Source organism: Lichenostomus cassidix, chromosome 4 (genome assembly GCF_008360975.1).
Source record: "Lichenostomus cassidix isolate B80296 chromosome 4, HeHo_3.0, whole genome shotgun sequence".
Taxonomy (NCBI): Eukaryota; Metazoa; Chordata; class Aves; order Passeriformes; family Meliphagidae; genus Lichenostomus; species Lichenostomus cassidix.
This window is the reverse complement of record NC_139484.1, coordinates 18,927,879-18,999,642: the sequence shown is the minus strand read 5'-3', so window position 1 is coordinate 18,999,642 and position 71,764 is coordinate 18,927,879. Positions and strand designations below refer to the sequence as shown.

Sequence of the window (71,764 nt, the reverse complement as noted above, 5' to 3'; positions counted from 1 at the left end):
AATGAAAGCTGAAAAATACTTCAGTTCCCACAGCAGGGAGATATCACTTTTTTTTGTCTTCTCAGCTAAATAGACAGCACTCCAGAAGCATTAACTAACATTTCCCCTCATGAAACTCTGCTTCCACAGTAGCATATTCTGCTGATGCCCATGTTAGCAAAACCCAAACTAGAATATCTACAGACACAGAGATGTTTTGGAAACCCTGCTGGAAGTTTTTTGAGGAAAATCCTCCTGATTTAATTCTTTAGAGTCCTATGTCAGCCTCAAAGGTATCAGCTGAGGGATAAAGGCTGCTGCCTTATTCCTCTGGGACTAACAAATGAAAGGGTTCTGAGACACATCAAAGGCCATTCTCTATTAAGCCTGGGACTCCATTACTTCTTAGACTTTTCACAAGTCTCTGTTTTGCCCATCAGATATTGCACCATCTAGGAGAAGATGGAGGGTCAAATCTCATTTACAAAAAAATCGACTTTACATCTCTGCTACAGTGTCAAGAGGCTTCAGGACACAATTTAATTACATTATAATTGGAACAGTGCAACATGGATTCATTGTGAATGGAAAATTAGGCTCCCTGAACCTCTGAAACGCTGCTCCAGGCTTTAATCACAATATTGTAAACTTAATAGCATGTGCAAAAACATTCTACACCATTTTTACTGAACACCACCCCCCTCAAGGTAGCTTTTGAGATACGAGTATTTGTACATGTTACTTTATAAGTTAGGTTTATTGTACCTTACCTTTCCTTTTGCTATTATAAAGAAGGTATTTCCTTCTTCTCCTTCCCGAATAACGTAATCTCCCTTGTCATAGTACTCCTGTTGGGGGGCAAGTGAGAGGAAATATTGTTCAATAAATCATTGAAAGGTTACTATGCAGAGCTCATAACACACATGGATATTCCATTGATGTTTAACTTCCTTTTTTTGCAAAAAGAATAAATATGTACCACTGCCCTTGGAAAAAAAATCCCAGCAATGATTATATATCAAGCCTTTACCTTCAAAGGCTGCTGGCAAATGCAGCCCTAGACACACAGCTATTTGGCTAGATTCACATGCTGAGGTCCTAATGCCTTCTTCCCTCACATTTTGCAGTGCATGTGGTCCAAGAAATATGAAAGTATTACATATCCACATCACAAACAGGTAAATTTGATTACCAAAAGAGTCACAGACCTTTTGAGGAGAGCATCTTTGTACTTAATCTTAATAAAGGATAGATTATAAATCCTCTTATCTACCTGTTTTACTCCTTTGATGCCAAGAATATAACTTACTTCCATGCTACTAAATGTTGTTATTTTCTGCCAACCTCAAATTCAACTCTGATCACTCCAAACCCCTCTCCTAAAAAAAAGCTTGGTTGTTTTTTATTTTTACTGATTTATTCTTTGTTATTGTGAAAGTTTACTGAATACTATTTAGAAAAACTTAATGTCTTACCACTTCCAAGCAGTCTATGATCTTGGTTAATTTATCTTCAGGTAAGTTTTTCAGCAGGGACACACTTCCAGGAAACAGAAATGCAAAACAAACAAACAAAAGCCCCACAACCCAAAGTAGTTAAAATTAACACCTTGTTTATGATCTCTTTTCATCTATACAATTTTTACTGTCACATATTATAATTAAACTGGTGGTGAACACAGTATACAACTAAATCTTAATTTGGAATGTTCAAGCATTCTCATCTTGCTCTTCAGATAAGTAAAACTTGTACAACGTAGAAATATGGCAAACATTGGTCAGTTTATAAATCAACTTTGTATTTCAGGAGGGGAAGGACTTCAGTAGGCATGTGGATTGATTTCAAAGGAATCCAGCAACTGCAAACCCAAGACATTACAGCAATTCAAGAATATATTTTCAAGTGCACTGCAGAGACTGCAAAATTGGACAAAGGTAACAATTTCAGTACTCTCTGGACAACTATTGAAAGAGAATCCAATTGCAGTAAAAACTCCGTGAACTTCCTAATAAGAATGAAAAAAGCCTCCCACCCTGGTCACTTGGACTGGTAAAAGTCAGGAAATTATATAATTTTCTATCTATTTAGGCTCCACAAAAAGTTGTGTGCAGAAATCAAAGGTGGAGAGGGATGTGAAAATACACAAGATTTTCTATACATGACCAGGCTTGACATCTTGATTTGAAAACATTGAAGAATGTTCATTCTTTATTAAAAAGATAAAATATAACATCAGCTAATTATGGTTTGGAACCTCTAACTTCACTGTCTTCCTAAGGAGAAGCATGGCACCACTCTCAGTGTTCCTTGCAGGAGAGAATTATTCTGCTCTGCAGATTTCCTAGTAATTTACAATGAAATTAGTTCATAAATTGAGAGACATGCAGGTCTCGTATTCAAGTCTACAAAGGATAAGGAATATTCCTTAATCTAGTTCAGCAGCAAACTATTAGTTGGAGGATTTACTGAACTCTAATTATACATTATACTGTTTCAACTTCTGGACCAGTAACTTTCCTATACATTTATTCTATTACTTAAAGACATTCAAGTACTTATTGAAGTTTTCTAGAGTGATGCAGGAGAAAACCAATTAAAATGGAGAAACTCCCTTATGAATCTTAAAACAAACAAACAAAAAAGACAAATATTCAGGCTTTTGAGGCCACATTTGCATGAAGAGCACCTTTTTCTCTCTGTTTACAAGACAGGGACAATACTGCTGTGCACCTTAGTAAGTAGCAAAAGTATATTAGAAATACAAAGTAATAATATTTACCTTCTAAGGAAGTTTCTGTATTGCTCTTGTCTGGCTTGTGCTGTCACTCTCATGATATTTTGAAACACTTCTCTGTCCAATGCCCATGTTTTAACATTAGTGGTTGCTTTGAGGAAACAAAAAACAAGAACAAAGTCAGCAAAGTTTCCAAATTATTTGATGGATGATATTACAGCATCAGGTCATGGTACAAGGCAGGTTAGCTCTTTCACAAGGGCTAAGGTCAGGTTTTAAAATATCCAGCACCTATTGTAATCAGACTTCTAAAATGATTCAACTCCCACTTAAACGATGCTCACTAAAGTAAGGAATATATTTCCAAATGGGTCCTCCATGGAGCACTTTCCATGCAGTTCCACAGGCTGAGCAACCTTGAAAATGACAGGGCTGAACACCTGGGAATATCTACTCTAATCACAGGCAGTCATTGTACTCAAAAGCTGCAATCTCCAAAGGAGTTGATTTGAAAGAAATGAAAACTTGGCTGATTTTCCAAAACCTATGATATTGAATCCTGTGGCTTGGATTTAACTCTAATTCAGATTACACGCAAAGGTTTGTGAGATATGCATTAAGATAGAAATAACAGAGCTCAAGAAATACATTTAATTTCATCTAATCCTGTATTTCACAGGCCTTTCCTCCGACATGTCTATTTTATAAGGCCATAAAGGGTAATCAAAACATTAATTATTCCCTTTCAAAAGATAATCAAAATAGCAATGCAGTAAGCAGGCACAAGATTCAGCATGAAAAATGCAAACCACTAAGCAGCCTCTATGTGCAATCATTGACACAACAGAACACATTGCATTTCTTATTTTTTTAAGCAAAAGGTGATTCTGTTAATATCTTCTTTTAAAAGATGCTACACCATATTCAGCAGTTTTCCTGCTGCCCTAAGAAATAAAATACTGTTTTCTGCAAGCTAAAATTTACAGAAAATTTTAGTGCAATTGATTTCCTCCATTTATCATCATCATAGAATCATTTTTACGGGGAAGAAAAATGTCTGGTTTAAAATGATGCACAGTCATTTGTATTTGTACACAATATACACATATGCTCTGCCATCTATCAAAATAAATTAAAAAAATTTTTGGATGTGTGTTTACTACTCATGCTCTGTTATGGCATTGTACTGCTCTTCTGCCACAACAAGGATCACAGGAAAGCTGTTGGTGAGGGGTGGATTTCTGCAGTGATTTCAAGTATTCAAATACCTTTTCTTGTCCATAATTGGACAATTCTTTTCCTACTTCAAAACCAATTAAAGTTAACAAAGGTCTAAAGCAGCTTGACATCTGATTATGCAGCAACACTACTTTATAATGCTAATACTATACAGCAGGCAAAAAACAAAAATAGGGAACATATTCAATTAGAACAGCATGTTAGTAAGAAAAATAATCACATTACTGATGCTGTTCTGTTTATCAGGCAGCAACAAAAACAGATTACATGTAATAACTTCCATCTGCACAGCCAGCAATGATTAAGTGCATAAACTGGGTGCAGGAAGAAAGACCAAAAGCTTTTACAGCAAACAACTTCTTGTTTTATTCCATTTGCTCCTTTTTAAGTCAACATGAACTCTCCATACTTACTGGTGGCACAAAGTTCCTGCAGATTTAGACAAGAACAGAAATTACTCTTCAAACACAAGTAATATTTATGGAATGGTGGAGAGTAGAAAAATCATGAACTTAATAATATTTAGTCACTTGTTTGTCACAGAGCAGTTGTGGCATATTGGAAAGGTAATCAGGGATATTTAATGGATGAAATACAGTCTTATGCAGGAAGAGGGATATTTGTATCACAGCAACACTTAACAACTCCATCCTGGTCAGTCCCAAAACTGCCAGATGCAAATGGATCTAGGCAAGACTCAGCAACATGAGTTATGATGATCCAGAACTAAAAGTACAAAAGCAACTAATTCCTGCAGATTTCATCTCCTCTTGAATTAGACTTTACCTGCTATACTAAAAACATTATGGTTCTAATATGCTTTCAAATTGTTTGTAATTTTGTCTTCAAGGTTGCATTTGACACGAAAACAAAAGAGCCAAAGACCATCACCTCTACTAAAACATCCAAAATTAAAACACAGTCCTCCCCTAGCAGTTAGAAAGCTACAGATCAGGCTAACCTAACTTTGGAGGTGCCTAATTCTTTATCAAGGGTTATGCCAGAGATGGAATTATATTCATGGCATAGTATTATTTGAGTTCCCAAGCAGAAAGAACTCAGGGAAGGAATATGTGAGCTTACTGCAGATAACTAAGACATGCAAACAGCTATTAAATGAGAAATACAAAGGAAACCTGGGATAACAGGGATACAACAGGGATCTCACAAAAAATCCAGAGTTTTCATTTTGAGCAATGTAGTTGTACTTAGCCTCAGGTACCTTTCACAGAAGCTGTCCGTGTGCAGTTGTATAAAATGGCCAGTTCACCAAATGCTGTCCACACAGGTATTGAGGAAAGTAGTTTATTCTGCTGAAAGACTTCCAGACTGCCCTCTGTCAAAAATCATCAGGATAACAGGTATTAAACCTGTGCTCAGCTGCACAGAGTGAATGGAAAACAAATCAATACATCCCTGACTTTGCTGCTCCCTGGGACACGGGAATGAGAACAATGATACAAACACTGCTTTGAAACACACATACAAACCAGTAAAGATTTATTTTTTAAAATGTGCTGCAAATCTATAGATCTGCTCCGGAAGGGAGGGCCATTCTAAATCCTGATGGAATAAACTGTTTCTACAATGAGCCACTCACTAGTGGTTCAGACACTCTAGCATGGTGCAAACAAAAAAATTCTGAGAGTAATGATCACAGGAGAAATTACTTGTGGTTTGTCTGTTCATACACATATGAGTATGTATGTGCAGAAGGCAAAGGAGAGGGCAGAAAAGTCAAAACCACATTAAATCTTCCTTTGGTAAGTTGTTCTTGTGCCTTGCTAGCAAAAGTCAAAGAAAGTCTGAATTTCTTCACAGGTTATGGCCCCTTAAAACCTTCCCTTGAAGAAGTTATGAAAGTTCTGCCCTCTTCTCTCCAAGGCACACATCATCCCCTCAAGAAAGGTCTAATGTACCAGAAAAAGCTCCGGGTGTACATTGCCTTTCTCATATTTCATCTGTTTTCAAAGTGTTATCATTTTGTCTTGCAAGAATATGACTACCCCATCACAAATCCAGCTTCCTCTTTTTTCCTGTAACATTTATGCTTTCCTAACACAGTTACCATCATTTTTTCCCAACTAATCCATCCATGTGAAACCAGAAAATAAGCTTTCCAACATATACCAGTTTGGTTCTGCTTAAACATTCCTGCCTCAACAGAACATACTCCTTACAGTATGAGCTCTAATGTATGAGAGTCTCTGGGCCTCTTAGTGATCCAAAATTGATGAAATATGCAAATTACTCACAAATACAGATTTTTTTTTTTTTTTTTTAAATGAAGAGATGATGAAAGAGCTTATTGCTGATAGGAGCAGATGCTGGGTGTTAAACTTGGGATCCATTACAGGTGATCTGCAATTTATGACTACAGACTTGTTGCAAAGGTTTATCCCACCAGGCATTATTTTAGGCAAGTATTTTATCCTAAAGCTTTTTGTTTGCTTTGCTACTAGGTTTTTCTTTTTTTTTTTTTTTTTCCTTCTCCAGAAAAAAAACAAGCAGGTATTTTTTTAAAAAAACAACCTCTCAGCTTTGAGAACAATAAATCCAGACCTCATCTTTCAATTTCCCATACACAGAAAACTGGTGTCTTATGAATGTTCAAAAGTAAGTTTATTTCAGGAGTGGCTTAATCCTTAAGAAGTTCTCAGTATTTTAAATGATAACTGCTCTTTATCTGGAGAAGAAACGGTTGGCTACACTTACAGCAAAAAGTAATTGCTGGCCTCTGGGGTTTCAGAAATAAAAAAAGATAATGAAAAAACATTAAATCAAGACTCACGTTTTCAAGGTGGTTTTTACTACTCTCTGTTTCATAAAATCACAGGGAAAACTTGCATTGCCCTCCGCAGAGACAAATTATTTAGGAGCACAAACATCATCACTGTCATTTCCTGCAAAACCTTCTAAACACCTTTCCTGTTTCTTGCACCTGGATGCTTTACAAGTAAGCAATATTCACCTTTGAGCACAAAAATGTGGTTGCCTGGCTCTCCCTGTCTGATGACGTAGCTCCCTTGCTGGAATGTCCTCTCATACATGCATTCCACCATGTCTCGTGTCTGGTGAGGCTCCAGTCTCTTCAAGAACTGGTTTTTATTCAGGGCATCTGTGATCAGCTTCTTCTCACTGGTTTCAAACAAATAAACCACAAGGTTTAAAATCCCCAGCATGGATTTCACCAAGCATTCATTCGTCTCAAGATGCTTCCTGCTGTTTCTAACACACTGCTCTGCCTTGCCTGCCCTGTCCAGACCCTGTGGGATGGTAGCCTGGTTAGTGAGGGAATTGTCTGTGCTGTAGTCACCTGGCAGAACAATCTGGTTGAACAATCTTGTTCTCACTGCTCCCTGAGACAGTCTCTGCACCATTTCCTGTTGTAGTAAATGCAGATAAATGGGTGACTTGTAAAGACAAGAACAGTATTTGAGCTGTTGGTGGAAGAGCCCGGTGGTTGGATTTTAAAAAGGAGAAAACGTGGGAAAATAAACAATGGTTGAATCCATGGATAATGGCTAACCAGCTGAGACAAAGGAGGTCATACACCCCTATGGGCAATCTATGGGTTCTGATGGACTTGAGAATGTTCTGGCTCAAGGGCATCCTATAAAGCAGTGCCTCAGCTCCATGGCAGAAATAAATGCAATTAAAGAGCTTCTGCACTGATGGGGCTTTTATGGACCTGCTGGTTAGTTTTCTTTTACTGCTGAAGTGAAAGATAAATTCTGCCTTGAAATCCCCATGGTCCTAATGTTGACAAAGTCAAAACCCTGACAGATTTCTGAGGCAGTTAAGGCCTCCCCCTGTTTGTATTCATAAAACAATGCAAGGCTGTCAGCAAAACTGGGTTATGTGGGAAAAATCTCCTGAGGACAATCCAGGAATGAACAAACCTAGGGCACGTAAATACACTTACATTGTTACTAGCTGTGTAATGACTGAAAATAAGTAAAGGCAATGAGATGAGGCAGGAAAATTAAACCAAGTAGCTATGGTGAGGACTGTGTTTAGAAATAGAGATCATAACTTAGCTTCTGCTGAAAGCAACAGGGTTATTGGAATATAAGCTCTAACTCAGTTTTCAGCTAAAACCAACCTTGCTAATTTGATTTACCCTGGCCTGCATCATGCATACAATACTGCAATAAAATAGTGATTGCATGTAACTCTATACATAAAATGAGCACAAAAGCTTCCAGAACTATAGAATAGGAGACTATGCTTCTAAAATTTCATTAAAATAATTCATGCTGAGATACTCCAAACAAATTTATGGCAATCAAAGTCCTGCTATATGAATAGCATAAAATTGTGCCATTTGTTTTACAAATGTTTCTAAAAGGAGCTGATGACAGTCTGGACTGAATGCAAATACAAGAACATAGCATGGAGTTTCCTCTCCTTCTGAGATAGCTCCTTTCACAGCTGTGTAGCAACACTGTGAAGTTACCTCACACAGAACTGGGGCTGCATGAAGTCCTTTCTCCATAAAGTTACTGATATCAGCAACTCCAAACACTCCTATAAACGCTGTCAGGCTAAAGGATCAGTATTTGCTAATTGCAGTGGACAGAATTCTGTAGACAGCGAAGGTTGCACTTTGTTCTCACACATCTGAACTGCCTGAATTTGACCCACTACAGTATTTACAGTCCAGGTAAGGAAATCAAATGTTTTCACCTTCCAGCATTTGGCTGTCCCAACAGCAAGGTGATGGTGTCTTACACAAGTGCATGTGTATCACAGGCTTATCTAACTTAGACACATAGCAAAGCACAGTAGTACAGCTTTGTGATGCTTTTTTGGCATATATAATACTTCCAAAGTATTTGGAAGATCAAATAATACTACAACCACTACGACATCAAAAAATTGCGTACATTATGTTTAGATTGCTTAAGCTGCAATACTTCTTTTGGTTCCGGCTGCTGCACTTTGCTAATCCACTGGCTCTTCTCCTGGCTTTACTCCTCACTGCTTTCACAATCCTGTCTCTGGAAGCACCCTAGAAAACAGTGTGGTGGACTGCAGTGCAAGGATCGTGCCAAGAAGAAGACAGGTTACAAACAGAACACTCCTAAAACAATGATTTAAGCTACCCAGGTACCGGTGATAAAATATTAATGCAGCTCCCTTTCTCTGGAAAAACACTGCTAGCAGAAGTTCTCAGCTCTTTATGGTGACTCAGTCAGCCCTTCTGATTCATGAGGCAGCCTCGAAGGTGCAGTGCTGGACATGATGGATGAGAAAACAAGTCGCATAACTCTCAGGTCTACTATGGTACAGACTCAGATATGCCATGAATAATAAAGCTCCCCCCAAATCTGAGGCACTTATGTCACTGGCTGAAGTCCAGGTACAGTCTGGCTATCACCATGTTAAACGACTCTTAGGTTATGTCTACTCTGCAAGGTAAAAGAGAGTCTAAGTCATGCTTAAAGATTCCAGTCTGATGCTTGTGTCTGCAAGGTCAGGCATGACCACAGATATTTCTGGGTCTTTCAGAGTCTGGAAAGTCTAACTGGATTCAAAGAGGAACAAGTAAAATTCAGTTCCTACTCATGACAGTCAGGAGCTGGAGGGCAAGAGGAAGCTGGCAGCAAAGATAAATCCTAAAATGGTAGTATTCTCTAAAACACAGAGGCTTCCCACCACTCTTCATCTGAAGTCTGTGGGACACAGATGATTCTTGGTTAAAGTTACACACAAACTCAACCAGCATCTATCACAGTTGCAAAGCTTAAATGAAAAAGATGAATATTTGAATCCTGATTTATCATGAGGAGAGGATTTAATTGTGATAAGAGCAATAATCTTGTAACACAAACACAGAAGCCCTCTGAAATGAGCTCACCTGGAATCCTTTCGGACTGTTGCTTTTTCAAGGGAAAACATAGTTTTCCTGCTCAAATCACACAGTTGTGTTGTTGGCTCTGCAGATACACCTTCCTTGGCTCCTCTCCTCCTATCAGCAGAAACTTGAAATGGAGAAGGCTGAAGAGAGTACTCTCCTTGAGTGCTAACAACATCCTGCAGCTTGTTCAACTGTATACACTTGCTCTGAAGCTCCTTGGTGAGTTCTGCTATGACCTTAGTCTGCATAGCCAGCTGTTCCTGAAGCTCAGCAACATGGCTTTGACTCTCTTGCAACTGCTGGTCTTTTATCTTCAGCTCTTTTTCCAGTTCAAGTACCTTGCTGCAGAGCACATCAGCTTGCCCATTGATCACATTGATGCCTAGGCATGGGTCCATCAAAAACTTGTGGCTGGCAGCACAGCCAATAGCGAGGTTTGCTACATGTCTGTTTGGCTGCCTCAGATGCTTGGGTTTCACTAATCCATTCCCCATTTTGTCCAGAGACCTACGTGAGAAAATACATTTGCAGTTTTATTTCATTTCCCAAGAAGAAGAGAAAATAAAATCGCTGAATGGTGAGCAGTGAATATAGTAATTAACTGGCAGCTGAATTTGCCATATGCAACTGTAGTAAACACAGCTGATTGCTTTCATCCTCTTCAGTCCTGCAAGTCAGCAGAGTAAAGGGCAAAGAGAAGAGGTAGGGAGGGGTGGTAGAAACAAAGCAAAAGATCTCATGGCTACTCCTTAATTTGTGTGAGTAGAAGAGATGTGTAAGCTCCTATCAGCCTAACAAAGATGAAACAAAGAACAAGGAAGGAGAAAATCTTGCACTTGACAGCTGAAACAATAAAATCATTAGAAGTAAAATTAAAAATTGGACCATTTCTCCACTGAGGAATAATTTTTGTGTACACAGACTAATTTAATCAGTGGGTCCATACCTGCCTGGCATAAAGAACATCTGATTAATAAGTACATGTGTTAACACACAGACAGCTGGGATCATTTCTGCAGCTCACTTACTCATTTAAAACTGGCTCATATTTGTTAGTGTAACAGCTGCTACTGCTGTCAAGGAGCAATTATCTTTTTAAGGGGAATTACCCCCCTCCATTGGCTACTCAAAAGTGACCAGGAAAAAAAGGTCCTGGGCTCCTGTCAGAATACCTATGCTTCAAACAAGCACTTATAAGACAACCAGCAGCCTTCAGGAGATCTGCAGTGACCCACCTTCTTCCTTGGGCACTATCTTTGGCATATTTCATTGGATCATTTTTAGAGAAGCAAGGAATTATGCTGCTATTGTGGTCAGGCAGGCCCAAAGTAGCTGTTGGTCTGTCCCACAGATGAAGGGCACCTTTTTCAGGCTGAACCCCAAGTGATGTGAATTAGGATAATCTCTTCTGCTGTTTTATTGGAACTGGGTAAGAGCACGGTCCTAACAAGGTACATTGATCACATGACAAGAAATAAACTGGGAAGCTCCAACAATTTGCTTTTACTTGTTAGTATAACCATACTTTTAACAGATGCACAGTTCTGTTCTGGTTTACAGCCTTCAGTGGGTCAGACTTGAAATAGCTGACAAGATACCTCACATTCCAAATCTAGTTTTCTTCAAAATAGTCTTTCTTCTCAGCTCTGTCTCGCTTATTGCAACTTTGAATAATATTTTTCATTCATGCCTGTTCCACAGATGCATTTTGACAGCTGATGCTTCAGCCTATTAACAGGGTAGTACATCAGAAATGAAGGCAAATCTGTACTGCACAGAACAATTTAAACAACTTAAACAAATTACACATCAGGGTACTGAACCAAGTAACTCTGAAGAGGGACCTGTGTGTCACGGCATATGACTTAACCAAAGATCTTAACTCAGCATACAACCATATTTAAAAACAACCCAAACAACAATCAGCATCAGCTAAAAGTTACAATATAGAGAGGAAGTTATGGGAAACACAGAATCACACACAACACTGTAGCAGTCTCTGCTACTAAATGCAGTGGTAGTCACTGCATTTCAAATAAAGGATATCCCACACACTTCAAAATTATATATGGCAGAGTGACTGCCCCAGGGCACAGAAAAACCTACGGTTTGGATTGTATCCAGAAACAGAGCACGTTTACAGTGTGATGATTGAAATTCATAATCTGTCAACTGCACTAGAGTGACAATGTTAAGAGTTTCTATCTTTCTATTGTATATACACAATTAATTGCCAGAGGATAATGGAACAAGCAGTGGGATCTGACCAATCCCTGTTTCCACATGGTGCCCTTTACTGGCCACTTGTGTAGGAAACTCATGTATGTGTCAGGAATCAATAACACACTGACAGGTCATTTTGGTAATTCGACATTACAACAGTCAATTCTAGCAGAAAACTTAAAGCCTTGCTTCTCCGAGGTCTGACCAGCTTTACCCACAGCTCAGGAGACAAAAGGCAAAACAGCATTCACTGCACTGTGTTGTTTACTACAGGGCACCTCACACGCTCGTCCGAGCTCGCTGGGCAGACGCGGCCAGCGACCGGGCAGACCCAAAACCCACCGGGCAGACCCAAAACCCACCGGGGAGAGAGCAAGGTGTCCGCGCCGGCCGCGGGATGCTCAGGGGATAGAGAGGGGATGCTCAGGGGATGCTCGCGGGATCCAGCGCCAGCCAAACGGGGTCCGCCGCAGGCCCGCAGGGTGTCGGCTCCCCAGCCCAGCCCAGCGCAGCCCCGGGAGGCCGCAGCTCCTGCAGGCTCCCCGGCCGCCCCAGCCCCCGCCCGGAGCCGCTGCCCGGTGCCGCGGGCTGCCTCACCTGCGTGCCCGGCTGGCCCCGGAGGCAGGGCGAGCTGGCGGCACGGACGGACGGACGGACGGACGGACGGACGGAGCGCTGCTCCCCGCGGCGTGGGCTGGGCACGAAGCGCTGCTGCCCGGCACGGGGATGCGGCGGGGCGGAGAGGGGCGGCGGTGCTCGCCCGTCCCTCCCCCTGTCCCTCCCTCGGCCGTGCGGGGGCTGCGGGGCGCCGGGCTGTCCCCAGCCCGGGGAGGGGCGTGGGGAGCCCACGGTGCGGGGCTGGGCTCGGCAGCCGGGCGGGTCCCCGGTCCCGTTGGGGCTCCTCAATGCGCCCCACCTGGCAGAGAGGTAAATGCAGGGCCCAGCTTGGGCTGTGCCGACAAGTGTTGGTCCTGTTTGCTTCCCGCTGCCCTAGGGAGGGTCTTGGCGTGGCTATCCAGCACACAGCTGCGGAGATCCTGCAGCCCTCGTTCTCTCAAACTGACCCTCAAACAGCACTGCACAGTCCTGCAAGGAGCTTGCTCGTGTCCCAGGATGTATCCGCACTCAGGCTGGTCCCAGAATGGAGCATTGCCTGTGTTCAACACTGACTCTTGGTAGAGCACAGGTTTCACAAGGGCTGTTCTCTCCTAGCACATTCCTCTGTGTCAATTCAAAACATTGCTCTTCAGGGCTTGATAGACCCAAACAGCCTGACAAGCCATGGATGAAAGATTTTTACAACAGGCAAAGAGCTGCATGTACACCTCTCCTATGGATGCTGCCAAGCAGACTTGGTCTAATGCCAACCTGTAGCCTTTAGGATGCTGACTCTCAAATTTTCTCCTCTTCACTTACCTTCTCCTTTTGGGACTGCCTACTTATAAATCCTCCTTTTATTTCAGCTGATCTCAGTGTTCAGCATGGCTTCCACAATCACTGTCTGTGTCTGGGATGAAGCAGCTCACATAAATTCTAACCTGCCCGCAAAGGAAAAAACTATAAATAAATGTTGGTCACATACATTTCACTGACCATTCAATACCTCAAACCAGAAATGCTATAGTGATTACTGAATCATGTGAGGTCAGCTGTAGGGCACAGCTCATACCTGTGTGGGCAGATCCAGCTGTCACACCTCTTCTAAAAATTCCTTAGATATATTACAGGGCCTTCTTTTCCCTTCAGAACTTGTTTCAGGGTGGCAATATGTTTGCGTTACATTAGGGATGATTTGCTCAGCCGAGATTAGAACATTATTTGATACAAGTTATCTTGAAAATCTGGAAAACTTGCAATTTATTTTGGTGTTATTGTGAAAGAAAAAGCTCTGCAATCATATTACACAAGCCCTATATTCTATAATACCCCCTGTCCTATCTGCAAACTGCAGAGGCAGCAGTAAACCTATGAAGCACAACAGGGGTGGCCTGTTGTTAATCCTTTCCATTTGTACTGCAGTCTTAGTGAGAAACAGATGAAACATTTATTGCAGTGAAACATTGAGGAGCAGGAACTTGAAAAGATGGGGATTTAGATTGTACCTTTATGCTGCTTTCATGTTTTGTAGCAAGATAAAATTGATGGTGTTAAGTGTTGCTTTGTTGGTGTTTGGGTTTTTGTTAGCTTTTCATGCCTTGGGAAATATTTCTTTATTTTAAGAATTTTGCTAATAATTTTGTGACTAGCCTGTTGAATGAGTAATCGAGAAGACAGACTTCAACCTGAAACACAACACAGTCTCACTTGCCAACTGTACTTCCAGAAAGAGTGTTTTGCTTGGGATTGATCCCTTCTTCCTTCCACCTCAAATAAAAGTGGTTTTCTTTTGTGGGTGTGGGGTTGTTTCTGTGGTTTTGGCTCATTTAGTACCATAATTAAAAATCAAACAATCAGAAAAACAGCAGACGACTGATATCCTGCTTTTCTTTCTGTAACCATTTGCCAAAAAAAAAAAAATCCTCCTCCTCAGCTTTGTGGGAAAAATATCTTCTTATCCAGCCAAAATGATCACGGGGCAAAGTTCACCACATTGTACTGTTTCTCTTTAAAACTGATTGACAGGTTGAATGTTGCTAGGATGTCTTGAGCAGTCTCTTTATACAGAAATGATAACAAAGATTATGGCACACAAAAAAAGGGACTGTATGAGGGAAATGGCATTGCTTCTTAATCCCCAAACAGGAAGCAGTCTTTTGATTACAGGAAATAATGGAAATTTATTTGCCATCTTCTCCCCAAATAATAAATAAGCTATTGAACACTGCCTATTCAGTGTCAGTTCACTCACCAGCCTTCCACTTGGCCATAACTTCCTGCTGCCAAGAATACTCTAACACCTGGAAAGGAAAGCATAATAAAAGCACAGCTGCCACTTCAGTTGCCCCAAACCCTCAGTTCCACCACTCTCACTCTGTTTGACAAAGGATGAATCCACTGGAGCTGTGCAAGATGCTGGAAGGAAGAGAACTGCCTCAGAGCTTTAGCTGGCACAGATAATCCTGCCACCTTTGCTGTCTCTTCTGCTTTTTTCATTGCACTGAGAGCAACTACCAAACTCCTAAACTACTCCTTGCCCATCTTCACAAGACAGTGAGCATCATCCCAAAGTCAGCTCAGGTCTGGGCTGTGAATGTGTACAGGATGTGTAGAGCCCTTTATGCTGGCCTCCTATGTACTGAGTCTAGATCAGCTCCCACTTGCTGTCCTCCCACACCACAGATGAAGCACATCTCAAAAGCAAAAAGGAATACAACTTGTGGATACTTCTTAGAGCAAAAATCATGCAAACTCATAAGGCTTTAAATGGAAAGAAATACAGTAGTTTTTCTACTCTGGTATTAGGATTCAATTGAGACCTAGCACACTTGTAAAGACACTCATTTTTTTCTAGTTCAGTTATCACAATTCAAAGCACGCTGCTTTTGTGGCTACATTTTGCATGCAAGCCTTCTCTGGTTTTTAACCCAGGTCTCATCTTGACATCAAAAAATTCTCCTGTGGGACTCTCTGTCAAGTCATAAGTTTGAGCAGCCAGGTTAAATAGCCACAGCAGTGCTCCTGAGCACTCCCTTTTCCTGCCCACTCTCTAAAGAGATCCATCTCAGTCCAGTATCACTGGTGGTGGGAATATAGTCCTGGGCTGTGAAATGAAAGCTCACCAGGAGGGTCTGAGGATCATCCCTGCCTCAGGGATGTCCAGGCCTGGAAACACACCCTTACAACTCTCTTTGCACTTTCTCTCCCTGTCACTTTGGTCTCTTTTAGTTTCTTTCCCCAGCTGCTCGTCTCAGTGCTACATTTCAGTTTTCTGTTGGGTGCAGACATCTGGTGGTTGAGCTGGTGATGTCAGCTGAACAAGGGAAGCCAAACAAGAGAGGGCTGCAGGGTCTTTTTTACTTACACTTTGGCCTAGTGAGAGGAGAATCAAATTCTTCTATGCAGCAGGGATTTATTTTCAGTTTTGCTCCCCTTCTACCTTGCCCCTATTTTTCTCCTCTCATCAACACCCTCATGGGTGTTTAGAAGAAAGGGCAGACTGTGCCCAACAGATTGCAAGTTCCTTCCAGTGTCTTAAACTACATGGGCAACACCCTGGCTTGTAAGTGTGACAACAGGTGAATCTCTCAGTAGACAAAGTTCCTTTGCCTGAAGAGCCCAAGACAAATATAACTTGACACAAAAGACTGATCTCAAGAATGAGCAGATACTCCCTACCTCTGGCTCTGGTCTATGTCTCTGCTCAGTGTTGCTTCAAAACTTAACGTGTTTCCAAGAAAAGTAATTTCCTCAACTTCAGACAATTATTTTAATGCCATTTTGCTTTCAAATGTTTGTAGCTGGAAAAGCAGGAGCCAGCCTGTTGCCATGAGCTTGTTTACACTATATAATTTGTTCTACAATCAAGTAAATTCCAAATTGTAAATTAGATGACTTGTCTGCTTACAGGAGGTTGTGGAAGCAATGTGAAACCAAACTGACACATGAACAGACTGACAAAAGCAGTAAGAATGTGATTGAAATCAACATGGTGAGAGGCAGAACTTAGAACTAATGTTTTTGCATTTGATCAATGACAAGGCAGGGAGAAAGGGGAGTCAGGGAGAATAAATTTATCCAAAGCCATTTTTATATGCTTATTGGGTTCATTCCCCAAATATCTGAGTATTTGTTTCCAAAAATTAAATATGTGGGTGATGGCAGGCTTGTTGCTTTTTTCTTTACAAAAACTTAACGTTCTTTTTGGGATTTTCACCTCTCATTCTGCAGTTAGAGGAAAAAAAAGGAATTACAAGAGAAATACAAGTATATGTTGAATCATATACCACATATGGCAAATCCCAAGAGAAATATTTCAATGAGTGCAATTTTGACTCAGTAAAACTACTGGGAGAAAACTCTGATCATGGGCTTGATGCTGTTGTTGTTTTTTCATTTTGCATTATACTTTGTCCCCATCTCAAAATATCTCAGCACTTTTCAGTAGGGCATTAAGCAAGAGAACATCTGTCCTGCACTGAATCTAATTTCCTTTACTCCAAAGAAGCCAACTTTCCTCCTAGGTAGTGCAAAACAGGATGGAGTGTCCTACCTGAACTGCTGCTTGCTTTTAGCTTCATTCCAATTACAAGGTACCTACTCCAAGGAAAAAGCTCAGAGAAATGAGGCTGTGTAGGAAACATGCCCCAGTAAAATTCATCATGATGTTTAATTCTAGTTGGCTTCAAACCACATGTCAGCAGAAGTTGAGTATGCAGATCAAGCAGTTGCTGGCTGCTGGATATGGTCTGAACACATTCATTCTTGGGAACTTTCACTCATTTCCTCATCCCATCCCATCGCTGTCCCTGGATTTGTTTCATTTGTATCACAAGAGGGCACCCTGCATCAGATTAAAGTTTCCCATCCACATCTCGAAAGGCAAAAGCTGCAAACAGGAAAGTCCTTGGACTGAAATGGGCTTACAGGGAGAGAGGCAGTGAAGGAAGAGCCACCAGGGAACAGCCAGGTGCACCTGCAAAGTCAGTGCCCATCCTTGGGAGGGAGGGATAAACATTCACTGTCCTCTCCTCCCATTAGGAAGAAGGTCCCTGCAATTTTTAAAACTGAGTTCAAAACTAGCAGACTACAAATAAGGGATTTAAACAGAACAACTGTGTAACACTTAACTGAAAATGCTCTCTCAGTCATGCTGGAGATAACTGAAGCACAAATCTTCCCTTCTTTTCACTGAAAACCAGCTAAATACTGATATACCAACTGATACTCTGCACAAGACATTATTAGCTATGACTTCCCAAGGTAGTCAATAAAAAGGAAAGAGTTTATTCTTTGAAAAGAAAGCAGCGTTTAAATAATCCAATCAAGTATGCTACTATTACATAAAATGAAATTTGTATAGACAAATGTAGGGACTTAAATTCACAGTTCACTCCTAAAGGTGGTGACTGTCTGTTTCTTAAGTATAACAAGCACCTAATAGCACAGCAACAAAAGCTGTACTGTGTCCTAAAGATCTGTATTATGAAGGCAACCTTCTGGGATGAATCTGATTTTTATTTTGTATGAGGAAAGGAAAATTCTATCTGTTAAAACACTAACACTGTGATGCACTGTTCTCATACACTTACCTTTTTCTTGAAACTTAATCTAATAATGACATACCCTGTGAATATTGCTCCAGAATATATTTTCATTAATCTTTTATGAAAAGCAGCTCAACTGTATTGCAGTTTTAAGTTTTCACTAAACCTGTTGAAACAGAGATTCACAGATCAGGTGTCCTTAATGCTCAGCTCTCCAAATTCAGGTTGGACCTTCAGATGAGACCCGTTCTCTGTGAGGTTGCTTGAGAGTATGTAATGGTGTAAGCACTTATTTATGGGGGGCAAACAGCCTCTGAATGCTAATTCTGCTGGTTATCTAACTGAGTCACACAAGGATCGAGAAGCATCACCTTGACCTGACACTGAACTGCCGAACAGAAAGAAGTACCAAAAAAGCAGTATATTTGCTCAAACAGAAATTAAGGAGAAACAGTAATGTTCTCCTTTATTAGCATCAGAGTAGATTGTTACCCTAGCAACAGCAGTAGGAAGAAACATTGTCTGTAGTCCAATAAATATCCTTTAGTTGTTTCACCTCATTTTTCACATGCTATTTTCCCAAAATTTTCCTACTAATTGCTTGGATTTTATGTAAACTTCTGCTGTCATACTATTAAGTTACTCTTGATGACATTGGATGTTATTTCCTCTTAAGCCTGGTAGCAGATACAGCACACCTCTGACTCCCTTCACAAGAGAGTCACTGTGGTATTTCTGAGTGGAGCTTCTTAGGCTGCAAATCTGAAACTCCATTTATGCAAGCCAAACAAATGACTGTAACTTAAACTTTTATTGCTTGTACTTCTTTCTATCCAACACCACTGGCCACAATTCTGTGATATGCCTCAGGAAAGGGATGCCAATTAATTTCTTACCAGATTCTCTTTTCTATTATTCCCTTGATCCTCTTCTAATTTTTTTTTTTTAAATGGAAAAGCAGAATTCAGCTCTCTGAACTGTCTGCAGGAAAAAAGGCTAAGGGAAAGTCTAACTTCTTCTGAAATAACTTTCTCCCAGCCCTAATTGTTTCTGACTTCCTACATACACCTTTCTCCCATGAAAAAATCATTTAAAAAGCAGTGAGGCATTCCACATCAGTGCAGTGCCACTGAGCTGTTAAACAATAAGGACTGGTTAATGCCAGGAAAGTTATTTAATCTTATGACCACGAGGCCAGACTTGGGGGCCTGCTGAAGATCCTGCTGTAACACCAACAGATATTCTACTTGGTTTATTGTTCCCTGGAATCCACTAGCTCCAGATGCTGCTTTGCCCTGCAGCTGGAAGTCCACCTAAGAACCACTTTCCCTTCCAACCTCTGGACTTCACAAGACAGGGGAGAAAAGCAATAAAAGAAAGCAGATAATCCTGCCCCACAGAGTCCTTGGCACTCAGACTTCTTTGGCTATATAAACAACTGGTGAAAACATCAGCTGCTTTATTCATATTATCTTTTGCATTTTTCTTCCTGAAATGTATTCTCCACAAAGGAAGGACACTGTATTTACTTGGCTTATAGTAGGACATCCTTTTGGGTCACACTGTAGCTAAAACTTTCTAATAAAGGAGGAAGAAAAAGACATTCCACAAGAGCTTTATGTAGCACTGTAATAATGATGAAGTGTCAGTGGGTATCAAATAATGCCCTTGCTGGCAGCAAACCCTCACCTCTAAGCTCACTGAACTTGATCAGTTCTTTGAGTGTGAAGTGTCAGCTTAGCACATGCCTTCCCTTTAAGCAGGAAAAATCTGCTACCAAGATTAGACAGAGGCACTGAGAGAAAAAGCAGATATTGGTGCACTGCAAAAGGATTATTCTTCTTTTCCAGCAAAAATACTGCAGGAAGCCCACAAGGGAGCATACTACACACAGCTAGTAACGAAAGCCTCCCAAAATGACAAAGAATAGCCTTGGAAAATAAATGGCATTTTGCCTACTAGCCTATTTGTCTATTTTAGTGCTAGATAAAGTACCAGTCTCAGCTCTGTCAAGAACAGTCTATCTGGGAAGGTTGACAAAAAACCAACACAAATGCAAAATACCCACGTGGATGTAGAGGTTCTTACTTGTTCTTTTAGACATGACAGTTTTAAGTAGGCTCTTGCACATTTTTGCATTCTTCTGACTGTTCTTTTCATGATAATGCCATGAAGATTTTTCCAAATATGACAGGGAAATCGCTGGATGGTAAGGACAGGCATTGTTCTTGTGGGCTTAGCCAGACATCTACAGACTCTTCGGAACAAATTGGTTCACATGGATCACTAGGAGACAGTTTTTGTCTCTGTACCATGAGAAGAAAGCGCGCCACAAAGAAACAAGTAATGTTTGAGGCATTTATACAGCAGACATTACTGTTGCCTCTGTCTCCATTAAGCACTGAGCATCTGTCAGCACCAAGCAGGGATTTTCAGTCCTGCCTGAACACTCAGCTTGTAGAGTTAATGAGTTCTTGCAACTCCTCATTTCCGAGAGTCTGTGATGTTTCCTTTGGGAGCTGCTGGACTGTGGAAGAATCAGTCCTTTTCTCTCCCATTTGCCATGGACAGGTGTGAATGGCTCTTTCCAAGCCACTGGTTCAACAGCCTGACAGTAGTTGGGATGTTCAGAATTACAGCCCAGCACGGTGGCTGCACTGAGTGATGGAGCAGAGGGCATGGTGAGGCTCTGACATCAAACATTGAGTTAAAGAATGGCTCAAGGAGCAGCTCTGGCTTGCCAGAGGTTAGGGATTTGCATTCCCCTCTCAAACACCAGGCATAAGCCTAAACAACAGGGGAAGGATGCGGAGGGGATGAGAAAAACCTCACCTGATGAAGGCTGGGAGGCAAGTCTGTGCACAGCAGAAGCAGATTTCTCCTTTGCAAGAGCTGGCCTCTTCTTTCCCTTCACCCCAACCCAGGGAATGGGGAAGGAGGAGAGGAAACCTTCTCTGTCAGGGCTTGACAGAGAAGGTTTCCTGGTGCTGGCCCTTGTGGAATATGGAACTCAGTGACTTCCAGCACCTGGTACCAGCAAACAGGCTGTAGTTAAGGACAGTATCCCCCATTAATGAAGGCTGCTTCAGCATGCTTCCACAGAATTCAAAATTCAAATATTTTCTTGAAAAGGCATAGACAGTACACAAAAAACGCCTTACCTGGAAACTCAAGAGATGCAGTGCAACAAATAAATATATTTATTCTTACTTTTTTTCTTGTTTTTTTTAATAACAGTAGCAGAACAATTGCAATAGGTTGTTTTTTGCTTGGTTTTTTTTTTTTTTTGACAAGTATGTACTTATTGATTTTTGTTTCCACGGTGATCTACAGCTACAGTTTTGTTTTGTATCTTTTTTTCAATAAGGTTCCTCCTAGGATAGATAGAGTGACTAAGTATTCAGAGCTACTAAAAACTTATTAGGTGTGTACCACAGTGAGCTACTTCACAGTCATAAACATAATCCCTAAAGCAAACACACAGGAAGACTGTTTTGTTCATAGCTGGAGTTAAGAAGAAGCCTCTTTTTTTCTTTTTGGCATCTTGCTATTTCAGTCAAAGTGGATTGTGTTCTCCACTGTTGCCCTTTCAAAAAAAAGCATTTATAAAAATTACTTAATAAAAACATACTCTCATATTTCAACACAGTTTGTATGCCAGTTTCTCAAAGACTATTCTAGAAAAGTCAGCTTGTCCAACCTAATATAAGAAGAAGGTCAAGTATGGAAAATTAAGAGTAACAAAACTGCACAGTAAAAATAAGAATGTCTGTAGCATGTAGTGGTTATTTGTAAAGAAGTGAACTAAAGAAAAAGCCTCCCTAGAAGTTGTAGAGGTACATAGCTACTATCTTTTTATAGCAGGTGTATTTTCTACCACAGCCTTGATTTTTATTATTTTACATTTTTAAAATAACTTATAATGAGTTTGCCTGCCAGCAGCCAACTCAAAAACACATTGGTAAAAGAAAAAAAACCCCAGCCACCATTACAGTGGTAGGGAGAAATTCTCCTCAGCAGCCAGTTTATTGTGTCCAGTCCTTTCCCTTCTTAGCAATCCCAAACTTCTGGGATATATTCAGCTTATTAGAAATGGGAGCTCTTCAATGCAGACTTGGGTTTCACTGAAAGGAATGGTGAATATTTCCCCTCCTTAACCTCCTCTGAGTTCTTGTAGCAGCTCTGCAGAGTCCTTGTAGCAGCAAGCTGCAGCAAAAGGAAAGAATATTCCATCCCATCCAGGTGTGAAATGATTCATGGGCGGCATCTGAGATCTTCAAAGGATTCTCAATCAATACTTCAGCCTTAATCCCAGCTGAGTGGGCTGTGATTTTATCTCATCTGTCACATGGGAGAAGCTGCCTGTTTGTTCTTGAATTAACTTCTTTCATCTTTGCTGCCAAGATATCGCAACTGACTGCACATCTTTCATCGTTCTGAGTGCCACTCAGCGCACAGAAAAATAAACCAAGCCATGCCCCTTGGCAATCCACGTAACACAGCAGCAGCAGACATGGTGTGCTCTAGACTCTGCCCAGAAGCGCTGACCTGAAAGGCAGAGGGAAATGCAGACGGGGAAAGACAATCATTAGAATGACGGAAATCTTCTCAGACAGAGTGACTACAATAAGGAAGCTGTGAAACTGAGATGCGTGTTACTGCAGATTTTCATCTTGCCACCCTGTGTAATGTGGAATGTCTGGGCCTTGATGTGAGTAACTCTCTGCTTTCTGCCTTCTCCTCAAAATGAGTGGAATTACTCAGATGGAATTGTTACATCCCCCTGCCATAATGGTTCACGGATCCTTCCCTAATCAGTAAAATCAAAGAGTTGATGAGGCTGCATTCCAATAGCAGTAGAAGAAAAACCAAAAATAGGATTTTGCTGAATATTTTTTCCCCAGTCTGAACTATAAATTGTTAACTGGTTTCATTAATGCATTTCCCCCAGAGTGACCTTTATGCAAACCTCAGCTCTGTCTGAAAGGCTGGTGCAGAAAGGGATGCAGTAGCTGTGAAAACATCTGTGTGGAATCCAGAGTGCTCTGTATAGTATTTATGAGGAAGTGGGGATTTCTTGGAGTTTAGAAAGTATTTTCTTCCTTCACTGAGTAACATTAAGAAACTAAACCAGAAAATTATTTATTCTAATTCCCATTTCCTAAGGGAAAGAAGGACTGAGAGGGTTTAAAATAAAGACTGATTGTTCTGTTTTTTCCAAGAGTCCCAGATTGGAGGGGGGATTTACAACCATGCCGTGCCCCATCTGTTGAAGCATGTAACATGCCATTTGGTTTTAACTGTTTGATGCTTGCTCTGTGTCCCATTCTATTTATTTATTGATCTGGGTAACCTCTGACACAAACCTCAGTGTCTTCCATCTGTCCTTTTCAACGTGGTTCTCGGGACTTTCGCTTTCATAGGAAGCCAAGTAAAGTGCTGCAATCAGAAGCAAACACATTATGTTAGGCCTACTGGCATTTCAAAATTTGCTCTCCCTGCAAAGCAGACTGAGTTAAATGAAGCAGGCATGTATTATCCATCCCTCAGATTAGGGCTTCAGAATCCCATTAGGAAGTATAGCATTGCTTATAATTGCACCCAGACAATGCTAACAAACTGTGCATGAGAACAAAGACTACCCCGAGGAGGGAAAATCAACCAGCGGAAACTCAAAAGCATGGGGAGAAGAAAGCACTCAAGAGAAAATAAAATGAGCCCAGGGACATGGTGCTTTGTAAGTAGCCAGTGAAGTCCCTCTTTTTTCCTTCAGGAGCTCGCTTTAGTGCAAAGTATCCTGAAAGTCCATATAAATACATTTCATATGACATTTAGAGGGACCACATCAATTTAGCTCATTCTGTTTCGGAATCAATGTTGATTCTCACAGACTCTATGCTCATAAAAGAAAAATCTTATATTCTCTGCCATTTTTAAGGGTGAAGCATTTTTTACTCGCCAGACAGAGATGTCTCAGGACAGTCTTTCTCTACTGTGAGGAAGCCACAACTTAACATGGAAAGAGATTAAGCAGCAGCCAGTGACACTAGCCCTGCAGAAGTCCAGAGCTCCTTACCATCATCACTGAAGACTGGGACAGTGAGTAAGTACTGCAGAATCTTCCAATCCCTTTCAAAAGGACACTCCACTTGCTTCCATGTCATAAATTCACTGACTTGCTTTGCCAATTCCCAAAATTTCTGTCAGAACACGAATCAGAAGAGGTGCTATTTATTGAACAGCATTGCTTACCCTGAACATTTTTTTAAAAAGACGGAGAGATCTTGGTTTGGAGACCAAGGCTTTGATTGTCCTTGGCTTTTAAGATACAATAGAATATGATCTGACTCAACAACTCAGCTTCTAACTTTTGTGTTCCTGTTTCAAGCTGTGGTAACTTCCCACTCCACCTTGTTAAAACTGCTGTTGTGAATACAAATATAGCATATCATGAAGTGCACTTAGGGTTTTTTTTTTTTCAAGGAGCTGGTAATACTCCTTTTGCCCAAATTTTAACTTTGATGATGCTCATGCTTTCTGTTTTGCAATGATGTACAGTCATTTTTACATCAGATGCTTAATACTGACAATTCAAAATCCAGATGTCTCCTGTCAGTTAGCTAATCTGAACTACTATATTTTCTTGCTGGAAATTTATGACAAAAGTAAACACTCCCTATGTACTGTGTTGATGTCATTAATTGATAAACTCTTTCAATTAATGTTTGATGTACCTCAAGTGCACATGGATTCCTTGACCAAGAGGACATTCCAGGTCATTGCACAGCCTAGTTTTAGAACCTTTGGGCTAATTCAGGACTATGACTACAACTGAAATTGTACTGCACTTTTGTGTGAATGACCCAGGCTTCAGCAAAACTGAAAGTACCAGGAAACAAATCACTGGGTAATTCACCCTATCAGATAAAAAGCAGGAAATCAGAGGCAGAAGAACTACTGGAAGACAAGAGAGTCAAAAATTCCCTCACTGCTGCTCTATCACATTTTTCTCCAGAGACAATCTGTGACTTACATGTATGAAAATACTGTCTATTTATCTGGACAAATGACAAACGTTTTATGTGAGGAATTAAAAGATAAGGTCTAAAATACTATTTTGAATGATTTTGTCATTTACTATAATAAACCTGTGAATTGAAATGTTAAGATCAATTTGAGCACTGGGAAGAAGTCCTGACTTTCTTTTCCCCACTAAAAACAATTGTGAATACTCAAAGTTTCTATAAACACTCCATCTTTGATAAAACTGCTTTTTCCTGACTACCTCTCATCTCCTCTGAGAAATAGCAGATATACTCAAATTCCAGTCTGAGTTTGCACTCCCAGAAGCCAGTGGAAGCTGGAGCATGATCTGCTTCAGTTTTCTGTGAAAGGGGCTGACTCTGTATTAAAACCCCACTGGGTGCTCCACTTACCTCAAAATTGACGTGACCATTTGGAAGGCGATTGGCACAACCCTCGTTGAGGAAGTAAATATCTTTGATCAGGAGGCTGAAGAAAGGTATCACGATCTAGGGAAAGAACAGCATTATTATCAGTCTGGTCCTGAATCAAGATACAGTGGTCTACAGAGAAAAATGAAAGGAAGTCAGGGGATTCAAAAGGTAAGCAAAGTATTGAGGGACTGAGGTCTCTACATCTCTACACAAAAACTGTGCATTCACTATGTTTTAAAATACAGGTCTCTCCACAAAAAAAGTCCTCCCTTCATTTCCATGTCACGTCCCTCTTGTTTTCATTTTTTCCTTCTTCCTTGCAAATTCCAGGAGATAAATGCTCAGAGGCACCTTCTTCTTACATGTAATTCCTGCAGGGAATCTTGTAGTGTAGCTTTCCCTCTTGACAGGACTTGCTTAGTAAATGAGGGCCAGATGCACATTAAAGCACAACAGGGAATATTGGGGTAACAGCACAGATGGTTTTTGAACTACAGTTCCCTGAGCTCATGCACGTCATGGAACCTTGGTACTGATTGGCTTGAAATGAAGCATTTCCTGCCACCTGAATAAAGTATTTTCTTTGGAGAATCCTGGAACATTCCTACTTTCTTAAAATGGTCCTATTTTAATTTTCATCCTATGAAATTTTCACAGCAACACATCCTTGTTACAACCAGGGCGAAAACAAATACTGTCGCTGTTGAGCAGCTAGCAAAGTAATGAAAGCACCAGTTCTCAGTGGCAAGAAGGAATGACCTTTATTGTTTTGATTTCATCACATATATAGAGTTCTCAAAAGTCACCCAGATTGGTCAGTCAGAAGCCTTCCCCCAGGCCTGATTGGCCAGGCCTGCACTGCCCAAGTTCTGGGACACTGTTCCAATAACATCCAAACTTTATCTTTATTTATAAAACACAAGAAGAATTCTCGTGGGAAAAACCTGTGCTAGCCACAAAATACCACTTATTATTTCCATGGAACACTTCACCAGCCTATATTTCAGTATCTGTGAGTTCTTTCTTTGAAGTCTTAAAGCTGACTTTTCTCTGAAAAGAAGTAAGCTTACAACATGAAAAGAAGTAAGCTTACAACATTCAAACTTCTGGTACTTTGAATCATATGTGAACAGGTCTTTAGGACTCAGAAAGATATTCCATGTATAACAACAGTATAGACCAGCAGACTGCATGGAGGATTTGCTTCATCTGCCTGGTAGTTTATTCCATGAACTCCAAGATCACATTTATTAAACACAGCATGAAATCCTAATGTCATAAGGAGTTGATGAGCAAGTGCTTCTAAATGGAGAGCAGCTAGGAAGCCATTTGATTCTTTTCCACAAGAACTGCATCTGAGATTCTGCATTTAAAGACTATACACAGGATGGGAACTCCACAGCTCTGTCTAGATTTGAGTTTTAGAATACCCTTTATGAGTAAGTTTTAAAGCTTTTCCACCTTAAGCCATGAATCAAAGTTTAGCACAAGTAGCAACTATAAGAGCTAAGTACTAGCAACCTCATGTTAGTCAGCCTTTCCACCTGTGTTAAGGTGTGTGAGATACAGGTTTCTGGAAAAAAACAAAAAAAAAAAGATCTGAGGCAATGTACTTATTTTAATTAAATAATCAAAGTGATCATTTAATGTTTGGACTTCCAGTTCAGCACCACACTGATCTGGCAGCTTTCTATAAGCCCACCAGGGGCAGAGCTGCTGAGAATCAGAATTCAAGGATAAAGGCTTACCATGCAACTTAACAAGCACATTTCCCTTTTTCCCACTGCCAAGCCATTTGCAAACTCACCTTCTCTCTGTTGCTGTGAGCTGTCAGGGACCTCTGAGTGGCTCCACGCAGAGCAGTTCGGTAATTACAGAAATTGCTAGAAGGGTCCATCTGATGCTACAAGGCATGAAAAAATGCAAATAATGAGATACACACAATCCTTTTTCAACTGAGCAACTCTTAAATAGTAAAAGGTCTTCTGAACAGCCCCACAAATACAGCTTTGTAGAGGACAGCAGTCTCTCTCTATCTGTTCATTTGATCAGAAGAGAACTTTATTTTAAAAAATGCCCATTCAGCACAACAAACATGTATCAGTAGCCAATACATATTCTCTTGGGTAAAGCCCAACTCTTACACTGCTGCACCTGCATGATCTTTGACCTAAGTCTCTATCACCTCAAGGTAACTGTCAATTAATTCTTTTTTTGGTTACTTTTAGGAGGTGGCTTTGGGAATTAAAAAACCCAAAAGAAGCTTCAATTTTCCTCTTCCAAATCAAAAGAGCAGCAGTCAGCTGGACAATTCTTATCATATCTTCTAGAATATCCATTCAGAGCACAAACATACTAAATTAAATGTCATAATGAAACCAAACTTGCATTTTGGAGCAGTTAACAGTAAAATGGTATTAACAGTCTCTTGTTCAAATATTAGCCAAACTTACCTCAAGAATATCAAATTTGGCTGTCTTCACTTTTGCCCAGGTTTTCTTCAATCGAGACACAGGACTCATGTTCATGCCAGCTTGATATAAGATAAAGAGATTGTTGGAGTATTTAAAAGAAAAAACGTCTTTCAGGTAGCTAGGACCAGTAAAGATTTCTAAAGCAAAATGTCTATTAACAATAACAAATATTTTCAACAGAGCTACTCGAGAAATCAGAGTAATTGTTTTCTTTAAATTCCAAAATAACCTTGGAAAAAAGACCTACATCTCTTATAGAATGAAAGCTCTAAAAAAATGCTATGGCAGTATTTATTGTTATTATAGAGTTGATAAAACACATATATACAGTAGAAAATCTCAAATGAGTGTTCTGAACACCATCTCTTAAATATTTCATTAAAAGCAACACATAACTATGAACTTTTCACATTTCAAATTAAAAAAAAATATTCCCAGTATTTTTCTGTCAGATTATAGAGGGATGGAATTTTTAAACTACTAGGATGTGATAAAAATTATGGAAGACATCAATTCTCCATATTGCAGGGAAAGTTACTATTCCAATTGAGCACTGAAGCTGTTTTTAAAAAGTGGGGATTTAGGTCTCTGAAGAATTGCAAGGAAAACTTTGGTTTATACCAAATTTATACTACACACATATCACTACAACACTGTGGAGAAACTTCCTGCTGCTGACAAAGCTAAGTAGTAGACTTTTGTGTGAAGCACTCCACCTCCTTCATCCTGTTTCAAACAGGGACAAAATAATATCTCAGTACACATACTTACAAATAATAGCCATTAAGGAATTGAAGTTGCCAATGTTAAAACACTCCCGTGCCACATCAATGAAATATTCTATCACTCTTGCTCTGTGCTTCTTCTTCACAGGCTGCAAGAGATGCATTTGGAGGGTTATGCTCAGTAAAAAACAGCACTCAGACACATCCCCAAAAGAAATAACACTGCTGTTGAAAGTCTTTCCTATTTAAAAGTCTTTTCCATATGTAGCTTTACACTATCCTTTACATGTGCAGGAAGCCACATTATTGTGTTGAAAAGCATTCAGCACAGCAAAGACAAACCAAATCCTGGGCAGGGAGAGAGCAAGGACAACAGGCAAAGAGGCTCTACTGAGAAGGGTATGAAGAACAGCAGAGCAGTGGGTCAGCCAGAGGAGAGAATGTGCCTCAATTCACAAGGGGCTTTCAGAGGAGAGAACAGCAGGCCAGACATGCTCCTGTACCAAGAAGGACTAACCCAGAATAAATCACCACTGTCACAAGGAACAAGGCTGAGGCGCCAGTCTAATGCTGAAAACACTGAGCTTATTTCTTCTTCAGACATGCTCTGACTGCATCCAAATGGGAAAAACTACAGAACTGAGAGAATGAAAAGTCCAAAATGCATCAAATCTGAAAAGGCTTCACAGTTTTAGACAACTAGACTAAACAAACCCTTTCAGCACAAAAAGCCCTTGCTCACCATGCAGATTTCTGTTGCAACCAAGTAACTGAGCCTGTTAAACCACTCCACATAGGCTTCAAGATTCCGAGTCTTCTTTCGATCTCCGTAGCAGCTCTACAGACAGAAGAAAAATAGCAACTTTTAGCACAAGTTTTGTCTTTTCCCTGTGGGACATTTTGGCTTTCTACCTTGCCATTCCCAAACACTGTCAAGCGGCCACGAATAACTCAAATTACCCAATGTGACAGAAAGCTTAGAGGGAAAGCAGCAGTGATGGTATTTAAGCATGTATAACTTCCTTCTGAGCTGTAAAGCACTCAAGCAGGCATGTGGAATTCACCAGGTGCTTTGAGTCCTGCTGGGATGCTTTAAGGACCTAGGACAGACTTATGCAAAGTCAGGGCTAAATACCTGCATAAAGCTCCCTTGCATATGAGCACTGTTTCATTCCTTACTCCTGTCCCACTCCCTACTCTTCCTGACAGAGTAGATACACCATTAAGCTCTCTGCAAGTGCAGCAGGAAAACAGAGGCCAGGCACATTATGTTTGGCTGTTGATGATAAATGGACATCCTAACTCTGGGAGATCAGCTCTACCATTTTGAGGGGATTCTCCCTTTCCTGAGTGGTGCTATTCTGTATCATCCTGGAATCATTCCCACACCACATCTCAGGGTTGCCTAAAAAGGGGTAGACAGGAGTTTCAGTGATCTCTATCTGGAAAATTAATTTCAGAAACCATCTGACTGAACATCAAATTGTAAACCTGAGTCATTCTATTCTGTTTGTCAGTTCTAAGTTAATTCAAGTTTTAATGGACTGACTTTGGCACAGTTCATTTACAGAGGTTAAGTCATCTTGGAAAACATAAAAAAAAAGTAATTTTGAAAACAGCACTCAAGGAGATGACAACTCTATCACAGCTGGTTAAAAACTCTGCATGTTTGCCCTTCATCTCACATATATCTAGAGCTCTCTGTGCCCTTTTTGCTATGTCTGCTCTACCTGCAAATTGCCCCATGTGCTACTTGGTTGCAGAGAGTTCAGTTTACTAAAAGGAAGAACAGATGTTGAAAATGAGTAACGCAGAAGCCAAAGTTAAACTCAGCCTCTTCCAGCTGTAGGCCGCATGGATGGCCTGGGGAAAACATTCACAGGATTAAATTCTCCCTTAGCGTAAGTCAGAAAACCCAGGAAATGTGTTTATTTAAGCCAATTTATTGGCTGAGTTCTGGAGCCTCACGAGTTGTCCTCCAGAAAGAAAAAAGCATTAACAAAATGTTTAATGGGAATACTAAAGTTTGTTTTCTGCTGGTTCTCATTTATTGCTGGACCTCACTTCCAGTTCATGGTGCACCTGATGGCAAATGCTGTATTTCAGAACTGCTCCAGATCTGCTCCAATTACCTTGTCATTATTCAAAGGATCCTTTTGCACAAACGCCTGGATAAATTCTTCAGGTCCAATGTAATTGAGTCTCTCCTAAATAGAGCACAGAAGCAGCCAAGTCACATCCCCTGTGAACCCGCACTTCAAACAGAGGGGAAGGATGAAGTCATCCTCGGGAGCATAACAACTCACAAGCTCTATGTGTGTCAGCTGCTGAGCCAGAACGTAGGGATCATTGCAGACTGTGATGATGTCCCTCTGGATGGACTGGGGCTTGGTCTTCAGGAGCGTGAGGCGATCTGTGGACGTGGTGGCATCAATTTTTGCAAGCACCTCCTCGTACTGGGTAACTGCGGCCAGCTTCCGAATCAGGTTCTGGAGGAGCTGCTGCACGTTCTTGCGGTACATCTGCTGGGACATCAAACAGTCAGAAAACTCCTCCAAAATGGGACAAGACAGCATTAAAGTCTGCGTGACACCACAGCAGATGGATGCTGATACCTGTGTTTGTTGTCAACTTAAGATAAGCTCTATTATGTTAATTTGTAATATTTGCATTTCCTCAGACCAAAAGGAAACCAGCTGAGGGTTTAAACTGTGATTGTCTCACAGGTTCAATATTGACTCAGTTGGCTCAAGGAACAGCAGAAAAGGTGTGCTCAATCCACTTCCTAAAAAGTGCCACCAAATACTGAAGGAATTACAAGAAATGAAAATACTCTATCTTCTGCTTAAGACCATAGAAAAAACAAATATGTGGCCATCAAGTGATAAATAAAGGGTCTGTTTCTCTCTGCAGCATCAAGACTGCTGTCACTGAAGTCAAGAGTTAAAACTTGCAGTGAATCTGAGAAAAAACAGAAGATAATAAAACTATCTCTCTCTTCTTTTACCTTTGCAGGCCTTTCCATGTAGTGATTTAAGCTAACAGGAGTGACAAATTTAAGCAGGAGCAGGATGCAACTCTTAAGCAGATAGATCTGTGCAGCCAAGGTGGTTACTTCCAAATTCCACATACCATCCTGAAGCCATTAAAGCAAAACCTAAGAGGCTCCAGAAAGGATCATCCAAAATCTATTGGCAGCACACTATAGTATGATCAGTCCAAGGCAGCAATATTTCCTTTATTCTGATGAATTTCTCCTTTTCTCCAAAGCTTTTCCCCAAGATGTTGTTTTGCAGGAGCAATATGTTAGTGTGGTGAGAGGTTTTGGTTGGACTCTCACTGACAGCTCTTAAAAGAACTGGAGTACAATAATTCAGGAAGTGGAATAAGAAGCTGTAAGTAGAACTGTGGTGAACAGGAGTAGGAAACTGCTTCTTTTGTATTCTTTAAGGTAATGACTCACAAAAATCCAAGTGATCTGTAAAAAAGCAAGGTCAAGGAAGTTGCCATTTACTGTTCCAGGCAGTTCACAATAAAACAAGCCAATTTACTGCAGTGCTTCCTTTCACTTTGTCTTTCTACAGGAAACCTCAAAGTCAAAAAAACCCCAAAGCTACAACTAGAAAGGATTTATAGTTCTCAGCAGAGTAGGATTGCTCCCTTTGCTCATTTTCTAGCAGCTTTGTACATCTGCCCTTCCCTTCAATAGATGATTTCACTGCTTAAACTGTCTGCATTGCCAGAAACTTCACTGTAGACACCCCTGCCCTCTTCTCATTTCACTCTTGCATCCACCAACTCAACATCCTCCGGGCTAAACAATTTTTTTTGGTTTTTTTTTTGGTGTCAGTGAGTATTTTTCAAGTGGGTGTGAGCCCTCAATCTTAACTACTTTGCCTTGAACTGAACTTCAGTTTCCTACCTTCCTAAGAAGAGGAAGAAACAAAGCAACAGTGGCACCTCTGGAGTGAAGGCAAACCTATTGTCTCTTCCCATTCCAAAGCTCCCTGGAGCTTTCTTGCAGCAACCCTCAGCTTGCCCATCAAATTGGCTCTCTTTTTCATCTGTATTTCATACTGCTTCTCACTCTCTAGCCCCAATTTCTTCCACTCCCCCCTTCCCCTACTTTGACAACACTGAAATGTATTTCAGCTTCCAAGTTCAGTTCACGTTTGTTCTCTTCCATCCTTTTTTACAGCCTCTCAAATCTTCCAGGGCCTTCGGCAGCTCCTCCCAGTCCAGCTTACCTCCATGCCTCTTAATGTGCTGTTTGCTGCCTCATCCATACCATCATTCAAAAGCTTATGTAAGGAACACCAGTCCCTGAGGAGCACTGGAAACACAATGCCATTTAGCAATTGCTATTTGTGTTTATAGTTCTTCCAAATGCCACTCCAGAGTCTTTTGCAATCATAGTATTATGCCAGCTACACAGGATCTGCTTGCTGAAACCTTGTTAATTGCCTTCCACTAAGTAAATATAACCCTTGGCTTTTGGCTGAGTTTATTTCAGTACTTAATAGACAAAGGCATCAGTTAAGCATCAAAATATTTCACAATACCTGCGTGGAACTTTACTTTCATCTGAAAAGTGGGATTTAGAAAAAGGTCAGGTGAGCTCCTTGTGGGCTCCATCCACAGGAAGGAATATGACAAACTTCTCCTGAGTTGATACCTTAAGTTGATAATTAAGGACAATTCTTCCTGGTCCAGTTCTCTTTTGGAAACTTCTCCCCAAACCTGCTATAACTTTTCCATTGACCTACAGGTCAAAGGCTCAATTCCAATACACCTTACTCAAGAAATTACCAACATTGTTAGGGATTTCTCAACTACTGTGCTACCCAGCTTCTTCTGAGCAGAATCACTAGCATGACAAATGCTAACATCCACCAAGTTGTGCATGTCTGCACAATGTGGGATTATGTTATGGGCTTGGGGATGGAGAGAAGCTTCCAAAGCTTCCAAAGAGAAGCCCATGTTTTGTAAGAGATTTGTGTACGCTGTGTGGCTTTGTCCTAGGCTTAGGTACAGACAGAACCTTTTGCCTACCAGCACCTTCATAGTAAGATTTTGTAAGCACCCAGAGCCACACCATGTCATTAACAGCAATATCAAAGCAGTAAAAGGAACGCCTTTTTAACCAATAACTTTGAGTGCAGACAACTTACCTCATCTCCACTGGCTATTCTTTGTGCCAACTCCTTTAAGTTCCTCATCATTCTTTCATCTCGGAAATCATAGGGAAAAGTCTCCGTCCATTCAGTCAACAACTGTAGGATTTTTGGTGCAATTTTTTGTGTCCAGTTCTATTTGGAAACATCAGTGAGGAATGTCACATGTAACAGCAATGCAGGAAATATCTAACTCAAAGAAAATAGAATTCTGCTCTGTTGGATACTGTGGAGCATAAGGGTATGGATGTCAGTTAAATTTTTAAGCTTAACTCAGCATTGGATTACAGGTCAGAGCCAATGGCCATGGAAGCCAATGAAGAGACTCTCATTGGCTTAACTGACCTGGAAATTAGGCCTCAGGTGGGTGGAAATGACTCCCCTCATTATCAGGAGTGTCTCAGTGCAAGGCATTGATTAGTGTTCCCAAAACTTATGACTAACCATCAACACCGAAAGCTGCAAGTTCCAGTTGTGCCAAGGCTTTTGCATGCACTACAGAACACTGCAGTGAGAAACCTGTTCATGGACAGAGAAGGGCTGCTGGGGAGATGTGGTGGTCACAGGCTGCCTTGGGCATAGTGACCACGAAATGATTTCTGATTCTCGGTGAAGCAAGGAAGCTGGTCAACAAAACTCCTGCCTTGGACTTTCAGAGGGCAGATTTTGGCTGTTCAGGACACTGTTTCAGAGATTCTCTTGGTAAAACAAACAATGCAGCAGAAGCAGCAGCCTTCATGGAAGACAGGCTGAGCAGCATGGAAATTTCCTGTGAATCTCAGTGAATAAAGGGTCAAATTCTAGCTGCTTGTGTCAGGCTTTCATTCTGTTCAATCCTACTGAGGACTCTCTCGAATAGGAGTGTTCAGGTTTGGGCAGGGAACTGGGGAGTCCCTGGGGGTGTGGGATCTTACCTTGTCCAGGCCAGGGTCACTGAGTCTCTGCTGCTCCATGCACAGGTGGCAGACTTTGGCCATGAGCTCGTAGGGGTGCATGAACAGACGTGAGCTGAGAAGGAAGGTGAAGATGTATGTCCTCTGTGAACAAGAGGGAGACAGAGAAAGAGATAAATTACCAGCATTTTTTATATTTCCTCAAAATGCCTTCCTGACAAATCTGCTCCTGATACTTTGCTATCTGCAGAAGAAAACTGCATCTGACTGTGCCAAAGGCAATTATGTCAGAGGTAAGCATGTAATTTAACACTTATCATTGCTCCAGAACCAGTGTTATATGTTTGTGCTTGAGCCAAGTTATGCAAGATTAAACCAAAACAAGGCAGGGCAGAGGTGGCTTAGCTCACCTATTGCACACAGCCTTATTGCAAGCTCATTACCTGAAATTACTCAGAATAACATTTCAACTCATCTTCTCTTGCTCTACAGTAAACCTTTGTCTCCTGGGTGAAAGTGGAGGGAACTACACAGAGTAATTTTACGGAATAAAAATCAGTAACTCATTGTGAGGTTAAGAGAAGAGGCTCCATATTTTGTTTTGATTTTGCATATATCATGGTTTGAACTCATTGTGAGATTGATATTCAGAATATCCATTCCATTTCCCACTTTGCCAGTAGTTAAGTATCTATGGCACCCACTCCAGAAAGATTCTACAATGCTCTGGCTCTAGAAACTTGGAATAAACCATCATCTTTGATCAACCAGTGTCTAAACTGCTACATATTTGAGGTTTACACTAAGCATTATGGATAGGCCCTAGCTTAAGCACATTTCTGTGCTGCTGTTAATTCTAACCCAAGTTAAAAAAGATCCTGTCTTGGAAATGTAAGCAGATCTATAACAATAACAGAAACTGAATATAAGTAGAGTTATGTCTTCAGCAGGAGCATGTCAACAAGCAGAGCTGCAGTTTCCTCACCTCCAGTTTTCCCCAACTGCCCTTTCCTGCCACCTGTTCATATAATTATTTTTTATCTTCTTCTCTAAGAATTATATAAAATGTCTCAATGCATGGGTGTGCCTAGATAGGTCAAAAATTCTCAAATGACAAACATCCTGTTCTCACATCCAGATTCCAAACAGGGTGGTATTAGTTCAACATTTTGGTTGATAATTGCAAAGATACACGTGGACCCCAGATGAGCAATGGGAAATATGCATTAAAAACTGCTTGGTTTTGCAATAAATACTTTCATTCTGTCACAACAGTGGTCATGCCTTTCTCTTCAGCTTGCCTGGCAGATTTTTGAGGGTCAATGGTACACACATTCCATCAAGCAGTAAGCCATTCCAGGTATGTGCTTTATAAATGAGTCAGCAGGGCTGCTCACCTTACAGCAGGAGTAATAAAGCATTAGACTCCCTGGGTTAGGTGAGTTATTGCGTGCTGCACTCAGGTAGAGCACACATTATCTTATCACTGCTGGTCAGCCACTTGAACCCCTTCCCTAGCCCTCTGATGTGACACTTTCTGCTTGTGCTGCTCATGGGAAAGCTCCCTTTCAGGAGATGCATCAGGCCTGGCTGTTAGCTGGCTGTGCAGACTTACATCAGGATAGTAATCCACGTTGGGCACTAAGTGCTGGATCAGAGCTTCCAGAGACCCCGACAGGAGATTGTTGTCATGGTAATAGAGCCCCCCACAGTTGTCCTCTTTGGTCTGGTACAGGTTCCTGTTGTAGCCGCTGCTGTCAAACATCGCTGCAAAGGGAGGTGTCTGTGGCATCTTTTCCTGAGACACACAAAAGAGATAAAGGATAATTCATAGAAGGTACAATGTAAGGAGTTTTCTGTCTTCCAGAGACAGTACTGCACTAGAAAGAAAACCCAGTGTCACACCATGGGTTACTTGCATACTGTTTCTAAGCCTTTCAGGCTTCTCAGGAAAGGGCCAACACAGGCTTTCATCACTGCCTGTCACAATTGCCACGTGCTTCTTTTATAGCTTGCTGTTTCTTTATTAAAGGATAGATAAGATGTCCAGGCTAAGTGGTAGAAGGAGGTAAAAGAATCCTGACAGGCTTTGGGAACTCAGACTTTCTATAAAGCTTTCGGGGATGTGGCACAACATTCACTGACAACTTTGGGCAAATCCTGGGCGTGGCTCCCTAAGAGCAGCATCCTGCTGGGAAGTGTGTTCAGGCTGTCCCAGGCTGACACAGCCCTGGCCAGTGCAGAGGGAGAGACACTGAAGTGAAGCCCTGAAGAGGTGATGTGAGAGGACAGTCTCCTTTATGCAACATGACAGCCATGGAACTGCAATGCAAAACCTCCCATTTCCCAACTCCACCCTGGTAAATTGGTGCTTGGTTTTCCCAATAACACTGTGACAGGTGTGATCCAGGCTAAAGCCTGATGCTTCAGAGCATCTGTCTCCACCTACTCTCTGAGTGGCTCTACAGAAATTTGGAAAAACTTGCCTAGGTATAGCTGCTTACCACTGTTGTCCAAGTTCACAAATGACATAAAAGATGAGCCTAGACTCAGAGTTTTGTTAAACCTTTTCTCCAGATTCTGTGAAAATGAGAAAAACCCAGCCCTGTGTTTTCCAGCTTTAGGAAAAATAAAGCAATTACTCATCAGTCTGCATCTCAGTGCCTGTGGAATCAAAATGTCTTTCCAAGGAAAAGATCAGTCAGTGCTGCAGGCTGTTCAGTCGTTCAGAGCAGTGGGTGGGCAGCAAGGGGGCCATGACCACCCAAGAGCTCTTTTGGTAATGCAGTATCTGAAAGGCCAAAAGATAAAATCTCCCTGATTGCTTGAGTGTTGAGCTATAAACTCCTTCCTTCTCCCTCCTTCCCTGCTTTCTGGGAGTAGCAGTTCTTGTCAGTTTAAGGAACTTAGGTTTTATAGGCTTGATGGCAAGCTACATCTGTGTCCAGTTTTAACCCTTAACCTGCTGGGTCTAACTCTACTACAGCAGTGACTGGGAGCTGATGGGCATTGAGGGAGAGACATAAACTGCAAAAGGGAATGGCCATTTGCTTCCAATCCTCCCCACAACTTCGAGGCAAGGGAGATCAGAGAGGACAATATCCACAGCCTGCTGCTCTCACGTGTGGACAGAGCATGTGTGTGTGCATGAGAAAAGCATTAATGCCTCTGAGCCATCATTGTAAGTGCAGATGCTGTTTCTTTTCTCTCCATTGTATCAAATCCTATTTGGGAAAAGGCTCTTTAAAGACACAGACCTCAGCAAACACCAGCCTGTGAAGGCACCCCGTTTTGAGAACAACTAGTGGTGTGACAGCCTGGAGATAAATAGAGTGCTGCCATCTGTGTGCTCCCCAGCCCACAATAAAGCACTTTTCAGAGTGAGCTCGGTGGAGATGAGAAGCTATTAAGTTATTAGCCAGATTCCTTAGCTCGGACCTGAAGCACCACACACACTTGCTGCTGCTGCTGGCAGTGTGTCCAGACAATGGAGACATTCAAACCAGCACAAGACTGAGTGGTTCAGTAAATAAACAGTAAGAGAAAGCCAAAAACAAAGGCAGAGAAGGACAGCGGAGAGAGCCTCCTGGCCTGCCTGACCTGTGCTAATCCCACCTTGTGAGGTGCCAAAAGATATCTGCATCAGAATGGGAAAGACTGAAAAGTCCCCATGTCTGAAAAGTGACATCAGACACTCTGTGCAGCTGTTCAACCAGCGATTCAATTCCATTCATCCCAGCGAACTGGGAGAAGAATAAAGAGAATACACGTGCCACAGCACAAGAGAGGGAAGTGCAGGACTGAACAGGGTTCCTGTACGAGAGAGTTCAAATTACTGGGCAGGTGAGGTGCAACCCTGCCATGGCCATGCTCTGCACCACTAAAGCATTCTGATGCATAAAGACTCCTGGTCTTCCAGGTTCTTCACTAGGCTAATCCAGTTTAAGCAACAAAACTTTACTGAGGACCTGACAGGAGCCTTCTGCAGTATTTCCTAGCTTTTCACGCTGTGTACATAAAGCCAAAGACTTGAACCAACTCCAAAATATTCTTCAGCCCACTGGCACTGAAAGATGCCCTGTTTGCACCAAAATTCATATTTTTTTTTCAGCTACCGTAGTGCACTTTATTCAGTCAAAATGCAAGTGGTAGTGAGCAGTGTGTAAACACTGTGACCCACCAAACATCTGTAGCACTGTGGTTCCAAGGTAATACTCCACAGGGAAGTGAGAAAGGCTACTCTGCATCTGCAAAACAACTTGACTTCAATATTAGCACTTGTAAAACACCAAGGAGAGTACTTGTTTCAATCCAGATCTCATATTAACCAGAACAGCCCAATTCAGGGTGAGAATGGAATCTGCAGGGATTTAGCCAGACTAGCCAGCAATTAGTTTTGATGTCACACAAATCAGACAGGTTGGAGACAGAGTCTCATAGTGCCTCATCAACAGGAAAGAAAAAATCATCAGGCCATTAACAGATGTACTGTAACCATAAAATAAAACTTTCAGAAGTCTGTCCCAAAGGGTACAAATTTGTCTCACTTGTTTGTTACCTATTTGTGGAAGCTGCTTGACAGAGAGGGCTCAGTCCTGCTCCAGTGAGACACCAAGTTGTGATGCTGTGTGGTCAGAAGTGGATTTCACTTGGAAGTGAACAGGACACGCTCTCCATGCGATGACAAGGGATGATATCAAAGTATGACAGAGATAAGTATAGCATAGCCAATGGGATGATTCACAACACATGTGTTTTTCCAGCATGACTCCTATACTATCTTGACCTTGACTCCTCTGCTGGATTTTATTGGAGGTGGAGACACAAAGCAGCATGCTTAATTCTAATTAGAAGCTTCTTTAGCTAAAGCTTCAGCCAAACCCTGCCTTCAGAATAACTTGAGTGGAACTGAAATTCGGTTACAGAGCAGATAATGGTCCACAAATCCATGGCATATGGAGTAGAAGTACCTTGGGACCTTAAAATATTGTTGATAAAGCACAGCAGTGCAAGATCTGATGAGCAGGAATTGGAAAAACATGACAAGAAATATTATTCGAGTGAAAAATATCCTGGGAGTTAAAAACTGGAACTTTTTAACTGGGCTTTGGAAACATTTGGCTAACAATCACATGGAAACCCATTTATCTCTTCTCTCTTTATTTCTTTCCTTTTTTCCCAAGAATGAAAAGAGTAGCTTTCTTTTTGTTTTTCTTTGTTTTCTTTTTATTAAAGGTCTGACTTGAAGGAAAGAGCAATGAAATAATTTCCTGGCTTTACCAGTGATGCTCTCCTGAGATGCTCTCCTGTGACAGAGAGAAGTCAATAACTCTGCACTGTGGAAAGAAGAATACAACATTTTTCCTGCCTTTAGTATCATTATGGAGAACATAAAACCTTGGGCATTGGGGTCCATATTCTGGCCCTGAGTAGCTTCTGAGAAGACAGAAGTCTCAACTTTCCCAGTAAGAGCACTGTAAACAGGAAGGCAGAGCCAAAGACAATGTGCTCAAAGCCACACCATCTCCTGCAGGAGCCAAGTTACAGTTTGGCAAAACTAAAGGAATCAGACGTAGCTTCCAGGCTGCCAAGTGCTTGTCCAAACCTTTATGTTCAGCCACAACAACAACAAAAAAAATCTGTTTTCTACTATAAACCGTGGCAGGTTGTATTAGTTTGCTTTCATTTACATTAAAGAGCTCAGGCTGCACATCAGATTCATAAAACAAAAGCAACAATACGGACAGCTCATATCCTTTTACTGAGAAGCTCAGTAGTAGCCATGAAAGGTGCTTTTAAAGCCACTGCCCAACATTTTCAGCTCCTGTGTTAGGTTCAGTTTTCTCCTACACTATATCCCTCAGGCAGAGGAATGGTGCCTGGATTTGTTGAGTCCCCAGGCACACCTCCCTTTAGAAGATGCAAACTTCAGAAATACACTTACATCCCCTCAGAGCTGCTCCCTATACAGAAAGCCTCAACCACATTTAGCAGGTGATTATCATCCACCATTGTTATTGCCAATGCCATCGTAAAACTGAGATATGGCAAAACAAAAGACTGACTTCCTGCAGGAGCCAAGTTCCAGAGAGGGCTCTCATTATCCCTACTACTTCTTTTGTTGGCAGCATACCTACAGAAGCCCTTCCTGCTGTCTAACATGTCTGGCTAGACTCAATTCTAACTGGCCCTTAGCTTTCCTAACCTTATCCCTATCTTCCTATGGAATTTTCCTGTATTCCTCCAGGGCTACACCTCCTCCTCATCTCCCCAGCCTGTCTTTCCCAAAAAGCCCACAACCTTCCATTCCAATACTTCAGCCACAGGAGCCACCCCACCACATCTCTGTGATGCCAATGATATTGTTGACAATATCACACCCATGCAGGCATGTGCATGTCTCCAATTCTTGTTTGCTCCCCATACCATGTGTGTTTGTGCAGAGGCACCTGAGCCAGGCCCTTGATAAAGCTGGAATCCTTTCTCACTGCTCGGGGCATCCACCCAGGCTGCCCAAAACAAAAGTATACCAGACACAGAGGCCACCCATCACATTCCATACAGCTCTGCAGGTGTGTGCTCTGCTCACATAGCTTTTGTGTTTTTTTGCACTGAGAAGTAAAGGGAAATTCTACAGTTCAAGCTACTGAGAAGATAAGAAATCTGAAGAACTCCCAGATGGGTGTTTCATGTGCCTTACTTGCACAAATTAAGATGACAGAACTATCCCAGCTCAAGCCTTCTTGTTTCCACTCTTTGTGAAGAATTTGCCATACAATTCTGAGTGTGACTTCAGCACCAACTTTGAGTTACAGTTCCTTCCTAGAATTACTTCTTATTAAATGGATCTTTTAAGAGGCAGAGTACAGAGTATTACTTCGTACTCACATAGGAGATGAAAAGAGGAGTGATATCGGCTTGTTCCAGCCTGAATTTGAGAGGAAGATTACGAACCTCTCATATGGAATCCACCCCAGAGGAACAAGAGGACCAAAAGTACCCATGCTGGACAGTGGCATAGCAGCAGAAAATACATATTGCACAGTTGCTGGTAGGGCAGGCAAAGACATGAGGTAGACATAAGAAACCTGACTGAACTTTAAAGTACTTTTTGGTTTTCACTAAAACAGCAGAGGATGAACAATTTTGTTAAGTTTTCCAAAAACCACTCAGGCAACAGTAAGCTGCAAAGGAAAATGAAAAACCCTAGTAAGCAAAGAATAAATCAGGGACTGAATTTCAAGTCGAGGCATTTTCCTCCTGAATGTGCATCTTTCTTGGGTCTATAAATAGATCGAGCTGATGATGTGGCAAGGTCAGATGCAGCACTGCTGACTGATCACTCACGTAGGGGAACTTTGGCACAGTAATTAAGTGAATCCTGAATGAAATTAAAGTCCTTGGATACTGAACTGCAAAGGTGTGATTGGTATGAATACATTTGTGTGTTTACTTGGGAGCATTAGGAACACTGTGGGGGGTTTAAGAATGCTTTGAATTTCTCCAAATGTGCAAGCATAGAAAAAGGGAAGGAAACAAACAAATTCCTCTTTGTTGCTGATGTGCTGTAAATTCATGTCCCCTGCTCAAGCCCCACAACCAGCTCTCTGTCTGTCCTTTTCCCATATTCTTCTTCAGTGTGGCAGGAAGAGTGAGTGAGTCTAACGATGCTGAGGGTGGCTGTGACAGCTTTGCTGCAGTGCCAGACGAGCACATGCAGGCAGACTGCATCACAGCAAAAATCCCAGCTGCAGGAAAATTACTCAGTCCAGGGCAAGGGCAGGACATGTGTTCCTCCCAAACAAAACACATGATACAATCTGTCTGTGTTGCTGGACACACAAAAGCAACAGCCTCGAAACACATGGCACTAAAAGCATGCCACACCTATAACGTATTATTTCTTAAAGCAAACTTGGCTCTTACCATGGCCACAATGCTGCTGAGATTTCTATCTGTAGGTTAAAACAGAGGAGGGCACAATTATTAAAAAAGATATGAAGTATGTTCCATCACTGACTGATTAATCTTTTTGTTAATTTTAAAGTTATTTTTAATTTTATGGATAATTTCTTCATCTGGATTGGGTCCTTTTAGCATTTGAATGCAAAACAAGGCTTTTCTCATATAAGTGTGGGTTTTTTTAACCTTGTACATCTTTTTGATAATCCCAGTTTCAGAAGAGAAGTTTAAAACATGAATATCTAAATACTTATCCAAACAGGGTAAGTATATATTAAGTACATATAAGTATATATTTAATATACAAAAGTGACAGGATGGATTAGCACAGCAGTAATTAAATGTCAGAAGGCACAAGAGATTCTAGAAAAGTTCAGTCCATTGCATGCTCCACAGTGACTCTTACAAAACTTGAGAGATTTACAGAATCAATGAAATGGAAAAAGATGAACAAGAGTCTCAGGGCCAGACAAAGGATTCAATAAAATATCTCCCATCTTAAAACAACAGACAACACATATAGCTACTCTTTCCTACCAAAATTTCTGAGCAGGCAGCTGGACTGAAAGCAAGGAAGTTTTGATGGACAACCAATACTGGGATCATATTAAGAAACAACTTTTCCTTCCCCTCACCCCAAGATTAATTTCTTTTGCAGAAGTTCATAAATGGGCTGTCCTCCAAGCACTTTGTTTAAAATCAAACTAAAGCACAAGCGGAGTATGACCTCCTCAGTCCTGTAAGTTAAATTTTGTCCCGAATGAAATACCACCCAGGAAGGCAGACAGTCTACTGGCTGGCCAGTGCAAAGTGTCAAGAAATTGGCTGCAACCGCTGATGGCAAAATCAATAGCTTTGGCATAAGAGTACAAGTATATTAAATACGAAAAACCCACAGGAATGCAACTAAAGCCTTACACTTCCTTACCTTACTGAAGCAGGGTGGAGATTTCAGGAGAACACAGCATTCTACTTATTGCACCCAGTGAAGCACAGAACAGTTTTGCCATTTGCTCTACTTGTATTTAAATATTACAGCTATAAGAGACTCAAATCAGCTGCAGACTGGTTTGTCAGGGCTTCCACCAAGCAGCAAGCTGCAGAGTCCACAGACTGGAGCACCTCACCATCCCAGCTGCCACACTGCTGAGCAGCAGCTGGGATGCTGATCCTCCATCAGCTGACGGACTGCTGCAGTTCTGAGGTCAGGAGTTTCAAGGCAAGTGAACAGCAGTGATGTTTTACTCCAAAACATCACATTGTAAAACGAGTGATTCAGCAGCTGATTCACGGCGGCTGAGATGTCCAGGAATGGGGCGTGGGGTGGGGTGGGCAGATGGGGCTTGTGATGCCATCCACGCTATGCTACCCCCACTAGTGAATCAGAACTCTGACATGAGTCCTGTAGCTCTGTATCTACAGCATTCCTGTAGCATGCTTTGTGCCTCCTGCATACTTCACACTGACGAAACTGGAATTTGATGTTTTCAACAGAGATGGGAGCAGTTTCCCCTACACTATCACCAGAAGAGTATCTCTGTGGTATTAGATGTCCACTAACCTTGGGGAACATGATCCATTCTTTGTGACAGGGATGTGAACCTTGGCATGTGACAGGGATGTAATCCTAACCCACCCCAGGAGATCAAAGCCAAAAGATCCACCTTCTCTGTCTGCATGCTCAGAGCATGGATCTGGGCCATTTCAGAGTGATAACCAGCTTCATCAAGAGCTGTTCACATATCCATCCACAGCCAACAGAAACAGCATTATTCCAGTGCTTAAACCTGGTAGTTTTGCTCTGCTTCTGACTGTGCTACAAGCTCCTCACGTGGCTTTAGTCAAATCACTCAGTTTCTCATTACTGCATTCCTCTGCTTGACAGTACAAAGAGGGATAAGTATGGGGTTATTTCCTTTCATTAAGCACTAAGATCTTTTTTCAAAAGGTGTACAGAAGTTATATAATATATTACTGCCAGGAGCATGGTACTAGCCTTAAGCATGAAGCTCTCTTGACACGGCTCCTTCTTCAACCCCATCAAAGCAAGACACCTTCTGAATCTCAAAATTGTTGCTCTTTGCAGACATCCATGTTTGGCCCTCTGGTGCAACCAACAATACACTTCAAAAGAAAGCACTTTTCCCTTTTGTAATCATAACAGGCAGCCAAGTTATAATTTACAACAGCAAGCTGTAGTGTTAAATAACAGTACTAAATTAAATTTAACTGTTTCTACCTAAAACCTCATTGCCAAATGTCTCTTTGCCATGTAAATGATGCAGGAAAAAAGTTGGTTTTAAGGCAAGCAATTAATATGATCTTTTTTTTCCCAGTTGCTGAGTCCTTATGTTTCTGTGAACAGTGCAGAATTTTTACTGACACTTTGGCACACAGCAGGTTGAAAGCAGTATATTTACAGTACCTGCAACAGAAATACTTCAATTAAAAACCCACCAACACAACAACAAAAAAACACTTTCCAATGCCTAGGTCGAAGATAAAAATGGATGATTCCACTTTGGCAGTTAAGAAAGGAAGTTCAACACTGAATCTGCATCAGTTACACTTGCCTCACACCCATTTATATCCAGGCTGGGTATCAGCCAGTGTCTTCTAGACCAGAGCTAGAAAGCTGAGTCTGAGCTACAGAGAACTTGTAAAACAGTTGTCTGCAATCAGCTTGACTGACTCCCTGGGAAATCAAAGAGAAGCACATTATAGCCAAAATGACCGAAAAGAGCTTTTTCTCCAGTCCAGGCAGGGCCATATCAGCAATCTCCTCCCCTCACATGCTGGTTTGTCAGCCTTGGAGACCCAGCAGCAGTTCCCGTGCCCGACTCAGGGTGGACCCTTGGGCTTTGCAATCGATGGTCAAACGCTCCTTGCCCTGAAACAATTACACCGATTAAGTCACCACCCAGTAGGTATGGTATTGAGCAAATGTACACCACGCTGGGCTGTGAAAAGATCATTAGAGACATGGCCTAATAGTGCCTGAATCCCTGCAGGATGTTTAAGGGAGGATCAGCTCTAGTCCTGATGGACAAGTACTGTCAGTTCAGCACGCTACATTCATGCGGAAAGCACCTGGCCTTGTATCAATGAGAGCAATTATCTCAGAGAATACCCCACTCCCCAATCTGACTCAAGCTTATTTATCCTCTGTCTTACTCCTTAAGAATCCAAGCGTCTCACTGTGCTGGCTGATGCAGACTCACAGCTCCCAGGCTCCTCTCTCTGCTGGTGTACTACCTGGTGTTTCTGGCCCTAGTTCCAGATGTGACAAGAAGCAAGCACAGTACCTGACCCCATGGGAGGGGCAGGTGACCTGGGGAGCATTTTATTCTGGGGAGAAGATGCATTTTAATGAATCACAACCAAAATAGTCACAATGCATGGATCTGAGTCATGCAGTGCTATTCTAGAGCCGCCTAGGGAGAGTGAGCTGGATTGTTGTCATGATCCTGCACATTTTCCATTTAAAAATACAGTCCTACTAAGTGCAACCCATTCAGGTTCCTCACTATAGTGATTTAGTTTTTTAATACCACTTCTTAGAGCAGTTAGAATAGAGCAGAAATTAGCTACAGCTTTCAGCTAGAGTCTTTGCCTCCTGTTTGTAAATTATGTATTGTCTTGCTGTGGCTGCAAAATGCTCTTTTCTGTTTATAAGCTCATTTTCTATCAAAGTGTTTATTAGATGATGTGGCTCAGTCCCTCATACCCATGCCAGGCAAAGGGTACTTGTCAGTGCTTGCAGAGTACACCTGTGTGTTTACTAACATTTGGAAAAAAAGCTCAAGTATGTGCAATCACAAATTCCGCCTCCTCCTCTGAAATGCAGGAAATCTGTTCCAATCAGCCCTAATACGTGTCGTAACACCAGCCCCTGGTAGTGATGTACAGCACAAACTGGCAATATGATCCCCACACTGCTCCTTCCTGTCTTCAACCCAAGAAAAACACACTTTTAAATACTCAGTTACAAAAATAAAGTCCCGTGTTGTCAGCTTTTCCAGCTGATATTCCTTCACTGATGCTGCTCCAGGGTTGAGCTGTGCCTGTCGCTTCCGACACAGTGTGACAGCAGCTCACCCGCAGACCATGAACAGGTATGGTGACTCTGCAATCCCCAAAGACTGTTCAGATAACCCTCACAACCAGTGCTCAGGCAACCACACACTGTGCTGTCCCCCAAAACCTCAGCAGAGAGAAGCCATGCAGAATGTAAACCAACAGGGATTCAGTGCACCACACAAAAAAAGCATTTTACTCAGTGTGTGGCACAGCTGCGAGCTTAACCCCTGCTAAATCAGTAACTTCTTTCCTCTCTTACAAAGATTTAACAAAACCTACAGTAGCTTGTTTCAGTCTGGCTGTTCAAAGGAGTGATATCCCCACGGCTTATCCAAAATCAGAGCTTGGTCTTACCTATTAGTTCTCTCCAGCACAGCTCATCAGTTAGCTACTTGTCTTGAGTATATTTAGCATTGATTTTCAGCTGATTATCAGCTTCTCTGCAAGGCATCTCATTTGGAAGCCGTAAGATAAGCCTGAGGAAGCCATACCTCAAGAAGCTATTCTCAGCTTTCAAAATAGAGACAGCCTGGAGACGCAGCCCTGCCTGCCCAAGTCCCAACTTCCCACACACGGCATGTTATCTCAGCCCACCAAGGCGGTAATCTCACTGAAAGCAACCCCCTCAACATTCCTCGCTTAGACAGAGCTGCCCGAGGTACAGAGCACCTCTTTGTTCCTGGCTCTTTTGATTTTTCAGGCCATTCTTGCCCTCTGAGAGGAGGCAGCCCTCCTCCGCTCTATTCAGGGGAACTCCCCTGAAAGAGTTCCTCACCCCTCAGTGCTTTATTTAGCTTTACACACAGGCAGACTGGGAGGCACGGCTTGGTAGAGCCGCCTTAGTTTACAGTAGATGTAGCTGACGAGCAATAACACACTGCTCTTGGGTCATTTAACACTAATTTGGGGTCATTAAACAGTCCTTGCACCCCTGAACTGCTGCCACCTCGCACAGCACAGGAGCCTGAAGTTTTACCACAGTTACACTCAGCAGATGCCCAGCAAAAGACACACAACACACACACCCCGCCCACACACCTATTTTAGTCAGCTCAACAAACACAAGCTGGTAAATCAGTGCTTTTTTATCCTTCCCATCCGAGAAAAAGAGGAATCAATCAAACTGACAGGCTTAAAGAAAACCAGGGAAAGCTTCTCCAAGGATTATAGCCACGGAAAAAAAATCACATCGTGCACTTTGAGGACCTTGTTCTATCTTACTACAGGGAAGGGGACAAGGAGAAGGACCTAAACAGTGCACCGCCAAGTGCTTCTTCTGCTGGGTTGAAGTCTCTCTCCCTTCTCCCACACGGCAGCGAGAGATACCCCAAAAAAGCGCAGCTCCGTCTGTAGAGAGCTGGGGAGCTAGGAAGGAGATTAAACACCAGGAGGAATGAGACCGTCCTGCCGGGGCTGGCAAGAAGAACACACAGATGGATGGACGGATGGGCGGACAAGACGCACGGCGGACTCACGGACTGTACCTGGAAGTGGCCGCAGGCGCTCCCGGCCCCAGACGCTGCTTTATGGCTCTCACGCACTCATCATCCTCAGCACAGCAAAACACAGCACAGCTCGGCTCGGCTCCCCACGGGATGTGCCGGCGGCGGGCGGAGCGCCGGGCAGCGCCGCTCCCATCCCGTCCCGTCCCCGCCCCGGGCGCGCCGCAGCGCGGGTGGCGCGGCGGAGGCGGAGCGCGGTGCTGCCCGCCCCGGTGCTGCCCGCAGCCCTGGGCAGCCCTGGCACACACCGGGCAGGTGGGGCGGCTGCTGCTGCTGCCCGGCCTGGCCTGAGCTGCCGTGCGACTGGCCCGGCACCATTCCGCTGGCAGCGGGCAGAACAGAAGCATCCTTACGGATGGGCAGGAGCGGGACACAGACACACGGACTCACGGACACACGGACACACGGACACACAATGCCTCCTGCCAGTCTCCCAGGTTCTGTGTCCAGCACACGGGATTTCCTCAGCCCGGTGCTGTTTCTTCAGGAGATCTCTCTTCCCAGTTCTCATCCATTTCCCCCTGCAGCTCGTGCACAATGATCCTCAAAAAGGATCCGCACAGATCCACCACAGCTCCTCACCCATCGCCCTTGGTTTTCTCTGCAGTTCAGCTGGCTGGCTTGGATCTGCTGCCCCATTGCTCTAGGATGGAGTGACAAACACTTTGCTTCTATGTGCTCTCCCCAGAGCACTGTTGAGTTTTCTTTAATTCTTGCACAGCACTCTCAGCCAGCACTTTTTTGGGCTGAAAAGTCAGGGTTTACCCAGTCACTCATGAACAGGGTCCAAATCTCAGACAATCCTTGTTATCCTCCACCAACCTTTTGCAGTACCTCCGAACCTTCTGAGATGAGGGAAATGGAGCTGCATATGCACAGTTCAAGGTGCAACTGAAGCTCAGATTTGGGGAGTAATACTCCAATTTCCCCTGCACTCCACCCCCTCCTAACATTTACTGATCTATACTCAATTTCCTTTTTTGATCCCTCAGAACATCCAATCAAGGTGTTCAGATGGAGTGGCAGCAGCCAGGTCAGAGCCTCTGCTTTACAAGTGAGGCTAACTACATGCATCAGATCTTTCACTAATTGAAGAAAAACTGCCCCTGGTAGTTAAAGGCTTGAAAGGCAGGTGCCTCTAGCTATTATTTCTACATTCAAGCATAGAAGGAGCTTGAATAAACCTAACATTCTGTGGCCAGGATGATTTTGGAGACAGTCACACAGTCCTGCCTACCCGCATTCCTATTTCTTTAAATAGAGGATCTAGAAAGAAACACTTGTAAAAACTAGTTTTAAAATAATTGTGCTGGTAATGTAAATAACAGTAAAAGGAACCCCGACACAAAGGGCTTTTGTGCACACAACTCTCTCCCTGGAATTAGGGCTTAAACACACATGTGGTCTCACTGTGGATTCTAGAAATTACTTGCAAGTCTTCAGGTTCTGGATTCACACAGAAGCTTGCTCTGTCCCTTCGGACAGTGGCACAAATAATGTGAAATATAACAAAATGACATTGCGATATTATTTCTGAAGGAAGATGACACAATGCCAGCTCAGGGGTCACAGCACTTGTACACATATTTTTCACATTTTAGTGAATATGTTAGAGGATGGTGCTACATATTTTCCTCAGGCTCTGCTCTGTGGTGGTTCTACCTCTGATTCCTCTCTGTGACAGGCTTCTCAATGCAATAAACTGCCTGGCTTTCTTGAATCCTGTTTGCCCCTACAATTCCCTTAATCAGACAACCCTTGCTACTATATGTACAAGAAATCTACTGGAAAAAAGGTTTAGACTTCATCCAGATAAAGGGTTTCCCTTTTTATTTTTATCCCTCTCAGATTCAAGGGCAAACATTACTTTTCCTTCCCCTTGTCCCCTGCGTTCTCAGACAACATCTTTGATTAAAGCAGAAATATTTCACCGAAGTAATTGCAAGTACAGGCACATTTATCCTGCTTTGTTTTGGTGCAGGCTGACAAGAGTGAAGGCAGCCTGTGGGCTCCCTGGCAGGGAGGAATATCCCAGGGAAGGCACGGGTGATGCACTGAACGACTCTGTGTGGTGTTGCTCAGCCCTCCTTCGCAGCAGAGCAGGTGGTTATGAATCATTTGGCAAGAGTTGAGAGCAGATCAAAGCTTGGAAGGAGGTAAAGAATTACAGTTATGAGTCAACGTTTCAAGCGCAGAACATGCCTGGTCTGGGTTGCTCAGATGTTTTGCTTGTGTATTCTTCCCATTTTGATATGGTAGTCCTCACAACAGCAGCACAGATTAAGGGAATTAAGCACATTTAAGCCTAAAAAACTACATGGGCTATGATTAAACCCATTAAACCAATGCTTGCCATACAAGTTCTGTGCAGGCAATGTTCTCCTAAAATGCAGGCCTGGTCCTCATGGCTGGATCTGCTGGCATGAAACCCAGCATCTAGGCTGGACTTTGACATGAGACCCTCCACTGTGGCAGAAATACAGGCTTGGACTGCAAACAAGACCTCTGCTTTGCCTGGGTATTTGAGTGGTGGAAAATTTCATCCACAGCCCCATCTTATCTCTGTTATTACTATAAAGTCCTCGGCATGTGAGAACAGAATGTGGTAGTTCAAAACAAAATGGACTTTAGGAGAGAAGGTTATTTTTCTATGTAGGAGACATGGAAAATCCCATGGCAAACAAACTACAATTCTAGGTAATTGTAACCAGGCTCCTGGGTTTTCAGACCCACTCCAGAATAGGCAAGTTTAACAGCAATGCCAATACTGACTGCCAAAGAAGCGAGAGCTTTAAAATTTCAATGCTTTCATGGAATGAAAATGCATTTTTTCAAGATATCCCTGTTTATTTTTCTGGTTACTAAGAAGTGAGCTAATATGCTTCAAATCAGCATATTCATACCATTCCCTATCTCTCTAAGACAGAAGAATTAGAAGTTATAAAGAATGGGGGGTAGGGGGAAAGCAAATGTAATGGTATCACATAGCTTGAGGAAATGAAGCTTCAGAAAAGTCACCAAGCCTGGGAATATTGTAAATGTAGTTGTTAACTCTATTCTCTTGTGGACTAACTTCTGTTATGTGGTTGAAAATCTGTGTACTGATAAAACAACCTTCACCCTCCCTCTCTGCAGGTTTATCCTGACCCTCTGCAGCATTGCCTGTGTTATGTGCCCCTGCCTAATACTCATAATTTCCAACTGATAAATCAGAAAGCATTTTCCTCATTTCACCCAGCAATCTTTTGCTGGTCATGCAAGCATGGTAAAACAGTTGAAAAAATGGTGGTGAATTTTAAACCTAAATAGAGAACGTTCTCTCTTGTTTCAGCAAGTAACTGTCTGGACAGTTCTCCATCAGAGCAATGTGAAACAATTGGCTAAACTAGCTGCTTTCTGCCTCCTGTAACTCCAAAAGGTCACCAAAGAATAATAATTAAGAGAAAACAGCCAGTACCCATATTTTTTTCATTTTAATACTTGTTGCTGTGCAAATAAATGAGCCCTTGCCCTGTGGTTTGTAGCAGTTCCCTGCATGAAGCAGAAAGACATCAGGTTTCATTTCAGCCCTATGTTTATTCAGCTTGAACTTGAGCTAGGATCATATTAAAAACAGATTACAAACAATTTAAAAGCTCTTAATGCTTGCCAAAACTAGCCTGTGGTTTTAAATGAAATGCAAGGCAAAGCAAATGAAAAGTAGTATTTAAGTCACTGTAGAGAAGTCATGTTACATAAAAAGTGCACAACATATTTGGCATTTCAAAAAGTATTCAGCAGAATTCCTTACACAGGGAGTACTCTTGTGCAAATGGATGGAAGGGAAGGATTGAGAATCTAAAGTCAATTGTCTGAAATTTGAAAGTCTGGCAATACTAGGGCACACTGAAACCTGTGCACAGAACTCCTGCTGAAATCATTAGAACACCTGCAGAATTTGACACTTCTGTTAAATTGTTTGCAGAGCCAGACACCAAAAATTTGACTACTTTGAATGTCCAAAAAACTGCTTCAAATTCAATTCACACTGTAAATATGTTGATTAGAGGAACCAGTCTAGCAGATGACCTAAACTTTGCCTTGGCTTCAAGTTTGAAATGAAGTGTGTACTGCAGTGATCTGACAGAGGGATTCAAGCAACAATCCTCAGTGTTTAGATGCAGTAGTGTGGCAGTGCAAGGGTTGTGTGTGGACATTAAGAGATGTAAAAGCACTCAGGGCACTTGAATGGTAGGCATACAGTAGTTCCTGTAGATCTTTTGTAATGAGACTGATTTTAGCAGTTTACAACTTTGATCTCCAATTGCTTAAATTCTGACAAAGTATTGGTGGCAGGTGCCTGCTTCAAGCAAGGACAAAATTCAGAAAATTCTATTTATGCTCTTCTGAAAAGTTGGTGGAGAGAAACCTATTGTTATTGCTCATATTCTTGTGTTGACTATAGCTTTCTTATTTCTTCCTGTTACCTACTGAAGGAAAACATTCTGTGACAAAGCCTTGGACAGGGCCTTGAAAATTGAAAGAATACGCTCCCTCTAATTTGCCTTTAATGCAAGAGCTGCCCAGATTCAGACAAGCTCTGTGCCTGCCCTGCAAGCACACGTGAGAATTTGTTAGCATAATTGTCACAGACCTTCTCACAATGGAGAAAATCAGTGCCAAGCTTTAGGGCCTGAGTTGGACTGGCTCTTCAGTGATCCCATTCAGTGCTGTGGGCACCAGAGCTGAGATGATGGAGAGACTCTTCTATGTTCTCTGTGCCCTCCATGTTAGCACCAAGACTGTGAAAAGGAGGGGAGAAGTTGATCCTGACTCAGTATGGCTTAATCCCATTTGCTAAAAGATGCTGTTTTTTCATTGCAATCACTCGCGCTATCAATGACCCCTATTTAATTGTCCCAAAGGAATAAACTGTCCAGGGTGAAATAATTATAAATAAAAAGGAGATTTATTAAAATCTATAAAATTACCCCCACGTGTCTTAATTAATAAGTCTTTGCAAATTTGAAAAATATTCCACCTTGTTTTAGAGACAAAGAAAGGGTGGCATTTTCAAAGGCAGATGATGCAGCATGTGAACACCTAACACCAAGAACACAACTGAATCCTGATCCCCAAGTTCTGTGTGGCTTGGGAGGTCAGAACTTCATGGGCTGGAAGGTATGCCTAAAAGCAGATTATATAGAAGAAATAACATACTTTGCACAATCACTATCTTTAACTATGGGTAAAAACTCTAATTTAGGACCTTGTCTCTTTTTATGCACATGATGTACTAATACAGGAGAAACGGGAATACCAATAAATATAGTCTGGCTTCTTTCCTGATGGAGAAGTGCAAATGCTTCTGAAAGTGTCAATGCCATTTGCCTGAAGCTTTAAAAGACCTAAACCCCTCGTTTAGTAGCGTTATCCCAAAGCTGGATGTTGGGATCTTTATTTCTGTGTATTGTAAATATTGATTTACAATGGCTCTTGATGGAGCCTTCTCCCTCACTTCCTCAAAACAGGGAAACATTTACAGTTTCTCCTGCCTCCCCATCCTCTCCTCTTTCAGCCTGACATCCTGTCGCACGCTGGCAGCAATCACACTGTGAATGGCAAGTCATTTGCTTATTGACAGCCTCCCATTTACTGTGACACCTGCCAGCAGTCTCTGATCCTTGAATAAACATTAAGACATTAACAACCTGACACGGGTTCAAGGGTTTGAATAATAATCTCCTGCAGACTCACCACACTCATACAAGCAGCCAAAAAGCCCCTCTTTGCACTAAACTTTGCCATCCTGGGGGCTGGGAAAGGCTGCTGGAGGAGTGGGTGCAGCAACAGTGCATGGATGAACAGCCACACTTTGTTATTTCAGGCAGCAGTCTGATCTCTGGCCAGTGAAGCTTTGAGCATCTTTCCCTGTAGTGCAGTGTTGGGATCTGGGCTATAAGAAACACACTCATTGGTTTAGGAAAACAGCAGGAAAGAGCAAAGAGGAAAAAAAGATGTCTGCAGAGAAAAACCCTTAAAACAAAACAAAACCAACAACACTATCCCCATCCCTCAAAAACCAAACCCCAAATTAAAACAAACAAACCACCTCCTCCCATAGCCAAAGCCAATCTTTCCTCTGGATTTTGGAATGTTCACAAACTCTCCCCGAACTGCTCTGGAACTGGAGAGCTCTGAAGTGCTTTTGGAGTGCAGAGTCTTGTACTGCACATGTCATGAGGACAAAATGGTGTCCATTTCAATGGATTATCAAATGGAGAAAGGGATCCTACCATGTTTGCTTTAAGTTTTTACTAGCACTGGGTTTGTTTCTCCTGTGTGTCTGCTTGGCACGTAGCCAGCCTGGGACTGCTATAATGGATGATCTATTAGCTTGAAAGACATTCTCTTCTGTCACTTCCAGCCATCCCAGCCATGTCACAGCAAGTCATGGAGGAAATGAATCCTTTCAACTTGCAGCAGCCATGGCTCCTAGGAACTGTAATTGCAAACCTCAAAGCCCTGGTTAGAGTACGAAGCTTCTGTACCAAATGACTTGCAGGAAACCTGGTCTGCCTCCCAGATGTTTAATAAACTCAACAGTGCCCTCTCAAAATCTTTGGCTGGAGTTCAATCATCTCTACCCACAGCCAGTGCACAAAGGATTCAAAGACTTCATAAACCACAGCTTTTGTTTTGAAGTATGGATAAAATATGCTAACACATTTTTCTGGGCATGTTATTTAGTGAAGGAAGATGGGATGTTTTTCAGCCTTATGTGTGGCAAAATAGGCTCTTACACTTCAACAAAAAAGATGTTGAAGAAAAATAAAGAAAATTACGATTTTATTACATTTAAGGTGTTCAGTTGCTGGTCAGTGCAGAAAAAGGAAGATTTATTATTAATGAAAGTAGTTTGACAGTCTAAGTGAAAGGAATTTGGTGGGTAACCTCTGTCAGGTTCAGGGAATGGATCCATATTTTCCAAACTCTCACCACAGCATCCAGCAGCTGCATGAGGAATGGCTTTTATATTCCCTAAGTATTTGTAAGATCTTGAAAATCCCTCCCAAATCAGAGCATAAGCTTCAAATCACCCCAAAAAATTCATGTTCATAAACCTACAATCCCAAACATATTTCAGACTGAAATATCTATTGATATAGTTTTTAAATGCATAAATTTCAAATTCAAAATTTTGTAATGTTTAAGGTCTTATTTAAACATGTGGAAAAAAAAGGTTGGATTGGAAAAAAATTCCCCACTTTTCAATATACAGAAATAACTAAGGAGAAGAAGCTCAAATATTTTTTTCAATTCTCTCCCCAAAAGAGGGTTATCAGCTTGTTTTTGCAAGAACTACTTTTTTTTTTTTTTTTTTAATAACAGTGTTCTGTTTTGCAAATTTGTCTGGTCAAGAGGGGAACAAACTGTCAGTGGAAAATTTCCTACTCTTTCCACTTAATTGAAAGGTTGCCTGCTGTGTCCCCAGCTGTCCCCTTCCAGCTTCCAGTGAAGAGGGGGATTACAAAGCTCTGAAGAATAAAACCTTCCTGGAGCCTCCCTGCCCCCAACAGAGCAGCTACTACACCCAAAGCAAGAAAAACAGCTGATGCTCAGCCTTTCTCCCCCTTTCTTTAGCATGGTGTGTATCTCGCAGGAAGCTGGGAACTGCTGCTCCTGAGCTCATAGACTGCAGGGTTCTTGTCCACCAGGCTGCACATCCAAGGCAGAAAAAAAAGCTCAGCAAAACCAAACCTTCTCCAGCTACAGGAGAAGCACAGCACTGGCTCTGTCTGTCTGGGTAGGCATCTCTTCCTGCACAAATCTGCTCAGACTTTCCTTTCCTACAAAAAAACCCCAACAATGGTGAGGGAGAAGACAGAAACTGTTACTATCGTTCCTTTTTCTGCTGTTATTCTCAGTAACTGCAAAGGCTTGCCATTGAGTCAATACTTTTGATGGGCAGCAAAAGTCTGCAAGGAAACAACACAGACTTAGTAGCTTCACTGACACCATTTGGACTCCTCAGTGTTTCATTCTATTAAGCAAGAAACAGTCATTTGAAAGCTGTTTACATGTTACTTCATGTAACAGAAGTGGCTTCAAAACAGCTATTCTTGAAACAGAATAGATAGTGACTGCTTTAGTTCTTGTCTAAATATGGTTTAGGATGAATACTTTCACAACCATGATAGGCTGCAGCTCTCATCTGCTGTCAGTTCACTACTTTTCCCTAGCAGTTTGCATTCCCTCTCTCCCAGCATAATAGAAAGGAAAGGCTCTCTGCCAGAAACCAAGATTCAGATGCTGCGAGCTGTTCTGCACACACTCAGCATTAATAAGAGCTGACCTGAGAGAGATTCTTACTAAACATTTACACAGTACTTCAAATGGAGCCCATCAAACAGGTATGTAGGACACAGGCTGACAGGAAGGACGTTTACACTAAAGACTGCCATTTCTTCCTCAGATTTACAGTAGTGTTTAAATATTATTGCTTTGTTGTCATCTCTCCTTAGCAGAGCTGTGCTACTTTATCAGAGCATAACCTCCTCCAAGTAAGATGTTTCTCATCACTTTTGGCTCTAATGTTGGGATGAACATCACTGCATGACTGGCAAATTCATCAGAAGACTAATGGTAAAACAAGAGAGGCTCTGAATCTAATTATGTATTTTTTTTTTTTAATCAATTCCTACCTCTTTCTTGTGCTGAAACAATAATACAGCCACTGTGTCAGAATTCAGAAACAACGATAGTTAAATGCAGAAAGCATTTATGAAAACGTCTGAAAACAAGCCTCCAGAAATCAGCAGTGCCACATTTTCCAGTTTGCTGGGGTTCTGGGAGAACACTGTACTCACCTTTCATAGTGCAACAAAAGCCAGAGTAGTCCTTCCATTTTTCAGCAATTCAGTTCAATTTCCTAGCCCCAAAGATTTTATCAGAAATGTTGTAGCTTGAAAATGTTTGCTTCCTTGCATTGAAAGAAATTTTATAAAGCAAAAAATCTAACATTTCCTTCATTTGGTTTTACCTGAATTTCATGGTTATTGGAAGATGCCCATATATATGACCCAAGTATATATTTAAGTCTTAAAAGGGCACGTAAAAATAACTCTATTTTTACATCAAGGTATTCCAGCTGATCTGCCAATTGTTGGTGAGAATTAGGAGGCAGAGGTTCTAGGTGTTATCCACTTTACCCTGCTCACAACCTATGCAGTAGGCCTTGTTTTAAGCACAGAAAAATGCAGTTGGCAAAACAAATCTGCTTTGGTTTGTTTGGACCATGTAGGAAAACTAATTTTTTTTATTTTTTAAAGCAATTTCTATTTCATATTTTAAATGAAATGAAATATTTTCACAAAACAATTTCCATTTGATTCTAGCTAGAGAGGTTTAATACAATACTGATTTTTACCCATTTTTCAAATAATCAATTATATATCAGTGTAGTTCTTTATGAAGAATCAGCATTAATTACTTCATTGATCTAGAGCCTGGTCTATACCTTCCTTTTTCCAGCAAAGGGGAGAAATAAGAAGTTAAGAAATATGTACAGATTGCTGAGGATAATCTCTGCAAGAGAGTATTTCCTCCTGCAAAATTATTAACCATTCTTTGAGGACAGGATTAATTTAAGAGTAGGCTTAGATGCAATTCATAATGCTAAATGAGCAGGTGGCATTCTAAATAGTCATGCAGAAGTTTCTGCCTCTCTTGGCAAACACAAATGTTTGATGTGAACAAAGAGAAAAGGGTTTTGTTATTTGCTGAACACTCTACTCTGGCTCCCATTTCCAAGGTTTCCTTCCCTTGGGACAAATGGGCCTTCAGTTACTCACTCACACAGATTAGAGGTTATCCTTAAAAGTGTTCTGACTAAGGCAGCACAAGGCTCTGAGGAGGTTTCCACTGCTCAAGAAATGCCCTCAAATATTCTGCTTCTGAAAAGGGAAGGAGGGAGAGCATTTGGATAAACAGGGTGGAACTGGCTACAAGAGAACTCCAACCATGAAAGTAACAACAAAACTCCAGGATGCAGAGAATAAGGAGGATTGTAGTTCCTAAGAGGAAATCAGAGATCACTATGTGCAGTTTCACTAAACCATTTTATTGCAATTTAAGCTCTGTATAGCTGTGCTGTGATCAAACAGGGGGAACACCAACAAGGAACAGTGTGAAATCCATGTGCATGAAAATCTGCTAAAACTCTTCGGGTCACCCACTTAGGAAAAGCCTGAGCCTGCACTGAGCTGCTTCAAAAGCACAGGCAGGTAGATGATTACACACTGTTTTCCAAGAGTACATGACAGATTAGTGGATTTCAGTTCTATAAACTTCACAAGCTTTGTCCACCCTGCAGAAGATATCAAAACAGAACTGCAGAAGACCACAACCACATGGTGTGTGTCTGTCAGGAAATGTGGTCAAAGGAAAGGATGTTTCATGGAACCTTGGAGACTGCGTTGCCAACACATCCTGGTGAACCAGAGCAAGGCAGGAAGTTCTCTCCCTGATCACGATGCTTTCTGTAGCTGTATGTGCATCATTTCCCTTCTATGCTTGTTTCCCTTTTTCAGTTTTCTGCAGGATAAGCCTTTCAGTGCAAAACAAGTTTATTTCTATGTAGCTGTCAGACAATGCACAATTCCAAAGTATGGGCATCACCATGCATACAGTGTTTGGGGTGCTTTCAAGTATAGAACCAGAAATTAAAAACACCTCCTGAGCCAGTGTTTAATGTCCATCCTTTGCTGATGCAACCACCACACTTCACAGCATCAAATGAGCTGCAGAGCACCAGTAGGACACAAGCTCTTGAAATAAAAACAGTGCTGGCAAAGTGGGGTGGAGGCTATATGATCAGTGAATAATCACCATTATAGTTTTAATGATGTTGAAGAAGGAACTTACTCTGGTTTCTGGTTTTCATCAATGCCGTGAAGTCTGAGGTGAAAATCACAGAATTCCTATTTAATGAACACCGTGGAGAAGAATGACTGTAATAAAACAAACCTAACTGGCTTGAGTTCCATGGCATTTCTTTTCAGAGGCGTTTACCAACAGGTCTCTCCTGCACTCTACAGAATAGATTCTGTTTTCATCTACCTGCATACATCCTCTGCTACAACACTGGCAGCTCTCCCATCCTCAATCTTGAAATCTTGCAGATGATGCATATAAAGGAAAACAGAACTTGTTCTTCTAGTATTGCTGAATGACATAATATGGGCTAATTTGGACTGAGATATCAGTCACTAAAGGGTGAGTTCTTGTCATTTCTAGAGGCCATTTCAAAGATGCCACAGGTGTGAAGAATTCTGATAAGATAGAACCACTACTAAGAAGTAAAGAAATTCAACTGGTGTTAAAACAGATAAAACAACTGAGTCCTGTTGGGGTGAAAGAATATTCTCTCCTCCTCTCCCTTTCATAGTTCTTCTATATACTACCATCACCCTGAGTGGAAGAGAAACTGCAAACTTGAAAACATTGACAAGTAGAAGAGTCTTTAATTGCAGGGGCTCATAACTTTAACTGTCAGCCAGTGCTGCAACAAATCAGCCATCTGCAGTGCTGATGATATAAAAATTGCTTCAGAGAGCCGACATGTCGGCTAATGGTATTATTTAATGTGGTTGCCAGAAATCCCTTCATAAAAATCCATGGCTCCAGCATCTGGTCCTGGTTGCCATGAGACTTCTTGTGTGTTCTTCCTTGGAAGGCAGAAAAACCAAAACCATACTCCACGTCTCAGCAAAGATCTGTGCCTGATTTTAACTAAGTGGAACAAGGAAAGGATCCCATCACCACCCATTACAGAGATGGCTTTTCCATCACCTACAGCTCAGGAGCATCTTTCCAGTCTGCTCTACACTCCACAGGATCAGGCAGTGATGAGTTTTGAACATAATGATCACACCCAGCAGAAATAACCCAGAAAGATTTAGAAGTTTTGCTGTATTCATCCAAAGGGGCACTGCTACTCATATTTATGTCTTAACAAAGCACAAATCTTTACCAGGAAATATAAAAATCATGTCCTCTAGTGGTGTGTAAATGGTTCCCTTCGGGTCAAGGCCTTACAAACATTTCTTTTTATACCCCTCTGAAGCTGTCAAATTGATCTCTTTTAAAGGAGAGGTAAAAATACCTGTGAGAAGCAGAGGGACAAAATTTCCCAAATTCTCCTACTGAAACTGTGAGAAATAGTTGATAAAGGTTATTTAAAGTTTGATCCAGTACATTGATCAGACCACCTCTTCTCCAAACACTCTAGAGATTACAACTCAGAATTAACACTGTCAGAAACAAATAATCTATGGGGGAATGAAGCCCATGGCTTCCACATCCTTCTGGCTTGTGTCCAGTGTGAGTTTACCACACTGCCTGGATTAACAGGATTCTCTGCATACACTTCCCTGTCCCTCCTTCCTTCACTACTATGTGTTAGTACTGCAGAACTGTGGAATAGCCATTGCTCAGCTATTCTTTCAGAAACAGGAAAAAATCTTGTTATTCTGCAGAAAATATACAGAACTAGAATGTGGTGGAGTTCCTATGGAGTTAGCAATTGAAAAACAATAGCTCATTAAAAACCAAATTAAAAAAAATGCTTTAAAAAATTGTCAGCTGGCTCAGATTTTTCAAAGGTTTCTTTAACTGACTGTACCTATGAACACTTTAATTTGCGGTAATTTTTCTTGGAGAACATGATATTAAGGACAATGAAATTTCAAGTTACATAGATGTTTCTGTGTTCAGCAGAAATTGTGCAGCACTTGAAGAAATGATGCTATTTTGGTTGCTCAAGAATAATAGAAACAACTTTGTAAAATGCAGTCTTTTCCTTTGTGCTACTTCTCAGTAGGTCTAAATGGAGCTAACTGGTTTTCTGTGGCATATGCAACGAGGCAAAGACATGTGCAGGGGCTTGTAAAACAAAATATTCTTTGTGATGCACTTTTTTTATTAATATAATCTAATAAGATAAAATTTGGCCACTGATCCACCAACTAACAGCAGAGTTAGGTAATATTTTCTGAGAAAGCTCCACAGGGAGAACAAAGTCTCAGCTCTTTTCTTCCTGATGCCTTGCAAGGTTGTTACTGCTTTTGCAAAGCAGAAAAACAAGCTATTCCTTAAGCACAAAAAATAGGGGATAAGTGTTCTGAAGCTTCCTCAACAAGTTAGATCACCTTGTAAAACTATAAGGTACTCTGCCACAGGACACTGTGTCCTTCGTGTAGAACTATATCCAATGTACAAGAAGGGAACTCTGGAATTCCTGCCTACAATTGAACTGTGGAACAGAAAAGGTGATTTCTGTGCTTCTAACAGGATCATGCTCTTCAGCCATTTCCTACAACCATGTAGAGCCCTGTAAAAGTAACAAGAGGGGAAAAAACAACGAGAAGCAACCATAGGAAGCAGTTGAATCCTGACTGGCAGTGAGGTCACATTCTGTCATCAGTTATCTTTCCCGAAGTAAAATGGCCTGTAGTCTACAGAACACACTGGGGGAGACTTCTGGCTAAGGGATTATATGAAGGCTTCAGCGCTATGGAGCTGAATTCCTGCTTCAGGGGGTTGAGGATCTGTGTGGAAGACATGCTGGATCTCCCTAATGCTCTCTCTGCCCACATTTAAGCAGATTTCTTTCTATTGCCCTTTGTTGTCACATGTGGATCCAATAAGTGTCTTCTTCCCTTCTGCATATCACATACTTGCTTTGCTCGAGTTTTACCACCCCACACGCTTCCTTTGAAAATCTGCCTCCCTTTCCATCGCTCACTTCCTTCAGTTTCACAGCTCCCAAACTTTGTCTGTGCTCTGGGAACAAAGGTTACTCCTGCACCCCCAGTCTGGACTGAACAGCACCTTTGCTTTGCCACAGCAATGCTGCAACTTTGATTGGCTCTGGGGATGCGAGACAGGGTGAGGCTTAATGGCTCTAAGTCAATTAATGCTTTCCAGACTTTACGCTCAACCTTGGTACTGTAGCTAAGGCTGGTTTCTTCTGGAGTGCCAAAAGGGCAACCTGGACAAGCAGGAAAAGGAGCAACACCTGGGAGAAGAACCTGCTTTTGTAGTCATCATTCCCAGAGCTGTGAGCTCTGGGGCGTTGTGTTTTGCTCAGTCTTTACACCTTCCAGCCCTGCTTGGGGGACGTGGCAAGCTGCTTTCTTAGTGACAGTGCACACATGTCAGCACCCAGATGAACTGGACTTTCCCCTGAGCTACTGACTCAGTTTCTCTTTGGTCTTCCATTGGTGATTGCCTCCCAATAACCCCTGTAAGCCCCATGCCAGCTGCATTAATTTCTCTGTGCACAGCAGAAAGAGGAAGTGATGAAATGGTGCACTGATTACAAAATGCATGTACTGCATAGAAAGCAATGGAAAAATTTACTAGACAGAACAAAGGCAACTTTCAACATTTTAGTGAGCAAATAATCTCCCTTATCCCGACAACCTCATTTCCCCCCATGACCTTAAAGCTGCATCTGCCAGCATATGGGCTGTGTACAGATTGTCATGTGTAGGCTTAAGGTGTTTTAGCAAGTTCTCCAGCTAGGAGCAGGTGCACCTTTCTAATGCCCTTTCAAGTAACATATGGACTTCAGAGAAAATCCAGCAGGGTTTTCAGATCTCACTCCTCTAGCTCTGTCTGGTCAGACACTGTAGGGAAACCCCTCTGTGCCAGCTCTCAAGTTCCCTTTGTTCTGTGCTGCCACTCCCATTGTGACAGTAACTACCACAGTGCAGATTGGAGCTGCTATTTTGAAGTCGATGCAGGCTCATCTATGGCTGAGACTCTTGAGATTATTACACAAAAAATAAATTCAGGAGTAAATTAACTGCTTGCATACATCCAAAACCTTCTAATGCTGTTTGAGACTGATGTACAACAGCAGATTCCCACACCCTTTACTCCTCACCTTGTTTTTCAGAGTTCAACACTAACAGCTAACCGGATTTAGCAAAAGCTCACATAAGCATCTAAATCTAGTGTGAACTGATGGCACTTGGATTATGGATTCTCTCCTTCCAAGGAAGAATTTCAAACAGGGAGAGAGCAATCTGATGAATGAAACTCAGACCTACAGACTATCTGATCCTGGCAGATCCATCTAGCTTGCAGGCATGCAAATCCCGGGATAAAACTAAGAATACTGAGTCTAGAAAGATTATACTTTAGTTCTCATTCCTGCTATACACCTGCTAGTGGTTCCCAGACCCTCCTTCCTAGATCACTTTCTGGGCAGGTATGTTTTTTCATCTCTCTATTCCAAAGGCAGGTACCTCTTTTTCCTGCCTTTGGAAGGAAAAGAGATGAGAGGTTTGTTTGTCTTGCCTCCAAGAGGAGACATGGATTTGTAAATCTATCTGCAAAATAGAATGCAAATAATGCAAAGTTTATCAGAAAATTAAACTGAAATAGAGAGGCCTAAATTCCCAAATAAACTAAGTTATGTAACTTAAAAAAATTACATCCTGCATCCTTAACCACAGGGATATTTTTGTCTTTTTCTCCTGCCTTACATGCTGAAATTCTTTCCATTACCACTGTCATCAGAGAGCTTCTCTATGTATTCAGTCCCTTGCTGTCCATATTTTCCTTCTTGAGTAGATCCAGGTCAGTCCAGTGATCAGCAAGTTCACCAGAGTGAGTTCACTCCAATAATTTCAGGGCTTAAAGTCCTGTCTGAGTCTTGTCACCAGGAAATAATTCTTCATTTTATGTCGTCTGCTGTACATTGAACAACCACATAAAAGTGACTCTGTAGCTCATATCACCAATTAGAACTTGGAAAAAACATCTTACTCATAAGGGCAAAGGAACTGCAGGTCAAGAAGAACCTCCCAAGAAAAGAACTACTGGTTCTGGTTTAAGGACATCACTAGGAAACTTAGCCTGGCCCAAGGGCCCTTGGAATATTACCCATTATATCTCTTCCATGTGGGTAGTAATAAAGCTGTGAGGAGTAGTTCAAGGACAATCACAATGGCATTTCATGGCCCTGAGATGGTCGGTAAGGGAATCTAGAGCAGACATAATTTTTTCTTTTTCCTCTTTCTTGACACTGGAAGAAAGAGACAGACCCAGCCCACTAATAGATGGCTCCACCTCAGAATTCTGCCCTCAGCCTCCTCCAGGCCGAACAGACCAAGTGACCTGAGCTTCTCCTTGTAAGGCTCTCCCTCTAGAGCCTTCACCCTATTTCTAGCCCTCCTTTGTGCACTCTAACACCTTTATATCTTTCTTATATTGTGGTTCCCAAAACTGCACACACTGCTCGAGGTGAGGCTGCACCAGTGCAAAGTAGAGCGGGACAGTCACCTCCTCCAGCCAGCTGGTGATGTGCTGTGCTTGATGCACCCCGAGACACAAGCTGGCACAAGATTGTTCAGTGACATTGCTTTGGAAATGCCAGACTTTCAAGCAATTTCATAGCCTACTTCTTGCAATGTATGCCCCACTTAGCTGCTGAACTGTGAGTCACAACTTGAACACAGGAGAGGAAAAAAATGTTGCTCTTACTTTGGCTGCAAGTAGAAGCAGAGACAGGGTAATGAACTCCTATCACTCAAACTCTGCTTTCAGTCCTGCTGCTGAAAATCAGCAAAGAGAAAATTTAGAATGGTATTAATTGAAAGCCATTTTTTGCCATTTTGATCCTTTTGCATAAACATGGAGTTGGTCAATCAATCAATCAATCAAGTAGTCTGGGGGTAGCTGAGAGACTCACAAGTTCTGTTTTGAGGGTGTCCCTGAGAAAGACTGCCACATGAGAAAGGGCAACGTTCGCTGCTTCCAGTCAAGTCTGACGTTCAGGTTTTGCTAAGGTCTTGCAAGTCACCAAGCTTCATAACCACTGAGCCTGATGCTGATGGTGGGGAAATCTCAGAGCTGAACATTTAAGAATCAAGCCACTGGAAATGTTTTGTCAGTTGTTCACATTTCTGACGCTTCTAAATGGAAAAAGAAGTCACCCACCTGGTTTAATAGTGCAGCCTTTACCTTTCAGTGCACCACCACAGTTATAACTCTTCACATGACTGTTGGAATATCCATTGCTTAATTTCTTTATACAATGTTATAAATTATTCTCCCCAAGGATAGAATTTAGCAGGACCTTTTCTATGGCTGAAATGAAGGAGAACACTCCAAAGGCATCAATGTTTCCACATGAATTTACCCCTGAGCATCAAAAACCACTGTTGCTAGCTCTTATGGAACAGAGGCATGATGTGTTTTTTTGCTTCAAAGAGATGCTGAATGTTTACCAGAAAGTTCAAATATGTTTTGAATGTGATAACATCTAGAACTGTAATACAAGGAATAAAGAACCTCTATCAAGCAATCTTCAGATTGCTCAGAGCAACATCCTTGGAATACACATTCCCTTGCCGGCGGGAGGGAACTGCACTATGGAGTTAAACAGCCTGCAGAGCTCTCCAGCTGTTTCACAAAATTCCTTGTGGACAAAAAGTAAGCAGCTTTACAACAGCCCACATGCTTGGGAGATTTTGGAGACCAGAACTTAGGAATAAGAGCGTTTGCACAAGAACCTCCAGGTTTGGAAAATCCTTGGAGGATCAAAGCTAAGATTAGCTCAATAATTCTGATCATGAGCAGGTCCTGCTGCTCAGATCCTGAATCTGAGAGGCACTCCTTTTTTAGTGCCAAAACTAACATTGCCAATGCATTTTCCTAACCAAGCTCATGGAGGTGTTCTGATGGCAAGATGAATGAAATATAAATATGGGAAGGCCTGGCAGATTGACTCTATCACACTCCCACAATCCCAGGATCATTTTTTCCCTTGTGTAGGTAAGGCATAGGAAGTATTATTTCTGTGTTATTTATTGAAAATATGACGATTATAATATGGAAAGGACTAATGATAAACCATTACAATTGTTTACTCCTAAACAGGCAAAAATAATTTTCACTAAAGAAATCTGACTTGGTGCCATTCTGTTTCTCCAGGTCAGTGTCCAGCACACATCCATCTCTTTCCTTCTGCCCTTATTAACACAGAGACAGGTTCTTTCCTGAGCTTTAATTCAGGGATGGGAAAAGCTCCTTTGGAACTAATGTATTATCTTTCTTTAAACCCACCTGAAAACTCTTCTTTGTAGTGACGAGTAAAGGAAATTCCCTGACGTGCCCAGACGGGCACTGACTGGTATTGATTGCTCCAAATCCTGATACTTCCTTTTCTGGGCATATCAGTTTATCCTCCATCAATTCAGATTATAAGTTCTCTTATGATACAAGAATTTTGTTGTTGTTTTATGCTCATGTGGTGCTGAGCACCATCATGTCATGAATTGTTATACACAGAAACGCAAAAAATAAGGTTCTGATTAATAACAACAGCTCCACCTGAAGAAATCGGAAGCAATAAATTACAAGAAATGAAGACTTCCATGTGGCTGGAAATTAAGACTTCCATGGGCTGCCCAGAAGCTAAAAATTTCTAAAACTGGTTATCCCTCATGTCATAGAGAATTCTGTCATGTCACAAAGACAAAATTTAAATGGTTTCTGACATATTGCTTCAACCATCAAACTTCTGTTTACTGATTTGTTCTGCATTTTTACTACAGCAACTTTCTAAACACCCAAGCAGAACTAATTTTTCATTCTGTAAGACAGTTAAACTATGATTTTGCACTGAGTTTGGCAAAATACTAATAAAATTTTCTTGAACTACCTCTGAAATAGTTGATGGATCTTGCACCATTCCACTGAAGAGCTGCTTCATGAAATGGAGTAACTGTGTGTCTTCCTAGGGGGAAAAAACCTCTTGCTTATTGATTCTGTCATTCTTATTGTCTTACTGATTCTGTCATCAAGTATTAAAAAAAAAAATCCCTCTGGTTAAGTCACACTGATAATAACCTTGGCAATTAGTTGCTCTTAATCTTTAATTTCTGCAGATGCCTCCTGTGTTAGCAGCAGAACTAAACACCTGCCCTGGCTAAAGTATGAGATATGCTGTGTATATTGAGAATATTTACTTGTAACAGAGCCTGAAATAAGAGCAAACTCCAGGTTGTTTTACCTTCTGCTCTAAATCCAAAGCCTGAGGATTAGAATGCATTATCCCTTTTCCCCTAATCCACAAGGCTCCACTGGGGACAGTACGTACAAACATACAAGTCCCAGGACACTGAGGACATCTGCTATCCTAAGAAAAGTGCAATTCCAAAATGTCATGGTAGCACCTGCACTGTCAGGACTTTTAACCAAATAAAATGCCATGAATTTCATGCACAACTGGACCAGAAAAGTTTTCAGGAGCATGCTGTCCATCCCAAAACCTGTCTCACTCAGCTGTGATAATCTGAGCACTGAACTTTATGTCTGGTATAACTTGAACAAAATATTTTTGAGAACTCACAGTCAAAACAAACAAACAAACAAACCAAACAATCCCTCAAAACAATAAACAATAACAAACACAACCTGCCAAATAGCTAATGCAACAGGTGAACCTACAAGAGTTATTTTCAGCACCTAAATAAGCTCAAATTTACTTTCCAGTCACTGAGCCATGTCTTCATCTAACTTCACAGAAATATGTGAAATTCAATGGAAAATTTCTAATTACTATTCCATGTATAGGATTTACCAAAAAATGCAAAGGATTTAGGAGATTATTCACAAATCAAAACAGGACTGCCTATACCCTGCCCTGCATCTCAACTTCCCAGCCACCTTCTCCTGGCCATGAAAACATGCTTGGACCTTAGAATTTCTTATCAAAGAACTCATAATCCTGCACGCTTCAAAATGTTTTCAGGAGAGAGGTCTTTCAGCTGATTTCATAACTATTTTGCAAGCAAGTAAAACTCTGTTCTGATGAATCCCCAGTGAGTTAAAACAAAACTGAAAAGAAAAGCAGATTCTGGTAAGTGAAAAAGCATCAGGGGTTGAAACTTATGATAAACTGTTTGTGAAACAGCAATGCCAACTGCCTTAGAGAAAGAGAGCTAAAAACAGACTAAATGGTCCTCAGTACAAGAAAGATAGAACTGAAACAACATTTTTACCTTTAACAAGTCAAAAATAATAATGAAGATTCCCAAGATGCAGAAGCTGGAACCTGATTGGAGAAAAAGTCTTATTTCTTTTACTGACTAATCAGTTAAAAAAAAATCTATCTAGTCCTCTTTGTGGTTTTTGAGGCTTTCTAGCTAATAGTTTAGAGACTTTAAATGTCTTTTCTGCCTCAGAAAAACAAAACCAACATGTAAAGTAAATTCAAATTGAAGTTAAGAGAACCTGCATGAAGGCAAAGAACCGAGGCCAGGAAGTGTGCCCTTTGCCTTTTAAAATGGGATCTCAGAGGATCAGAATCTGTTTCTCTCTCTTATTTCCTCAGTACTTTGACAAAGAAGCTCTTGCCTTCAGCTGCCCTGAATAAATTGATATAGGCTGCTTCTTTTGCTTATCCTGCAAGCCCTATGGATGAACCTTCTCCAAACAGAGGCACAGGGCAGAGCTGAGCTCTGGGAGCTCTGCTCTGTGAGCAGCTCCATCTGACACAGCCCTGTCCCCATTCCTGCAGCAGCAGCAGCAGCAGCTCTTCCCCTCCGTCCTGCCAGGCTGTTCAGGAGACTCATCCCCTGACATCTCCCCAGCCATCTCTTCAGCAGACACAGGACAGACATTCCCTCTGTAGCCCTGCCCATTCCCACTGTTCTGGTGCTCAGAGGAGCACACAGGAGAAGCTGGCACTAATAAAAACACCACACAAGGCTCTTCTAAAGACTTCCTGCCTCACCTCAGGTGGGCAAGGCTTACAAACATTAACCCACTGCTGCTGACAGGGTTTCTACCTAACAAATCCACCAGAATTTGGGCAGGAGAGTGTCAGCTAGGCAGGAGCTAACACAGTATCACACTGTCCTTTGAACTCTGTGGGCTTATCAGAATCAGTTCAGACCCTATAAATTTGCCAATTTCCAGGAAGCATGCTGGGGAAGAGTGCTGAAAAATTTCTGCTTTTTCTGGAAAAAATAACTTAAACACACATACTTATTAAGAGTGGGGAAAATGCACATCTCTGCTCTAAATCACTCTTTGGTCATTTTCACCAATAAAATTTATTTATTCTTTTTGGCAGACATGCTATTTTTATGTTTGGAAGTTTGTCTGTATTTCAAAGGGAAGGGTTTTCTTTGACAACATAAAAGAGAAGCAAACAAACTGGCAGAGAAAACATGTGGGTCACTAGGAGCAACCCTGATATGAACCTTCAAATAAACTGTCTTAGGTTTTTTTTATCACTTATACAAGAAATTTAGTTCTATTTTTCAAAATGTGCCTTTGGGCAACTACACAAATCCTATTCCATTGGTGCAATTGTACTAATTTTAATCCCAAGCAGCTTGTAATCACTGAAATACCTTCTGACTAAAACTATTAAAGCATTTGACAGTGATGCATGCAAAACAGCATCCTGTGATTAGGTTGTATCATTAGTGGGAGATGTTTCACCTCATATGATTAAATCTTCTCGACATTTGGTATTACATTTGCGATGGCTGTTTGATCATGCACTGCACACATGACAACAAATCTACACTCACTCAGACAAGGTCAGCACAGAGATGCTGTAAACACTGTAACAAGCAGCCTTGCAGGAACAGAAAGAAAGAAAGAACCTATCTTGAAATTCATGAAATACTCAAGAGCTTTACTGTTGTGATCAATTTTCTCAGTGCAAGCACTGGCTTAAGGAGGTTTTGCCCCTAACAGCTCATTCCCAGCTCATCCTTGGCCTGCAGTTGTACCAGTACAGCTTGGACATGGAAAAGATCTGACAGGAAAACTTCTGTGTCAATCTCTCAATCCATTTCACCCTTTTGTCTCACTAACTACTGCCACAACTGAAGCTGAAAACCTCTCCTGATGTTAAGGAGAGTTTCCTGAGCCACTGGCCCTACTGGGATTCCTCAGCCCTGAAGCCACTTCAGCTGGCAGAGCCCCTGGGAGCTCCAGAACTGCATTCCTTTTGGCAGCAGGGTATACAGCTACCCTAATTTAAGGTAGCCACCAAAGTGTGGGTTTAAAATGAAAGCATTGGGTTCTACTTCAAACAATGTCACGGATGTGGGGACAAACTGTTCTGAGCATGTTCTCTTTGATATCCCATAAGCTGCAAGCTGCTGTTTCCATCTCCCAAATGTCTGGCCAGCATCCTGGTACAGATGGCTGTTTTACATGTCTCTGCCAGGACAGCCAAATTGCCAAGGCTGTGTGGTGCTGACACCCCCACTCAGCCAGGGAGAAACCTTTATTTAGGCACAGTTACACTGGCAGAAGATGAGTATTGGCAGCACAGACTGCACTGGCACAGGATGAAGTGAACAGAATTTGTTCAAAGCACAGATTTGCTTTCCTTGAATGTACCAGTCTTATCAAAGCACTTTTGTTAAATTCCCACTGCATGCATGGCACACAGTTCCAACAGGACCAGGATTTTCCTCTCTAAACCATAAGCTGTGTCATGAGGGACTGCTAAGTTCATTCTCACTGGGAGACAACTGGGATTTGAGAAGCCTTTCATATCAACAATTTATTTTGAGGATGTTATACACACAAAAAGTCTCTACAGGCAACTGCACTGCATGTGCTGGCCCAAGATTGAAGAGCTGTAATTTTGGAGGATGCAAAGCTGTTATGAAGAGGTAGATCACAGATATATTCTGTTTATTTGCATCCAGAGGAAACTTTCAGCAGTGTGTATCACCCCTTTTTCTTTCTCCTTTTTTTTTTCTCCCAGAAGCATGCAACTGACAATGAACTAAAGGCACATTTTGGTCTTAGTGATCTGATGAGAACTGAAAAGTAACGTGACCACTGCAAGCATTCCTGAATTAGAGGTAATGAAGATCCTGAGAAGATCACTAGAGGCGGGTCAGTCTTCTTAAACCCTTTGTCATCTTAGAGCAATCAGTTCCAATTTCACTTGCTTTCAGTCAAAAGACAGCCTTCAGCTAAAAGCATTTATTCAATTAAGACATTTACACTGAGTCTATTAAAGTGCAGGCTGACAATGTTTACTTATCCAGGAATTTCTACCTTGTTTTCACACTCCGTCTGCAACTCCTCTGTCCATTTTTTTTTTTTTTTTAAGGAAAAGCAGAGAGCCCAAGCAGGGTGAATCAGCTCATTAAAGGATTGCCATGGAATCAGGCAGGGAAGGAGCACAGAGGGAGTTGAGTGGTTAAACTGAGTTGGCCTTTGTCACTATTCAGAGAGAAAGAATACTTGTGGAACAAGATTCTGGTTTCCCCCTTG

At 41.7% G+C, this 71,764-nt stretch overlaps 2 protein-coding genes across 5 annotated transcripts in view; both read right to left on the bottom strand.

Annotated features, from left to right (window-relative positions):
• Window positions 1-12,856, bottom strand: part of PRKG2 (protein kinase cGMP-dependent 2) — a 24,592-nt gene extending 11,736 nt beyond the window's left edge. The window contains exons 1-7 of one of the 3 annotated variants that reach the window (XR_014851613.1): window positions 12,636-12,855; window positions 9,816-10,322; window positions 6,924-7,090; window positions 5,175-5,288; window positions 2,759-2,864; window positions 1,455-1,518; window positions 750-827 (exon numbers count right to left, since the gene is read on the bottom strand). Coding sequence is in view for 2 of the 3 variants with exons in the window: in XM_085058085.1 (XP_084914211.1) it covers window positions 750-827; window positions 1,455-1,518; window positions 2,759-2,864; window positions 5,175-5,288; window positions 6,924-7,090; window positions 9,816-10,309 (1,023 nt within the window). In the remaining variant the exon portion in view is untranslated. Of the gene's footprint in view, window positions 1-749; window positions 828-1,454; window positions 1,519-2,758; window positions 2,865-5,174; window positions 5,289-6,923; window positions 7,091-9,815; window positions 10,323-12,635 lie in introns of all 3 variants that reach the window. The other 2 variants (XM_085058085.1, XM_085058083.1) reach the window with 2 other exon arrangements.
• An 8,502-nt stretch (window positions 12,857-21,358) lies between these two features.
• On the bottom strand, window positions 21,359-48,585 carry RASGEF1B (RasGEF domain family member 1B). Of its 2 annotated transcripts, none has more exons than XM_085058081.1 (14): window positions 48,431-48,585; window positions 36,520-36,702; window positions 34,926-35,048; window positions 34,009-34,146; window positions 31,144-31,359; window positions 30,970-31,044; window positions 29,580-29,675; window positions 28,884-28,986; window positions 28,092-28,171; window positions 27,446-27,541; window positions 25,618-25,713; window positions 24,258-24,381; window positions 23,548-23,620; window positions 21,359-22,729 (listed from the first exon to the last, which is right to left on the bottom strand). In XM_085058081.1, the coding sequence occupies exons 2-14, from the start codon at window positions 36,694-36,696 to the stop codon at window positions 22,705-22,707; spliced, it is 1,422 nt and encodes a 473-aa protein (XP_084914207.1). In that variant the 5' UTR covers window positions 36,697-36,702; window positions 48,431-48,585; the 3' UTR covers window positions 21,359-22,704. The 2 variants fall into 2 exon arrangements, with proteins under 2 accessions (XP_084914207.1, XP_084914208.1); XM_085058082.1 differs by lacking the exon at window positions 48,431-48,585 and adding an exon at window positions 43,795-43,892.
• Window positions 48,586-71,764: the final 23,179 nt, after the last annotated feature.

Excerpts from the sequence above, each read along its gene's own strand:
- RASGEF1B (XM_085058081.1), bottom strand. The coding sequence starts at position 36,696 with ATGCCACAGACACCTCCCTTTGCAGCGATGTTTGACAGCAGCGGCTAC. Across the intron at positions 34,147-34,925 it reads GTGACCCTGGCCTGGACAAG|AACTGGACACAAAAAATTGC; the intron begins GTAAGATCCCAC and ends GTTTCCAAATAG. Across the intron at positions 27,542-28,091 it reads CCAAATTTGATATTCTTGAG|CATCAGATGGACCCTTCTAG; the intron begins GTAAGTTTGGCT and ends CATGCCTTGTAG.